This window comes from Diadema setosum, chromosome 20, assembly GCF_964275005.1.
Source record: "Diadema setosum chromosome 20, eeDiaSeto1, whole genome shotgun sequence".
In the NCBI taxonomy this organism is placed as follows: domain Eukaryota; kingdom Metazoa; phylum Echinodermata; class Echinoidea; order Diadematoida; family Diadematidae; genus Diadema; species Diadema setosum.
The window spans coordinates 823144-895232 of NC_092704.1; the positions used below are offsets into that span (position 1 = coordinate 823144).

Here is a 72089-nt window from a genome sequence, read left to right on the forward strand (position 1 = left end):
AACATAATAAAAGCACCATGATCCGTCTTCAACAAACCGATCTTTCTATTCCCTCATTTTAACTCTGCATGCCACATTACTTACCTGTTCACAAAATGTCTGCACAGGAGACTCATTGGAAACTGAAAGGGTTTAACCAAGGAGGTTAAAGAGAATGGAGTCACAACTGTCTTATTTCATTTGCTAGATGTTCGATGCCGCCGCTCAGAAATATTTGAAACGTATGTGCCAAACAGGATCTACCACACAGATAGGAAAACAATTGACTCGTGTCTCATTGCATAATCACCAGCCACTTTCTAAGGAAGATATGTCTTTGTGATGATAATTACTTTTCGCTATCCTTTCTTATACAAGGTAGGTGGTACAGACACGAGGATGTGCGAATAGAAATTGCCAAAAAATGCTAAAATAAAGATGAAAATCGCTCGACTGGGCATACCCGGGCACTAGTCTGATATATCTATCAATAAAGAATTATATTTGAAGATTATTCCAGGTCAGTTTTATTTGTCGAAATTAAGCAGAAAAGTGATAAAACCGGCTTTCCAGGATGGTACAGTTTTAAACATTTTCACATGATACAGCTCTGATTTACACTTTTGCACAAATTTCTGCACGGGATTGATTTTTGTTTTCCATGCTTTATCATTAAGTGAAATTTCATTTCATCTAATAAATGAATAAGCAAAATATGGCCAATATTATGTTAACGTTCAAAATGAATCGATCATGAGCATGAACATCGATCATCAAAGGCACAAATGCACCTGTGAAATTCTTTTGTACATCAATAGAAATTTAACAACTGTTTGAATAATTACAGCCAGTTGGAACTCCAACTCTTAAACCTCCTTGGGTTAACAAAACGAATGAAAGTTACTGAAGAGGCAACATAGGAAGTCATGCACTTTTTAGGATGACGTCACAGAGTCTTCTCTTGTCCTTTGTCACAAGATTTACTCACACTTGTTTGTCGGACGCATTTCGTTACTTTTTACTCATTCATTTTATATTATCTTCACTACAGTTTTACTACTATGGTTATCATCTTTTTTTCCATTTTTTTTTTCATGTTAGAAATGAAGATAAAGTATTTCTTCCCCAACAATGCTTTACAGAGTCTTGTATTTCCATCATATCTGAAATATGGTTTATACTTGCATGGGGAAATACTCATAATATTTGATTACAAAATTGTATTTGTTATACTGTCCCAGTGAAAATGCCTTTCACGTGTCATTCATGCTATTGCGTTAATGTTGTTATATCGGTCATTCATTTAAACAAATTATCATGTTTATGTGCAGAGAGAGGGAGAGAGAGAGAGAGAGAGAGACAGCGAGAGAGAAAGTGAAAGAGAGACAAGGTGTAAACCAGGTGACAATGCTACTCTCTAAAAAAACATCGAGTGAAAATATTCACTGTTAAAGGAGTGAATACAAAAAAAGAGTGAATTTAAAATGAAATTGGAGTGAATTTTGAGTGAAAACGTTCATTTTCACTCATTTTGGAGTGACCTCAGGGATCACTCGAAGATTTTGGAGTGATCCCTGCGGTCACGAGTGAACATTTTCACTCTAAATTCACTCTCTTTTGTATTCACTCCTTCAAGAGTGAATATTTTCACTCGATTCGTTTTTAGAGAGATGTGTACTGTGCCATCGATGACCGAGACTTTAACTATGTTTGTATGTCAATAATTAGCTTTGCGTATATAGGCAGAGTGTGTAATTATACTGTAGAGCTTTAGTTCTCTAGCGGCAGATATCATTATCTTCGAGAATCATATATCGCTTGTTAAGATGAATTTCATTTGACAATTATATCTGTGCTGTTATTCATTCAAACTGAACGAGTCTCTCCCTAATATCGCAAGACATGAAGTCTTCTTTTTTATACACACATTGAAACTAATGTTGTGCTCAGATGGTGTGGTGAACCCAACGGCTGCTCTTTAAAGCTGACTTGATAATAATTTTATTATGTTTCTCAGCCGAATATTGGGAGGACTACATTTCCCTATAATTCTTGATTTACTTAATTCAGTGTTATTTTTTCCTTCCTTCACCTGCACGTGAAACATTTGATGGTAGAATACAGATTTAAAAAGGGTGAAATGAGGTAAGATTTTAAAAGAGTTTATTCAATATTCTAAAAGCTCATTGTTTTACACATGTGATTATCTCTTCCCCCTCTATGTAGGAATGATGACAATTCCGTGTGATTTTCAGCTTTGTGATCGCCCCATGGATTGAAATGCCTATGACCGTGTTACACTGTGTAAATTCCTTGTGATGCCAGTCAGTAATTTCCCCATGGATTGAATTGCCAAAGACTGTCTTGTACTGTGTAAACAAAGCTGTATGTATGCTATTTGTGACACCCAAGTGCAATACACAGGTGTGTGGGGGCGCTGTGGCATAGTGGATAAGACTCCCGACTCCTAATCGGAGGACCCGAGTTCGAATCCCGCCCAGTGCTTACGTCCTTGGACAAGATGTTTTTACCCACTGTGTCCCTCTCGACCCAGGTGTATAAATGGGTACCTGGCAACGCTAGGGTAGGCCTAATAATAATAGCAGGGCCCTCTGGTAGAGCAGTGGCAACACTGAAGAGGCTACCCTGGGTAAATAAGACCTTATTATTATGAATGTGTTTCATTGTATATAATCATGCAGTCTGAAGCGTGGCGCCTCCCTGTCACGTGGTTGTTGATTGGCGCCCTAATGGAGGTACTGCTTTACTGTGTCTATTCTCTCCTTTTTATATGTCCGCTCTTCCACATTCTTACAGGTATATGTACCCGATTCTTCTCAATATCAATTCAGACGTGCGTCTTATCATTACTCTTACACCATGAAATCCAGTCTGTTTATATCAACGATGGCGCGTGTTGTTGTTTCGATGTTTCGTTTTCTCTTTTTTATTCTTTTTTTCTTTTTCTTTTTCTTTTATTTCTAATTTGATTTTATGTCAGTTGACATTGCTTTCTTTGATTTTGTTTTCTATATTATATGTGTTTGTAGTTTCATTAAGTGAGTATTCGTTTTCTTATGTATTTTCTGAGGGTCCCTAACCGTATATGTTTTGTTTTTCAGATGGCCCTCCATTGTATCATTGTATTACGCATATATACCCATCCTTGTATTAGGCACACATACCTTAAAACGCTTTGTTGTTACTCGTGATCACATGTGTTTTGTTAATTTCCTTTTGTTTATCATCATTACAAATATCTTATGTGATTCCTTGATTACTTAATGGAAATGCCAAAAAAAAAAAATGACTTACAAGAATCATGTGGCCACAGAGACGAATTGATTTTGAATAGTACAAATTTAAATGTCAAAGGGTTAAAATCATATCAATTAGGACACTCTATGTTTAATTTCAGAAGAAAAAAAAAATAATAGCATAAAGTATTCAGTGATGTGTTTTGTAGACATGTTAATTTTCATAATGTATCCGACCAGAAAATCCAATGAATTCCATTTAATTTTACTGTTTGCTCTACATCATCTTCGCCCAGAATACTTTTTGTTTTATACAGAACCGAGCTTTTGGAACCAATAGTGATGATTTAAAAGATGCACCGAGCCTCGCTGTGTAACGAGAAAATATGAGACAGTTTCGGTTGACTGTTAGACAACATTTGAAAAGCATATTATTTCATCCCATAGTTATATTCCTTAATGTTAATTACTATGTTCAAGCAAATGGATCGATGCTGTCTGACAATAGTCCTACATGCGCTGAGGACGCCCTAAGCTGCTACCTCTTAGTCCTTCCTTCCTTCTTTCTTTCATTCATTCTTAGATTCTCTTTCTTCCCTTCCTTCTCCCTCTAACTTCCTCTTCCCATGGTCTCTTCCTGTTTGTCCGACGTCTTTGTTTTTACTGTGAGCATCTTTTGTTCTTATATATATTTATATACATGTGATGGTATTGCAGGTTCGATTTTCTGAATGGTAAATAGTTTACAAGCTTGCCTCTGTGGGTCTTTCTTTTCCAATAACTAAATTGTTTTAAGCATTACGTTTCACATGTATCGGTATCTATACTTGTAATACATTGTACTCCTGGATAAGGTTTATCTGATTGGTGATTTCGTATAGAAATGTCTTCTTCTTTCACAATCACGTAAAATTATTTTGTATTTATTGAGTGGTTTCGCCTCCGACTGACGTAGATGGCTGTATGACACTGGACGTGAGAGAGTGGATCATAAGATAATTCATGTGAGAGGATATATTGGTCAGAATATCTGTTCATTGTGTTAGCTGTTTTCCTGGGGTGAATTGCCTCCCTTATCCGTCTTGATGGGCGATGATCTTCTCTGGCAAAAATACGGCTCTAGTTCCATTGGATGGGTGGGTTGTTGGTGGTAGCATGATCCCAATAGCTTACTGTTGCTGAATCTCGCGCTCAATAAAACATACATGTATTTCGAATGTCATGGGATGATCTTTCGACAGAAGTTTGGTGCAGCCATGGGCAACCTGGTATCGCCTATCATTGCAAATTTCTTCATGCAAGATCTAGAGCAGCAGGCAGTGGCTACAGCACCATTAGAAGCCAAACCCAAAGTCTGGAAGCGGTACGTGGATGATACTCTTCAGATCGTTAAAGAAGATAAGATTGATAATCTCACTCACCATCTCAATGAAATTGACGAAACAGGAAGAATCAAATTCACATATGAGAAAGAGCAAGACAATGCCGTTCCATTTTTTGACACACTCGTTGTCAGAAAGAACAATGGAATGGTCAAAGTACTGGTCTTTAGAAAACTGACATACACAGACTAGTATCCGAATTACAACCCTTATCACTCCCTCCAACAGAAATTGGGTATTATCCATACTCTGTTCAACCATGCTAGGTTTATTGTCATGGAAGAAGAGGATGTCAAAACAGAGCTGAAACATGTCAGCAGAGCTTTTTTTTTTTTTTTAAAGTGTGGATATCCATCATGGAGCTCAAAAGAGGTTCACCAAAATGTCAGCTAAATCCAAAACCCAATAGAAGACAGAGATCCACAGAGAAGAAGGGGCCTTGTAGTTCTCCCCTACATCAGAGGAACTACTGAAGCCCTTCAACGAGTCTTCAAGCAGTTCGAAGTTTCCACTGCTGTCAAGCCACATAAAACCATCGGAATCCTACTGGTCTACCCAAAGGACATACGGAAAGAAGACGACAAAGCAGGAGTCGTATATGAGACTCCTTGAAATGATTCTACAGCTACATACACTTGGAAGACAGGCAGATAATTTGGCATGAAAAGAGACGAGCATGAAGGATGCAGTTAGATAAATATAAGCCAAATCCCTTTTACTAGATCTAGAAAACAATCGGCAGACAACATCATCCACAAGTCAGCCATTTGGTACCATGTTGCCATCAATAATCATTCCATCCAATGGAACGAGAGCCGTATTCTTGCCAGAGAAGATCATCGCCCATAAAGACGGAAGAGGGAGGTAATTCACATCAGAAAAACAGCTAACACAGTGAACAAAGGCTCGGGCCAATATAGTTTTCGTCATTGTATTGATCCAGTGAGTGACTCTCTCACGTCTAGCGTCATACCGCCATCTACGACGAAGTATGAAGAAGTCACTAGTTGGAGGTGAAAGTACTCACTTACAAAATGATTTTACGTGATTGTGAAAGAAGAACATATTTCTATATTACATTGTACGTTTCCCCCTTAAACTTGTATCAACAAAATGTCATATTGGAAATAAAGTTTCATTTGTATTGAACTGAATGTTACATGAATGTCATATTTTTATGTATTAAGAGATAATGGTTCTGTCCACTGTCGCGGATATAATTTTACATTTGGAGCAGTCTCATTCACGTACCGTTGTAGAACAATGTATTGACAATAAACTGCATCCCATGCAGTCACAAGATGCTCTGCTTCTGACATAATGTCAAAAAGGTCCTTTTTTCCCCCTTTCCTGCGGACTCTTACTGATCTCTTCCCGAAGGTAAACGTGTTGCCGGATTTTCGGCGTCAAAGCTACGGATAGTTACGTGTATAATGGATAGTATGGGTAAATTTGAACCCGTCGTGATGGTCCGTGTCACTGACTCGACCACGCCCTTATGTTGCACGTCGCTGCATGTGATACTCGTATTTTTCTTATGTGATATTTCTTAACCCCAACCCCCCCCCCCCCCGACGTTCCGCGCGATGTATCGCAATCGCAAAAAGCTATCGCCGCGACGTTTCATGACTTTTTTCTTTCGAGTCTCTTGCATCCTTTGACACCAAATTTGCGACGCCTGGGCGCGCGGTTCCGAAGTTACGCATAGATATGTACATACATGTCAAATCAAAAATTGCTAAAAAACGTGAATTCGTGTTCAATTTCAATGCAAACTGTGCTTACAGGCAAATTTCATAAAAGCATTATTATTTTGGGGTTTTATTGATTAAAATCAATGAATAACATATTTTCTTGTTCGGAGCGACGTCACGGACAAATTTCATCGAAAAAACAATGAAAAACTTAAAGTCGAAAAAACAAGGAAATACATCAGAAATTCAAAAAACAATAAAATACTTGAGAATTTTTCCTGATATCACAATTTTTTATTACATTTGCTAAGGACACTAAAAAGAATATCTATATACACAAAAAATGTGCCTGTTTTGAGCTTTATTTTGTGATTTATACCAAATAGTCTGATTTCATGCATCATTATGAATAAATTAGCATAATTTAGCATAAATGATTTTTTTTTTTGAAAAATTAACTTCAAGGTATTTTAAATCACATCATGGGCAATATGTGTGTGCCAATTTTTGTCACGATCGCGCAGTCGACGGCCGAGATCTGGGGGGGGGGGGGGGAGGGCCTGGGAGCCCCCCGGCTCTATCAACTACCTAAATAGCCCGGCCTGGTTAGGGTTAAGTTGGTTGTAGAGGCCTAAGGGCCGTAGTGATTTTAATTGATAATAATGACAATAGTAATAACACTTCAGTAGGTGTATTCAAGTAGTTATTTTACGCTCACGCCACACAGTAACCCATTTACCATGTCGTCCATGGTGCGCACGTATTCCTTGGTACACACATCCATTCAATGTACTATACAAGGCGCATTATACCTGGCCACGTTGCCTGGTTCTTTTTTTGTTTTGTTTTTGTTTTTATTTGTTTTTTTTAACACGCACAGCTTCTGACAATGCCACGCACGCTCTACACTGGTGTGTGAAGTTCTGCAAAGGCTGGCTGCCAACATATAGGAAACATAGGCCTAATATTTCATTGATATAGAGCAAGCAACAGGCCTACAAAGACGGAATACTTTGCAGTTTGGTTGTTTTTTCAGATATTTAGCTACTCAGTAGTGATGTAACCATGCACAGATTGTTGTCCCACAAGGCGGGGAATCGGGGAGACGGTTACACAGATGGGCTATTACAGTTTCCGATCACAATGCACTAGGTCAGGAGCTATCTGCTAGTGATAAACACCACTTATTATATAGCTCAAAAGGTTTGACCCCTTAGAATTACTGGACCACCCTCATTACAAAAAAGCGTATCAGCCTAACCCCTGCCATGAGAACGGGTTCGTCCCAAGCCTCCCCCACCCCCTCCCGATGGATGTAATTTACTCCATGGAGCCCATGGACCAAACTTGGTCAGAAAAAAAAGTAGGGTATAGGGTCCTATATACTAACATAGTGAAAATATAAAGACTGACAAAATATCTGATCGGGAAAAGGGTTGCCAGATCGCCCCCTCGGGCCCCCTGGGACCCCCTTGCTGGTTGAATTTATTTACCCAATGTAGCGTGTGAAACAGGTATAGGCCTATAATAAATAATGAAATTAGAAAAGCTTGTAACAACTTAAATACAAAATGTTCATACAAAAATTCTCATACTATCTCAAAGTTAATGTACCATTATGATTATGAAAGGTGACTTAATTGGCTATCAACCTTGTAGGTGAATAAAAAGGTAAACTTTGTGCGTGGGGCAACTTCGTTTTTATTTTCAAAGGCACAGAGGCAACAATTGCGAAAATTAATTCTAATTCGTGCGTGCTCTTCATAAGTGCTTTTCCTTGTAACAATAGGGGGGAAGAAATATTTAAAACAATGGAAAAATATTAATTAATTTGCAAAAATAAAGATTTGACCTCTATAAGATCTTTGAACCAAAATGCTCAAAAAAGGCAAGAAAATATTGAGGAAAATCAAGAATCAGCAGTCAAATACAGATTTAAAAGAAATGAGTGAATAAGCAATATGAACAAAAAAGGGTAGGGGTTTGAATTAATTTCTTATAATAAAAAAAAAATGTAAATAATATTAGACTCTTGCATTTGTCTCATGAAACCTCACATAATAAGAGTAACAAAATAAAGGTATTCTATTTTATTCAATAATGTTTGTGCCCTTACTCCCTATGTAATTCGACCTTTAAGTTTAATAAAAGAAAATTTATATTTTCCCCCTTTAGTTTCCAACTCTGCTTTAGTTTGCGATTATAAACAAATACCACTAACGAGATCGAAAACTTATATTTGCTATTTCATGCGTGTCTCTCATTGCTTAAACTGGTCGTTTGTTATTTTTGCTATCTTAGAGGGCATTTTCAAATGAAAGACAAATGTCAATTGTTGCAATTTTTACTTTTGTGTTTTGCAGGGCAGAAACGGATGAGTTCACTCATTCGTAAAGGCTCCTTTAATATTGACCCACTGGTTTGATAGCCAATAAGATTAGCTTTGATATGGTATCTCATTGACATTTCCATCGAAATCTTCTATGAGAAATATGAACTCGTAAGAGTGTTTACTTTTTTTGGGGGGGGGGAGTGAGTGTATCTATTCACAGGAAAGGGGTTGACAGATCACCCCTGGGACAACCCCCTCCCCCCCCCCCACCACCACACACAAACGTACACACATAAGCTACAGACACCCACATGTGTACTGTTATGTTCCAATTCATTCCCAAGAAAGGAGTATAATGGTACATTATATCTTTTTTTTTACTCCATGGATGCACACAAAGGGCTATTTTACATCATTTATATTATCATCATTCTTCTATTCATTTTAATATACATCATTCTATCTACTTTAATTCAATTTATTTCAAACTTTATCTCATTTTCGAAAAAGAACATAAACATTTCACTTTTTTGGTAACAGAATAAGGTTGCATAATCAAAACAAAAAAAATGAAACAAAAATGTAATTGTGGAACTTTGGAGTTACAAATACGTTGCCATGAAAATTGACTGAAGTGTAATTTAGACGATGCAACAATACGTAAAACATCGAAAAATGGAGGGACTTACTGAAAAGACAGAGCTTGAAGAATGTGGACCCCTCAGGTACAGAATGTCAAATAGAAAATAGAAAAAAGTCAGAAAAAAAACAAGAAACAGGAAGCCCACTAAGAGGACTGAATTACAGATACTCATACACCGTGTACACAAGGGAATAAGTATTTGAACGAGACATGGACGACGAAACTACTAAAGGAAAACCTAAAGACAAGAGAGAATTCAACAAAACTAAACATAACAAGAAGAAAATACAACGGACAGATACCGGGCATAAAAGATCCAGCGATTTATAAAGAAAAATAATGGGATGCGTGAAAAGGATACAGAATTATAGAGAAATAGAGAGAAATAGATGCAGAAGTAATACAATCAAATCTACCTTGTAAGTGTCTCAGGACAATGGACAACAAGGACGAAAAAAAAAATGAAATTGTATTATTTGTAATCCAAGTTTTTCGAAAAGGAACTACGATAAGCCAACAGGCTAGTTCAATTCTATGGGATAATAAATTTGCAATTGAAATGATTTTAATCTTTATCTAAATGAATATATAAAGGGGGTATATTTATATAATTATTCAGAAAATTCCAGTAAGTTGGGCCAGTATAAATAAATGTGTTCCTACAAACATTGTTAGTAAAAGAGGTAAATGAAATTCATTGGAACGTCCAGTGGGATGCTCATTGAATAGCAGACTGTGTGAGTTCTTGCTGTACATTGTCTTAAAGTAAGTATAAAAAAAAAACTTTAATTTTTTAGCAGCTTATAAGAGGTAAATAACAAATTTGAGTGGGAGGGTATGAAGGATAAAAGATGACAGGGGGAGCTTTCTTTTGTAGAAGGAACACTCTATACAGTATAGGTTCTGGTGAGTGTTGCCCCAAACTATAAAACCATAATAAGCCAGTTCGTAAAATAACTCATGCACACATTGGTACAAATGACCTTTTTTCTCTCTCTCTCCCTCTCCCTCCCCCCCCCCCCCTCTCTCTCTCTCTCTCTTTCTCTCTCTGTTTGCGTGTGTGTGCTTGTGTGTGGTTAACTGGGCAATCTAAGCAGGAATCACGGAATAGCTATGTTTCAACAAATGATTATGTAATGTTCTTTATTGTGTCGTAAAAATGTAAATAATCATGGACTTTGGCCAGGTTGTGCCCCTCTGACTGTGATCAATCTAGACCCTAAATGTTTGGTTTAAAGTCCAAGTAAAACGTGTACTGTACTTCCAGACTTAGAGTAAGTTTAAAAGTTCTGTTCACGCCAAGTGACTCTGCATTCTTTCCTGTGTTGTCCTTGAGCAAGTTCGCGGTTGAAGTAGTCACATTGCAAGACATCACAACATCATGGCCTCCTATTTTCTTTACAATCGTTTGAGCGTACTGGGCTAAACTTTATTTCTCCTATCCGGACTATCCTTCTGGACTGCTCTGTCTGATTCACCGAGGCTGTGGCTTCGTCTCATATCTGGTAATTTCTAGCTGTCCACATGGTAATTTAGACGTGGACTACTCATAGGTTGATTGTACCTGCAGAGAGAAATGGGATTTAACATCAAAATCAATATAAATCTTTTCTTTCAGCAGCTTCAGCTCTTGTGTATATTCTAATTAAATACATGTATTTGTCGTTTAGGTATTTTGCTAACCTTGAAGTTGTGTCGAAACATAAATCAAAGAGCTATCAGCATTCATTAATGGAATTATAATATTTACTCATACTTCGCGAAATGTCGGTCTTCGCTGATACATTCTTCCTTCACGGGCACTCATATCTCAATATCTAAAGATGTATTATTCATATTCAAATCCTTAGAATTAATGTCTCCTAATTCCTTGATACCGTAGGTTACCAAGGTTATATATATATATTTTTTTTCATTAATTTCATTTTCAACAAACAAGTGTCAGTACACAAAACATTGCACGCAGAAAGAACAAACAATATAAAACACATATTTTGCATGCATCGAAATGTAATATAAACACAATAAATTGAGGAAGAACTATATATGTATGCTATTTACTGCATAACGTTGAACATTTTTTTCATATAACTCTATCTCTATTCGTAATTACTTAACCCTTGCGCTCCCTAATATAGGACACTTGTTTTTATATTTGTCATATCTCCTTATACTGTTATAGGTACTCTTGGATTATGTCTCCTACTGACAGCGTTTCTTTATTTCTGGATTCTCTTCCAACAACCGACACCTCGTCAAAGCTTAACGACTGGCACAGCACACTTTGTCATAAGCTTTTTAGTGAAGCAATTTGGAAAGCGAAAAAGGAAAAAGCTTCTTGAGTTAGCCAAAAATCCAATGCATCATCAAGAGCGCCTCTTGCGGGAAATAATTAAGCGAAATGGAGCCACCGAGTACGGGCGCAAGCACCGCCTCATGGAGATAAATTCACTTGAACAATTTCGCAGGCAACATCCTCTCACAAACTATGAACACTTCCGGAGCTACGTTGATCGAATGATGGAAGGTGAGAGAGACGTCCTCATTCACGGTCAGCCTACATCATACATCAGGACAACTGGGACAACAGGCAAATCCAAATACATCCCGCAGATTAAACGAATGGGCGTCATGATGCACGTTGTGGCCATTATGAACTATGTGTACAATGAGCTTTACCAAGTTGGTGCACTTAGGAAGAGCCTCTACTTTTATGTTGCACCAGAAATTTTGAAAACAAAGTCAGGGATAGATATTGAGACAGCAGCCACGATTAGTGAGGGGTACGACCTGGGCCTTAGCAGCTTCTCTACGCCCCCTGCTGGATACAAGATCACTACCTTATACGAAGCCTTATATGTGCAATTACTTTTTGGCCTCCTTGATCCAGATATCGGAGCCATGGTAATGTGGTTTATCCACTACTTGGAAAGTGCCATGAAAATGTTGGAAACCAACTGGAGACAACTCGTCTATGACATAAGACATGGAACTCTTAATCCAGCACTGAAGCTCCCAGCCACGATACGCCGACAGCTTTCCGAAGACCTAGCCAGACACGGAGCCGACCCAAAGAGAGCCGCTCAACTTGAGAAGGAGTTTGAAAAAGGTTTTCGACGGATTATCCAGAGAATCTGGCCTCGCATTCGTGGGATCCATGGGATCGACACATCGGGAAGCTGGCCACAGATTAATCAGACGTATGCTGAAGGCAGGGCTCGACCATGACTTTTTCTTCGATGGCCCTATTGGGGCCATCACTGCAATGTTGGTGGTTCAAAATGAATATAGTGGTCGGATCTAAAATGAAATATAGCAATCCATCTAGAATTTTAGTAGCCCTATATCGGGCCAATAAAACATGGTGTTTAGAGTTTGGTGGCCCAAAAATCATTTTTTTTTTTAGTAAATGTATCAGGACACCGCTAATGCGAGCCCTGTTGAAATAAGGCCTACAGCATAGGCTTGAGCACGTGCTTGTCGTTTGCTGCTCAGTTAATGATTCATTCGGCAAATCCCCTTCGAGGTAGATGATTTGTCCAAACATATAGATGGCTCCAGGGCTTTGCATAAACGTGAGAATTAGTGTCAAGATTTAACATCAACATTCATGTGAAATAGCAAAACAATTCCACCTAAAAAAAGAAGATAAATTTGTGAGTTTTTGTGTTTTATTCATTCATTTTCTGCTCATATTCATAATCACCCTTTCAGCTGGAAAATATGATTTCCAAAGAGGTCCACACCATACATGAATCTCACAGTAGCTATAACTTAACTCTAGTCTTCGTTCGGGAGGGGGAAAAAGACATGCACGAACAGTCATGTGTATTAGTTTTGTGTGTTTTTTTATCGATTGTTACTAAGGGTTGTAGCTCTGTATTCTTTTTTAATGCAAACATTTGACAGGGTTAAGTCACTAAAACAAACCGGACTTGGAAGAGAAACGGTTCAGACATCTAGATATTTATGATATCACTGGCTGCAACAATGTTGCTTGAAGTTAGTCAAAGGATTTTTTTCGTAATATTATCTAGAGAGATGATCTTCTATTTTTAATGTCACTTTACCGTACATACTCCTTTGAGTTATCAAAGCGAATAATTTAAGGTTTACACCTTAAAACCACCATTTGTTTTGAGCGAAAATAAAACCACCATTTGTTTTGAGCGAAAATATAATTTTAATGTTGACTCGACTTAAAGACGCCCCGAACAGTCAAGAATAACCATTGATGCAATGAACATTTTAAACCAATACACAACTACTGTCCCGGCGTAATGCCACTACCGGTATGCCATCTGTTGCTAATAGGCGTAGTAAAAAAGAAAAGAAAAAAAAGTTTAATGACAGTAAACTTTTGCAATAAAAGGTTTACATTCACAAAGAAACGAATTAGCAACCTTCACTACATTCAGTCTATACAGCTCTAGTTTTAAACAATTAGATTAACAGAAATCGAATAATAATTATTGCGAATAATAACCTACTTTTTGGTCAACAGGTCTTCCTTTGGTTACGCTGAACTACGGGTGTTCAGAGGCCTGGATGTGTGTTAGCCCAGGGCCCAAGTTCGTCAAGAGTGGCTACCTGCCTTTCGTGGACAAGATTTTGTTTGAATTCATCAGAGAGAAAGATATGTGAGTTTCAAGAGTTTATTTCAGGATTATCAACACTACGTAAAAGGGAAATTGAAATGACGCTCTGATGTATTTTCAATTCCGGAATGCAGGAGACTTGGTTTTATCTATGCAAAAACAGAGTTATGTATAGGCCTACATGTCATCATTGGCATTGTTGTTTAAGTTGAAATAAGTATATGGTGTTGATTATTCAATGAACAGGGGCGGATGCAGGATTTCAGTAAAGAAGGGTCACCTTTGCAAAATTAAAGGGGGCGCACGCACCCCTTCCCCCTTTTTCTCTTTTCTTTCTTTTGTTTTAACAAAGAATAGGGGGGGGGGGCGGTGCGCTCCTCCCTGGATCCGCCACTGATCAGGGACCTACTAGGTAATTTTACCTGCTTGAATGAGATCAAAGTGTGAGCACCGCTACAGAAAGGCCTTCCAGACAAACGCTGGTCCAACATAATGGAAACTTTCTGTTGTCTACAGGAACCTGGATAAACCACGAACCTTTTTCTTGAATGAGGTCGAGAAAGGACAGAACTACGAAGTAGTCGTCACTCAAGGCTTTGGGCTGTATAGATATCGGATGGGGGACGTGGTGCGAGTCGAGGACTTCTTCAATGATACGCCCGTCATCGAATTCCTGTACAGGTATACAATGTATTGTTATATTTTAATGTGTGTGTGTGAGTGTGTGTTTTCCCCCTTCTTTCTGCACCCCCTGGTCTGTACCCATAATAATCATATATATATAATTATATATAAATGAAGAAAAAACTGGAAATGCTCTTTTTTTTTTTGCCAATAAAGAAATAAGTTTATATTCGTCTCAAAATTTTAGCGGTCTTCGCCTTCTTCAGGAGTCTTGATAATCAAGACTCCTGACGAGGGCGGAGGCCAAATTATGATATATATATTTTATATGATCCATCAAAACAAGTCTCAAAGACTAGCTGGCAGAAATCTTGAGACGTTTATTGTATTGTGTAGGACTGGTCAAATGCTGAACCTCCGTTTTGAGAAGCTGGACCAAACCGTGGTATTAGAGAGTGTACGAGCAGCAGTCAACCGCTGGCCTGGAAGATGCATGCTGGAATTCGCCGTGGCTGAAAGTACGATTCTTTCTCGGGACTGCCCAGGTATGGAGATTTTCTCCTTATCATGTTTATTTTCCATTTCGACTGCTGGTCATTCACATTGGAAAATGACGCAAAATTGAATCAAAACTATCTTTGGTATGTGTAATTCAATTTCAAAATGTAAAGCTCCGTTTTAATTCCCATACTGAAAGACAGACAACCATGCAATGAAAGAAAATCCTACAGTTGAAACAGATCAACGAAGCAATCTAAACAATACAATGTGCCATTTGATATTGTAATTTAGTGGTCTATGTAAACTGATAGCGTATCATACCTTTCAACAGTTCAAGGGTTCGTCTTCATAACCCATTATGGTATATCTAATATTCTTGTTTGATACTTTCAAGGTTTATTATGTTTGATTTATGTCAATATTGTCTATGGGGCAAATTATTTGTTATATAGGGCCCCATTTTTCTCTTTCTTCTTTCTTTAATATGCAACAACATAACCCATAGTGCCTTACGATATTTGCCTATAGATAGCGTAATGTACACCTCATTTTATGTCTTTAATTTTTTTCTTTCAGTTTAATCAAGATTGTTTTTACCACTTTTTTATGTTCACGTTTTTTATGAACAGTGGCTGAACCGGAAGAGTTAGTGCCTTACTACCTCTTCTTCATGGAGCTGCTGGCATTAGACAAACCCCTATCGGAAGCAGAGAAGCGAGTGGTATGTCCCATTAAATCGAGGCCAATAGTCATGCATCCATTCCAGTTAAATGCAACATAACAGTTTAACTTGACCCTTTTTTCAATGATGTATCAGCCTAAAACAGATTCGGATCAGTGAAAAGTAAAATGAAATTATTTTAGAATTCCCGAGATTATTGATACATTGTGTAAAGTAATATCTGATGCTCTCTGAGAATAAACGACAATCTAGAGAATCTGCATGAGTTGATTGGTAGCCGGGCCTTGTTTGCTTGTTTGTTTGTTTTTCAGTTCTATTCTTAATCATCAATGTGAAAAGAACCATGCGTATTTTATCATGCATGCTTTGTATCACTATATGACTTGTGTTCAAGGACATTGGTCGTTTGAAATATAGGCTTCTTTTGATACGATTGTTCTTTAACGTACTGTCGTGCAATTTTCATTCCCGTTCGAAATGAAACTGAAAAAAAGGCTGCAAGTTGCATCACAGTGGTTACATAGCTAAGAAGCTGACATCCTTGTAGGCTTTCCTTTTCTCGTCTTTTGATCAGCTTACTCTCATATAATCACAACATTTTGGCTTTTCAGTCATGTATTTGTAATAAATGCGCCTTCTTCCTCGGGGATATGAAAGGAAAATATCGATTGTCCTAGGCGCAGCTGCCCAAATTACATCGAAAGTAAAAACGGAAACAATATTTATTTTTTCCAATTTCATTTCGTCCTAACCAGATCGACGAAGAGTTGCGTCTGCGCAACAGTGACTACGAACGGCTCCGTCGCGAAGTGTCCATCTCACATCCAAGAGTCTTCGTTGTTCGACCAGGAACCTTTGACGATCTCAAAAACTATCTGTTGGAAAACACAGGAGCAAGTGCCAACCAGTACAAGGTTCCCCGCAAATTGCGCACCTATGCCATGGTGGATACTTTACTGAAGGGCGTGGTGTAACCCCGCCCCAAACTTAATGGGATCTGGGTTGAACTGATCCTCACACCAGTATTGATATCAATTTTACATCATTTTATATCGATCATTATTAGCAAACAACATGAAAAGCATTCGTGTGTAAAATATGATTTTTTTTTTTAAACAATTCACTTAATCATTAGAACAATTAATGTTTATGTATATAGTAACTGATATCAGGATGTCATATACCATATTGTAGTACGAGAAGGCAAATATTTTCATTAAAAAATAAATTTCGATTTCACAACCTCGTTTTGTGGTTTGCCCAACACGCTAATCATACTTTAGATTAGCGGGTTTTACATTATCGTCACCCAAATCCAAGCGTTCATTTTCTACGAAGTGTTTACGAAAAAAAAAAAAAAACGAAAAAAAAAAAAAACCGGTGGAAAGTCAACAGTGTCAATCCTAGACGATGCTTACGACATTTTAGAGGTGAAGAACTTACCCAAGAGATCTGAGATCAGTCAACATGCCATGGCCGGCAATGGACAAAACAAAACAAAATTTTTGAAGAGTTAGTTTAAGTGTGACTGTATCAGTTTCGTCGAATTCTCATCAGAGCTAAACATGTGATGCACTTTGGGTCAAAGCATTGACATGACTGAGGAAAGGTGGGCAAATAATTGCTAAGTTTATATAATGTCATATACATGTGCATTATATATAGCAATCTACAAAATGATATACATGGCAAGGGGGGGGGGACTTGGTGCATTATTGTATTATGCAAAATATAGAGCGTATATATATATATATATATATATATATATATATATACATACATATATTATGGTATTATTATTTTGAGCTAACAACCGTGTGTGTTGGTTGCTAGCTCAAACTCTAAGCTGACAACCAGGCGCGTTTCTTTGTTTTTATAATTATTTTTCTGTGTTGAGCTTCAAATACAAATATCACTGTTACCCTGAGGAAGACCCGTGCAAGGGTCGAAAATTTGGTTTACAAATAAATGAAGTTGGAATCTAATGCATTATGTCAACTTGTTTGTCTTCATCGTCTTCATACATATATTATATATATATTGTATATATATATATATATATAATATGTTCATCTTGGAATTTTCCACATGTTGGACTTCGAATGTTATAATTACATGTATAAGAAGAATGAGTCTCAAATACGCCATCTGTGGATCCAACAAGAAGGTTTATATTCACAAAATTTTCAACCCGCCTCGGTCCTTCGTCAGTGTAGTGTATACTAGGACAATCCTAGTATACGCTACACTGACGAAGGCCCGAGGCGGGTTGAAAATTGTGAATAAAAACCTTCTTGTTGGATCTACAGATGGCGTATTTGAGGCTCATTCTTCTTATACATATCAGGGCCGGCGGACTGTTTTCAAAAGTGTGGGGGCCCACTTCCGGGTTTCATGAGCTAACAAGCAAAAAAAAAAAAAAAAAGGTCAGCCAAAAAAAAAAAAAAAAAAAAAAAAAAAAAAGGTCCTCACCTCATTCTCTCCCCTCCCATTGTAGTGCCTCTTACGTACTTCCGGGTTGAAAAAAGTGTGGGGGCCCAAAGTGATGACACCTTATGTATTCCTTTGTATGGTGCACAAAAAGTGTGGGGGCCCCGAGTCCCCACGGCCCTCACGGCTGCGCCGCTCCTGCATATATTCTATATATTAGGCCCTACATATACACATATATAACACAGTACATGTATTGACACGAGAGTGGACCTGAAATATAAACGTGGAAATATATATATATATATATATATATATATATATATATATATACATATATATATATATATATATACATATATGTGTGTGTGTTTGTGTGTGTGTGTTTGTGTGTGTGTGTAATGGGGGTGTTTCATAAAGCTGTTTGTAAAGTTACGAACAACTTACGAGCGACTGGTAATCAGTTCTTGTGCTGAATTAATGGATATTCTTTTAAGTATAGCACATCAGAACTGATCACCAGTCGCTCGGAAGTTGTTCGTAACTTTACGAACAGCTTTATGAAACAGGGCCCTGCTTTATGGTAGACCTACTCTATGTCAAATGCACGCGGCCGGTGCTTCTATCAATACAGTGAACCCGATAATTTTGAAGCAAAATGTATCATTATCAATTTATCAATTATAACCACAAAACTCTTCGCTTTAGCAAATATAAACACAAAAGCTGATGTATTCTATAAAATCCATTTATTACTACAAAACTTGACCCTTTCCTTGCAATATGCAGGAATAAACCAAAGAGCTGGACAAATAACTTTCATCTCTTCAATGTGTGCATGAGCTTCACTACACTTCAAGTTCATGACACATACTTTTCAAGCATCTAATTAAGCACAACGTAAATTTCTTCACCAGGGCGGACTAACTTTAATAGCAATCTTATGTGCATTCTGAGTTGTGTTATCAACTATCTATTGCTTTCATTGATGAAGCACAAAGTGAAGTTTATAGCACACGAATGATTTTTGTTACCAACTCACCTCTTGATCTGCAAATAATCAAGTCTGAGAGATTTTAGACCTGGATCCCGTTTCATAAAGGGTTACGATTGATCTTAGGCTGAATTTATCCAGCCTTAAATTGATACTGCTCATAAGTCTGTTTCATAAACATATTTAAAGCAAAAGTTTATTGAGTGTAACTTTTTTTCCGATGGCATCAACCGAAGACCAATCATTATGAAACGGGCTCCCGGACTTAACAGAGAATGCCAAGGTACATGTATTACTAATAAGCATTGAACACCCCCACCACCATAACCGTGAACGTAACAGTTTTGTCTTAACCGAGGACCAGGCTGTATCCCATCACACAATACATATTATTTTTTTTTCCCACCAGTTGACACTCTCTTAGGAGCTGACAATAGTCTGTGTCACAAAACCTAGTAATGCATAACTCTCACATTCACAGCATGAGGTGATGAGCTATGTAACGTAATGTGGCATTATACCAAAGGTATGGCAACATCTCTACCAACAAAAGACGACTAAATCCTGTTGTGCAATAGTTGCCCACTCAATTATTTTCACTTTTTTACCTTGCATCACTGCTACCATAGTGAGGAAATGAAGCCTCAAGAAAATCTACTTGCAGGGATTTCAGGTCTAATTTGTGAAGTCGTCCACCGAGTCCTATCCCGAGTTCTCAAATTCACGTCACCTCTCTTGCTATGCTACTTTACACAGTATGACCTATTAGCACCAAAAGTGACAGAAGGTTGCATGTCCACCTAATTATCACATTACACATAGGTCCTACCTTAAGCAAGAAATACGACATGCCATAACATACGAATTGCCACACAGAGAATAGACCAATCAGAAATCATGCACACACATACAGACACACACACACACAAACACACATATTGCCATAGCTGGCCAATCAGGAGGCTGATTGATCTAACAAACATCCACATACTTCTAGTCTCTGTACTTTATCAGCAATTCTATCAAACCTTATGATTATAAATAGATTAGCCCCTACTTGTGATTCTAGTTACTTTATTGTTCCGTTAACAACAATATTTAAGGGGGTGTCTCACTGTAATCCAATTTGCAAACACTATTCATTGTGGCAACTAGTCGCCAAGAAATTTAGAACTTGTTCAAAATTTCTCTGTGACAAGGAAAACTATCACCCCCCTGAATAATAACTTTCTTTCATTCAAAGAAAACTGCTGCGACAATGAAAACTGCTAATTCGATTGCCAGTCAAGAGGTGTTTACGAACCCTGATGAAATTTGAAATTTCTTAAGATTTGCTGCGTTCGCAAATATTCGCTGCTCAGTCAGATACCCCGTTAAACCCCTTTTGTGTGAATGAGTGATCTGTGCACAAATTTTTCACACAAAACTATCGACAGGTCATTTACATGGCATACAAAGAGTTAATGAACTAATCACTGCTTCTTTGGTAGCACCATGGAATATTCTATGTCAGCATGCTTCCTGCAACCAAGAATGATATCATATACAGGGAAACCCTGTTAAACCTGCTGGTTGGAAATAATGTATCCAGTGACCAGGTAATAATAGTCTGTAAAGCGCATTGAAATTCTTAACAACTCTGAAATGCGCTGTATAAGAACTAGCTTTTAACAAGCTTGCTTACTATGAGGTATCACTCTTAACATGGTTAATTTGGTGGTCCCGATTTTCCATTACTGTATGTAGCTGGTTTAGTTCTTACAAGGAGGTACAGGTCAAAACGAGGTAAAATCAGTGGTCCTAGCAGTCTCCTGAAAGAGGGGTTTCCCCTGTTTTGAATTACATTTGACAAGATCTGACCTGTGGATGTAATCAGACACACAGTCCAACAATTCAACACTGGTAGGTAGGCCTACCTCAATGTACCATACAACACTTTGGAAATGACGGGAAAGTAAGGTGGAACAAGATCACAAACTGAATTAACCATGAGATTGAGTTGAAATGCTGCCCATGACGTTCGGATACTTATGAAATCCATACATGAAATCTGATGGACTTTTGGTGGCATTTTATCACAACAATGTAACCTTAAACTCACCAGCCTGCTCCTCATAACAATTGCTTTAAATCTGTGAATCGTTCCATGGATGCAATATACAGCACTCCAGTAAATGTCTATGTTATGCAGGGTACATGGGGGCATCTTGCTGGGCAATGAAAAAGAATCTAAATGATGCACCCCTCTGATTGCATTACTTGGAAGCATATGCCTGTAATAACTGTGGCCTGGTTTAAACATGTCAAATAGAGTACTTCACAACCATTCAAAACGAAACTGCTTCAGTACAACTCAGCCTATGCACGGAGTAAACCCCTGTGTATCACTTGTTTCATATTATGAGTGTAAACAGGGATATTGACCACTTTCAAGTAAGACAAATTACAAAGTACATGAAACAAGTATACATGACACATAGAGCTGATTAATCATATGCATAGCATATCTAACTGATGCAAATTAAAAGGGGGAAAAAAGATCAACTTGGTCAGTAATGATGTGTGTATCACCTGCATGTCTTCTCAACCCGTTTGCAAAGATTATAATTGATCCATTATACAACTGCAGTTCCTTATAATGAACTGTCTGATAGGACATGCAATATTTCAAGACATCATACACCAAGTGTAGTGTCTTTACCATAATTTGCTACAAACAGAACATGGCACAAATCAAGACAAATCTCACAATACAATACAGTCATATACATGACTTTGGTCTCATATGAACTGAACTTAAGCTCATGTTAACACATGGTGTCATAAATTATCACTATCCCAGCTACAAATGAAAATGAATACAAACACACATTATTCACATACAGGTGTAAATTTCAATACCATTCACCCATTGAATATAGAATCAATTCATCACACAGCAGCACCATAAACAAACTTGGTCTTTAACATAGTTTTAACCAAGACATTTAGCTCCTGGTAAAGACTGGCATGCAGCCTTCAATGGCTAATTGTAAGTTAAGTCAGTGAAAATGGTTTTGGTAAAGAGTAAATTGTATTGAAGTCTGTGGGTTTGTGACTGAGAATTTAGACCGGGCAAGGAATAGCACTTTTTCTTTAAAGGTAGGGAATCCCATTTGCACGCCTTAAATGAAGAGTTGTATAAATACAGTGGTATGTTGAAGAGAGTATCATTTTAGAAACTCCCATAAAGTATTGAAAGTGGAAGTTAACATTTAGTACATTTTTTTGACCGTTAGATTTTGAATTGAATTGTTTTCGGGGCTCACCGTAAATTCCAGTACATTACTAGGCTACCTTTGCAGACACATGTACTGCATGTGTGTCCATCATGTATATTTTGTGAAGAAAGTTCATCAACACTTACAAACATTTCTATATACATTCTTGCCACACACTCTATATGTTATTTCATCAGCTCTTGTACTTTTAGATTTGTGTTTATAGATCACAAATACAGAAGAATGCAACAAAAAGGCTTAAGTGTGGCTGACACACAGAACTACTGAGTAGTTGAGTTTTGTGCATTATTCAAATTTTAGATAACTGTTGACTTCCAAATTTCTAAGCAGTGGCCTAAGCAAGTCCCCTGAGGTTCATATTTAATGTTTTGCTGCATTTTGGGAGGTCTGTAAAAGGTATCCCCTACCATTTTAATACCCAGTTTTAATATTTCTGTGTGAACACTGTCAACAGCACTCTTACTTATGAGTGACAAATGTCACTAAAACTACCATGGTAATCCTTTCTAGTATGGAGACAACTCAGAACGGCAAGGTTCTTATGATCAGGAAATTCAATGTATCATTCATGACAGCATGCATTTTGTTATAATTATCTTTAGTGAAATACGATTAAAAAAAAGAAAGGAATTTCTTCAGTTAATATATGGGGAGAAAAGAATTCCGTTACATGGGTAATTGCATAAATAAGGTATCCAACTTGTGACATGCTTATTTTGACAATAAAATCAGAAAATCAGCTTTTTGTAAATCATACCTTGCAGGTTTTTAAAAAAAAATCATATTTAGTCCCTTCAAAAGTCCCTTCAAAAGTGAGTGAAAGCGAACATTCTAAACTAAAAATGAAGCAAGTCAGTATACAAAATAGCAGTGTACGGGGGAAAAGCATGGTTAATCATGTAAGCGCGGTGTCCCACTTACACGAGGAACCATGGTAATCATGATTTAAATTAAGCATTCTTGCCGTGTGAATGCAAACTTGAATTGCGGAGGGTGATTTGAATCCTAATTCCAATTGTGTTTCAAATGACGGTCTGGAGGTGTTTTCCAATCACAATTCGCCAGAATTAGGGAACGATACGGTCGTGTGAACGAACTAACCTCCAAATCATGTTGTTGTTGTTTTTTTTATGAGAGGAGCTTACAGCGACCTTTCAAGTTTCAACCACTTCCGCAGAAAAAAACATCCTCCTCAAGTGCTTTCACTGCAGTCAATGCGTGGGCTATTTACCACTCAAGAATGATTGATGGGAACTTGGAAAGAAGCCAGACCTCCCCTCCTCACTCTGAAATTCAAAAACTGCAGAATCCACAAAGCCTGCCTCAGTCGTGTGAATGGATGATAACTCAAATCATTATTTCAATCATGTTTGTAATTCAGCATTACAAAATTACGTTTCTTGATAGGTGTGGAAATGAATAGATTTCACACCCTTGAAGTTACTCACGAAATGCCATGACCTCACTTAGACGTTGATAAATCTTCTTGTCACAATTTACCAACGACATCATTCACAACTGCATCGTACCCATGGGACTATGGTAACACTGGTTCTGCTCTGAGCTGGACAGAAAAACTCACAAGAAGGTGAACAAGCATCGAGTGCCTTCACAGTGAGCACAAAGCATAATTATGCTGTCTTAATTTTACTGCTAGTTACTGTATTATTTTCCAAGATTCTTCCTGCTATCCTTCATCAGGTGATAATGTCTACCATGCGATGTGTCAGATTACTCACTGGCATTTAACACAACTCTTAGTGATTCCTATCAACGGTAGATGTGTATCATTCCGTCCGAGCTAACAGACAGATATCTACCACCCTGTGAATCTTCTCCATTGAGAAGCATGTTGGTTAAAGTCACCACCTTTGTGCACAAGTTTGCAGGAATTGCCCTCTTCTAGATATCACACTGGACCTATACTTTGCTAGGTACAATGTTACATAACACATATTTGTTTGCTTCATGTAATACAAAATGTGCATTAAGCCTCTTTAATATGCCACCTTGACAAAAACTAAAAAAGAAGTTAACAATAAAACTGTACATAGCATACTGAATGAGGTCTGCAGTGGCAAGAGAATGTTAGCTTAACACTATCAGGAATAACTCTGCATTAGAAATGCTGACACCACTCAACTACCAACTACAGCATTTCTCCATATATCTTTCCACCACCGTGGTGAAATAAATAAGCTGGATGGTTTGGGTTCATATTTACAAGTCCATGCAGGCCGGGCACCAAAGCCTATGCTAAAGAGTCCATCTCTAGACGTATAACTAGAGCTAGTCTTGGAATCTAGCCCTGAGATGTGTCAAATAATCGATGGGTTCGCTCCATTCTCCCACTCTGCCTCAAACGTCGGCCATTTTGTTCGCAGGCAGGACTTGAGGGGCGTGGCTTCAGTCAGGATGTCAATCTCTCCCGGATTGGGGGCAGAGCCTCTTCCTTTCAGGAACATCACCTGCAGGTATACCATTCCTTCAATAATCATCCATATTCTTCCTCCCAAATTTTACCATCATTCTCTCCATCATTTATGTCTCACACTGACAAATGATGGGTAAAACAACTGAAGAGTTTGTTCGCAAAAACCGATAAGTCCATTTTTGAAGATTTTGAAGTACGGTCTCTGTCATAAAGTACAAAATAATACCTTTTAAATGATATGTTGGTCACTAAATATAAAGGTACATTTTTGAAGTTATGGTCAAAAGAAGCAAAAATGTTCTTATTATTCTCTTTATTTTTCTTGACCTTTAATCGCAAATATCTCCATTTGGCAAATATGGACTTATCTGTTTTTGCAAACAAACTCTTCAACTGCTAACCGCTGGCACGAGTTGGTGCTGAATCATTTTGCGTTGCTACACATAGTATCATGGTTTTTCCTCACAGTGAGCTAAGCACTATTAAATGAATTTTGATGATGGAATTATTGCACTTCAACCAGCTCCCTGAACATGATGTGAAATAGAGAAAACTTTATGAATATTGCTACATATAGATAGTACATGATTTATTACAAAATATAGAATGATAAACATAGCAAGATAAACATTTTCTTTCTTACACTGTCTGTCAAACAATAACTTTAGTGGTATTCATGTAAGCCAATTCTGTTAGAGTAAATCTGTTATTTTCTAAGCACATCATTTATTACTTTTGTCTAAAATTTCACTATAAAGTTTGTAAACACATGGCTTTGCATGGAAGAAGTGTTCATATCAAGCATACAAATTTCATATACTAGGCATAACATTTCCAAGTAGCTCTTCCAATGCTTGGAAGAAAAGCCATGGTGGAAGGATTCAAATATTAATTCTGGAGAATCCGTGATTCTTGATATCTAGCAAAAGGAGACACTCCCTCAATGAAAGAATGAATCAACAAAAGCAGAAAATGGGATAAGAGTAGCAAGAACAGTGAATCAGAGAGATGAGTGGTCATTGAGAGGACCACTAAGAGTAAACACTGACCTTTCCATTTGGACATGAGCGTCTCAATCCATTGTAGTGATAGACTGTAAAGTGCTCTGGTAGTAACCTGTCCGGCTGTGAAGGTAACAGATAATAATATGTATCTCTATCAACTCTAGAACTCAATACATTTGATCTCACTCAGCACTTATAAAAATAACCCATCAATCAAGAAAATGGGAATCATCATTTGTATGAAAGTTCGTAAACATCCATTAAACTTGTATTTAATAGTTAACCCTATTCCCACCGGGAGGGGGGGGGGGGGGGCCAAAATGGCCCCCCCCTCGACGTTTCACATGATTATTCCGCAATGTGTGATGTTCTCGCCGCGACATTTTATGACTTTTTTCTTTCAAGTATCGCGCGACTTTTGAGACCAAATTTGTTGCTCCCGGGCATACCGTTTCGAAGCCATGCCCCTTTGAAAAAAATTCGTCAACTCAAAAATTGCTCAAAAACGTGATTTTGTGTACAAATCCAATGTAACTTGTGTTTTTGCAATTAATTCATATGAAAAAAAAAATATTTTTACTTTCAATGGCTGATAATGATTTATTTTAGCCTGATTATGCTTTAAAAAGTTTATGCGACAAAGTTTGACAAAAACCCAACAAAAAAAAGTAAAAAACAAAGAAATACATAAGAAATTCAATAAACAATAAAATACATAAGAAATAATTATGAAGCCAAATTTTTGCTTCAATATTATTGTTGAGGATCTTGAAAAGAATATGTTCACCAAAAATCATAAGTCTTTATACAGCTTTATTTTTTGATTTACAGGCAAAAAATTATTTCTGCATAAATTAGCATAAATCAATATAAAATACATAAATTACAATTTGAAAAATCTAACTATACAGTCTTGTAGATTACATTGGTCTTTACCTTAGTGCAAATTAAACACTGCAAAAATGTCTACTTTCGCAGTAAGTCCATATTACGTTTACTACTGACAGTAAACTAGACTACAATGCACAATTTCAGATTAGAAGAAAAAACAAACCTGCAATTTGAATGTCTGTTCATTTTCAAAGAGTTTGGAAATAGGCAAAATGTCTGAAGATATTTTGAGATGTTATGCAGCTGAAATAATACCAGACATATTTCTGAATCAATCTTGACTCAATGATGGGAAAGTGGAAGTATCCCACGAAGAAGAAATCTTACCTCGTCAGGGAAGAACTCAGCCATGAAAGCATTCTGCAGTATGATACCACACTTCTCAGGATCCAAACGTTGTGCCATGAAGTCCACACTGTCAAATGTGATAACATGGGAATGAATGGCATTGGGTTTGGTCCAAGATGGCTTCCAGATGTATTGGCAGTTATTAAATGAATGATTTGATCAGAAACAACAGATTGCAAATGGAAGGTTTAGACTGCACAAAATCAATGGATCACAGGCCTGTTTAACTCTCTGGCATGGCATGTGCAAAGCATTACTAGTATACAAATGATGCACAGGTCTAAGTGCGGCAGTAGGAATTGTGTGTATATGGTAACTATGTTACATGTTACACATTTACAGTGTGTATCATGAGTGATCACAGTGATTATTTGATATCAAACATGCAGCCAGTAGATACTCATGCACACTCTCGCCAACGAGATTGCAGCATTTTCTTGACCCATTTTATAATTCACATCATTGTTAAAAATTTCCCACCTATTGTCCACAGGTTGAGATACTACTACTAATGCGGCACATTCACCGACATGAGACCCCCTCATACACTCAAGGGTCTGTGTAACAAAGTAAGCCATACAGAGCTTTACCACACAAACCTATATAATAACTTATCTTTTAGTGATGGTGAATTTTGTTAGCTGACTGGTCAATCGACCGCACAACATATCCTGTATTTCATAAATGAGGTCATTGCCTCAGTTGTATTTCATGTTTTGCCTTGTTCATGTTGTTCATTAGCGTGCATCACAGCTGCAATTTACTACTAGCTATCAGCACTGTACTGCAGCAGTTAGTTTATATGAAAGAAAGACAAGAAACACAAGCGGTGGGTAGACATAACTTTTTGAAATTTTGAATAAGGGGTGTATTTTTTCATCAAAAATTTACCAATGAGATTACACTAAAAGATAAAATCGTTGCCCCCTGCTTGTTCTCACAGAATACAGGATATATCTATGGGCTGATGCCATATTCCATTCCACCTTTGGCCTCATAGAATATGGCACCAGACAGTATATTTCCCATATTCTGTGAACAAGCAGGGGGTAAACTAATAATACTGGGTGTAACAGGTATTACTCCAGAGTAGTCGAACTGTTCGAATGGATGTGACTGTACTGTGATGACACCATAACACATTACAAGATGAACACAGCCTGAGGGTTTGGCTGAATTCAGCTGACTTACTACTCCTGAACAGCTACAAGCTCCAAAGCCTCCAGGACAGTTTGCAGCATAGCACACTGAATGAAGCCACTGCCTTCTGTGTCATATTCACTGAAGACTCTTCTAGCTTTCTCCCACTTGGACTCGGGGGCGACCAGCGCTACTTCCTACCAAAGCAGCAAAAGAGCAATAATTGTACTCTCTTCATCAATATGGTATCTTCAAAATTCTTGCATTCAAAGGTCAATGAACAATACAGTAATGATGATCAGCTTTCTGGGCCCTGTTGCCTAAAAATATGGTAACTTTAAACTTAATGGTAAATCTGCATTAGCAACAATATTTCATAGCCAATCAAAGCCACAAAATCACTGATGGTTTAAAGGGATGGTGGAGATGAAAATTGGGCTTTAACTTTTTTTGCAAGACACCAAAACAACATTCATGAAACAGTACAGAGCATACTATTTTAAGAGGAATTCAAAGTTTGTTTGATGAACATCGGGTTTAGAATAGCTGAAGCATCCAAAAACAAAGTAAAACAAAATGATCGTAATAAAGTGTGGGTCCCACACTTTATTAGGATCACTCTGTTTTGGATATCTCAGCCATTTCAAAATCAATTTTCATCAAATAAATGTTGAAATCCTCATGGAATTATATGCTCTTTCATATTTCATAAGAGGTTGTTCACTATCTCACCAAAATATGATAAAAACCTGAAGTTAAGTCTCAACCAAAACTATACAATCCCTTTAATACCATTGCGAATGGCTAACCAAGCAGTCAATGTTTTATGTACTCAGCATGAGAGCATGAAATCTTGCAGCTTCAGTCTACCAGCAATGCCATCAGTTTGAATATGATGTTACACATAATTGATTTCTAGTCACAAACCACGTCTCCACTACAAACATTCGGTTTTTATTTTTGTGTGCTCTTGTTTTGTTTTGTTTTTTATTTCTTGCCTTCTTGAATTTCAGACCTTTGATATCAAAGAAATGAAGTGTGATATGAGTGAAAGGAAAGATTATGATTTACTGCAAATGTGGAATATTTCAGTGTGGAAATTTTGTATGATACGAGTAACAGTACTACTGAAAAATAACAGGAAATATTTGTTAAATTTAGTTACTTTGTCAACATGATTCAAACTAATACAGTGTACTCCTGTTATAACGAAAACAGTTGTAACGATATTCCCGTTACAGCGAAAAAATCATTAAGACCGAAACATTATGCGCTCTGTGTTTTTTATTGTTTATTTGTTTGGTTATGATGAAATTTTGATATAAGGAAAGGAAATTGCCGGTTCCGAGGACTTCGTTATAACAGCAGTCCACTGTAAAAGTGATGCATTGACAGTAAGCAAATTGAAAAAAAAAGAAGATAAAAATATGCCATATATATATATATATATATATATATATATATATATATATATATACATATATACATATATATGACCATCCACTAAACATTTTATGAAGATTCCACTCTTACAGGATGCTCTTGTCCTCATAGAATCACCAGAAGTAGTTCATTCTAGCAGTAAAATTAGTCTTTTCTTCATCTTACCTGAGAGAAGAAGACAGTGAGATGAGTTTCACTGCCAAGAATCCAAATTGGCGTACTTGGACTTTTCAGGAAAGTACCAACCTGAGAGTCAACAGGGAGAGAAAGCAGCATTTTTAAGGGTACCCAATTCTTATCTGATTTACCGAAATACCATGTCACATGCAATATTCATTATAGGCACATTATTGTTACAATTGCCACTTCCGTTATTATTACAACTTTCTAATATGAATTCAAAGAATTATTTCTACATTATTGTAAACAGCAAAGCAAACAAAAAATGCAATGATTTGGGAATTTTGACATGAAAATCATGGCTCAATAATTGTTATTTCCACACAATTTCCTTATGTCCATCAAATATTCTGTCTCTGAGATTCTGGACGAGGTCACAGAGAACCTGAAAGTGGGATCAAGACTGCATACTTTTAACTTCTAAACTCAAAGTTTAAATTAGTCCTGGGAAATCCAGAGATTGTCACAGGTGCCCCATTACTCCTAATTTTCTTCTTATCTAACAGACACAAGGTTAAGTGTTTTTTGCTTTTCCCAGTCTGATGTGAAGATCGAAATCTGAACAATAAATCAACAATAAAAAGCACACCCACACTAAAAAGTCACATATGCTGTTAAGAAATTGAAAGATCATACTTATCTGCAGAAGTAAAACATGCACTTTTTTTTTTCAATCGATTATAAGTCCTTCAATTCAGGCAGTGCATGGGGTCCTTGGATTTATTGTCAAATTAAAGCCTCGGTCACAACTCACCGTGCATGTTTACAGTCCATACATTTTCGGTGGAGGCCATGGCCGCCACGTTTATCTGAAAATGTGGGGGAAGGAGTGGCAAAAGCAGGAAGGGAGTACGGTTGCGCAAGGTATAAGGACGTGCTATAAGCGGTCACGTCCATCGTACATTGCGCACGTGGTATTGCAAGTAAGTTGTACATGCTTTACAACGTGCTTACAACGTACGATTTCCATGTGACTGCCACGTTGTCGTACCGAGGACGTACTTTCACACGCTGCTCACTTATGTTGTAAGTGTGTGCAAGTCGGCTGTACAGAGAACACACGTCACCTGTACTGGGGATGAATCCGTAGCACAACCGCAGCTCGAACGCAGCGAAAGTTTATCATGCACTAAAAGTGCTATGTCGTGTCTGCATGCTCCCAAATTTGTACGGAGGCAGTACTTACTATGTACGAATCCCCAAATTTTGCCCACGTTTTTGCAAGTAGACAGCACGTACTTGCAAGTACGGCGAGTTGTGATCGAGGCATTTGTCACATTAAAAAACTATTAGTCATTCTCTCCAAACACATATTTTATCCCTAAAACTCTCCAAATGGGACAATAAGCTTTATACCTGTACAACAATGAAAACAACAGAAAGACACAATAACTTTACTTTCTTGTGTTGATATTCCCTACATGTAATAGTTTATGAAGCTCACATGTAAAAGATTTCAAATGCTTTGTGTCTAGTGGAAGTGAAACTCGGGTAATATGAAAAGGGAGCCTTGTTTGAACCCTACTGACATACTACCCTATATAGTTTTACTCTACGAAAGACATGAAGGTGCAGAAAACACTTAATTCATCTATAATAAAGTGTTTAATATGTAACCCATTTGGCACTTCCAAAGTTTCAGTTTCACAACCTGCACCTCAATTTTAAAATGACTATCTGGCACATGTAATGGACAGTGTTAGAAGTATCACATATCTGCTAGCCAGCACTTCGTTCTACTATAAAGTACACAACATAACTAGAACAAATCAGCACATGAAGTTGATGGCTTTCTTCTCAAAGACAAGTTTATAAAAGTCTGCTGTGCACACAGTGCATAAAATACTCGTAAAACTTTGGCAAATACCGTATGTCCCAACAAAAAATACAACGGGGCCCTACGCAATGATATCTTTAAAAATATTGCATCAATCTAAATACAAATTCAGGGTATGAAACTATAACTCATTGCCCACATGTTACAGAAAACCCCATTCGATTTGCTTCAGTGGTCAAAGAGAAATGAAGAATTTTGTAGAGGATGTCGGGAATCTCTTTTGTCCAAGTTCTGTCTATTGTTCACACACAAAATCATCGAAGTGCTAAACTTGGAAGAATCAGACTCATGACATGCTTTACTACAATCCTCATTTCTCTGTGACCGCTTAACTAAATCGAATGGGGATTTCTGCAAAATAGAGCTAAGATGTTATATTTCAAGACCCTGAAGTAGCATTGAAAAAAAAATAATCATATTGGATGTTATCAATGCGAAAATCTTATTGTAATTTTTGTGGGACATACTGCAGTATGTCCCACAAAAATTACAATCAAATTTTCGAATTGATAACATCCAAAATGATCGACCTGTCTAAGTGCTACTTCGAGGCCTTAAAATATAGCATCTTAGCTCCATTTTGCAGAAAACCTCATTCAATTTGGTTAAGCGGTCACAGAGAAATGTAGATTGTTGTAAAGCATGTCATGAGTCTAATTTTTCCAATTTTAGCAATTCAATGCTCTAGTGCGTGAATAAAAGACAGAACTTGGACAAAAGAGATTCCCGACATCCTCTACAAAATTCCTCATTTCTCTTTGACCACTGAAGCAAGTCAAATGGGGTTTTCTGTAAGATGTGGGCAATGAGTTATAGTTTCATACCCTGAATTTGTATTTAGATCGATTCACTATTTTTAAAGATATCATTGCGGGGGGTCCCGTTGTAATTTTTTTTTGGGACATACTGTACAGTCACAATGAATTTACACTAACAATCTTGTGATATATATGAAGGTACACATTGCACTGCCTAACTTTTGTCTGTTTATTTCTACATAGTATCCTAAAGAAAGTACAGATGATCAATGCTTAAGACGATGATAGTCCATATGATTATTGTGAGTTCATGTTATGCCAGAGCCATAGGGCCATATGATAGGACCATATCACTGGCTAAGAACTTGGAGGGTCTTATCACCCACTCTGGGTTACAATCAGGTTTGTAAACCTTCAACTGAACAATCAATATCACTGCTTATTGCTACCTAAATTAAATAATACCACAAAAGAAATATTTTAAAGACAGAAAAAAAGAAAAGACGTAAATGCAATATTTTCCATCCACTGCTTTTGAAGAAGTAAGCCAGTGTCACAATGGAAATTATGAATGAAAATGGGTACTACAAATCCACCTGACCCTATCGTAAAATCCTAATTTTCAGAACCCGTCACAAAAGTCACACTTAAGAGGTTTTAGAAATAGTAAGACCAAAAACAAAAAACAAAAAAAAAAAAGTTTACATAGACACACAGATCAAGACTCAAACATTTGGCACAAAAACCAGTTTCTTATTGTCAGAGTATTAAACTACACACACAAAACACAGAGCGCTCTAAAAAGATGTAAGAGGTTGGTAACTCACCTCACAGTATTTGAGATTCTCCAAGATAGTAAGAAAGCCAACCGTGGATTGCCTGGAGATACCCTTCATTTCTGGTACAGGAAAACAACAGTAACAACGAAACAAATTCTTTAGTTCAAACATACAACAAGCACTTGTCAGTTACAAAATGCATTTTGATTTGTACCATGTATACATTACTTTGTCAGGACCACAGTGTTTTAATATAGAGACTAATGCCATTGCAACACAGTGATCAAAAATGATTCTAGTGGTAATACAGTAGATTCATCATTATGTGTTTGGATCCTCTCAAATGTTGCAAACACTTCTAGAAATGCAAGAAACAAACCACATAAAGGAGGCCAGCATGTATGTAAATCAAGACATTTTCTACATCTAGGGTTTGATAAATCTCTTGTATGATTTCACTTTCGCTCAGTTTCCATAATGTGAAATCTCCAGTTAACAAACACAATTTAAAATTTGTCAAAAATTGCAACAGAATAGTACCCACCCTGTTTGTTGGTGATGTCCTTTTTTTTTTTTTTCCATGATAATGAGAGAAAGCGTATTTTTGGTCTTAATTTACTGGTATCCTTTAAAGACTTGCCTCATGCTTTATAAATGAGGAATCTATCTACTGATGATACCATGGCAAATTTTGCTCCTGATCAGATCAAGACAAACCTAACCTAGACATGAAATTACAACCTATGCAAGTCTAGATCATTACTCTGCATGGCATCAGAGTCTTGATGCTCAAATTTTCAAAATGTATTCATTTTTCCTGATGACCATTAGACATAATCATGCTATTGTAACAATACATTCCTGCTGATATTTCTCAGGTCACATGTTCTTTAACCCCCCCTTTTTTTTTTTTTTTCCTGTCTTGACTTTTCTCTTTTTTCAAGCAACATTATTAGACAAATGGAATATCATACCATGGAATCTCTACAGATCATGACAAGATAAACAATTCGAACATTAGAATTGTGTGACGCGACTTACGTAGACCAGCTACATCCTTCTCGTGATCAAAGACATGTGACACAGCTCTGCCAGTTACCATCAAGTTTATCAGACACTGGCTGTGAAAGAGATCAACATAGTACATTGTATGCCATATTGATATTAATAGATTTACAGAATTTCTTCTCAGTTCCAGTACCATCATAATGACAATGAAATATAAGCTTGTCTTGTCTGTAGTCTTAGGCCCAATGTGGTCTTTACCCACCACCATATAAATGATAGTAATCACAAACCTTCTTATATATAAAAACAACAATATGATATCATGTTATCAACTTCATAAAAGCATCATGCCCACAAACGGCACAGCGACGGTTATCCTTACAATTATCATAACACATCTCAATTCTGGATAAGAATGTAGCTAAAAAATAAATGCATGTAAATTTCTTGCTTGTTACACATAACACTACACTATTTCTTGATTCAGAGGAATTAAAGACATGTGAATTTCATCTAACATAGCTGAGCCCGAAAAATTACTTGCCAAAAAATGTCCACTTTTATAGTCTCATTTCTGGGCTCTACTGCATAGAAAGATGAAATCAAAGGTAATCCAGGTATAAGCCATGATGAGAATAGAGTACTCAGAGAGTTTCAAATTTCTGATTAATGGTTGATCTCAACTTTTATGCAACATGACCCTTGTGTTAGAACTGTACTCACTTTCCATGGCCATATATTCCATCAATCAGCGGCTCCGTGGGGTCCTCCACTTCCTCACGAATCACCTCCAATCCCTGCAAAATAAATATGAAGGCAGTGGAGAGGGTATGATCGTATTACAATATGTACACCTCTTACACAGAACTACATCATATACACTCTCATCTACTGTGTGGTGTGTTTTTTTCTTCTCATTCTTCTCTATCTTTGACACCCTATCATCAATTTTGTTTACATTTGGAAATTTACATATTAATGAAGAATGAAAAGATTGGATTTTCCATAAAATATGAATTCATTATCGTGAGAAAACAATATAATTACTATATATAGCAGTAGGGCCTACTATAATATCTCATAAATGAAAGACAACAATCTAAGTCTCTGCCTGAGAAAGGAATTCCAGGAAGATCAATCTGCATGTTCATTTCTTGTTAATCTTTTCATCTTTATTTTCCCACGTTCTTATTAATGTACAGTTGCAATATCTTGTATTATCTTGGAAGAAATTATGACTTATCGCTCCTAGGGTGACAAGACCTCGTACCTCAAATAGCACATATATTCAAAAACCTCTTTACTCAATTTTGAACATATGATGACATAAATGGTATCCCGGGGTACCAAATAAAAACAAGCCATTTTGTTGAATTATTAATTTTTTTTAAAAAGTTAAAGAGGAAATTATTTTGGTGCTGGAGCTAGCGCACGCCAGCCACTGCACTGCACTGCACTAAAGCACACGCTAGTGGTATCACAGCGTGCCATGCACGCATAGTAAAACATGCAGTAGCATGGGAATGACTATGTACACACACACACACAGTGCATGCATTTTTCTCTGGCTGTCCTCGAGTGGATGTGAGGTGGCGCTACACAACGCGGTAACCTGGGGTACTATGGTGCCCCAGGGTAACGCATGATGCATCATATAATCAATGAATTAAGATTTAAAAATTACATACTACTGTAATCGTGAACAATATTTCTACATTACTTGACATAAAGATTGATGGTATTTTGGATAAGGTAATGAAAACACAAAACTTTTTTTCATTTTCATGGAAATTTATGACTTTTGATATACGGTACTGTAAAAGTGGTTGTTCTTGCGCGAGTAATTTATCACACTCGCCTGAGTAAGATGAGTTTCACCTGTTCTTAATTCCACAGAATCAAGACATCCACCACAGAAACACATGGCATGCAAAAATATTCGCCTGCTTTTAATTTCATGCTAGCTTCTGATTGCGCAAAGTGTGCGAAAATTTCAACACCGCGAAAATTTCCACTTTTACAGTACAAGGTCTTGTCACCCCTGGAAAGTTCTTACTACATACCTCACACCATCTCACTCTCCTACCTTTGTCAGTAGGACTGAATAGAGGAATAAAAGAATTCCTCCGTCTCCTACAAACATATGATATGTTGTCATCATGGCTCCTTTCAGCTCATCCTCCGACCGATAGGTTTGTATCCTGGAGAATAAAGAAAGATGTCATTTCAGCCTCATCTTGAAGCATTGTGAACAGGCCACCCACAAGAGCATAGATGGGATCAACATCACCAAAAAGGTAAACTACAAAACAATGTAACAATTTGGTGAGGAATATCACAGAGGGCAGGAATTACTCAGGCGAATGAAAATTTGCAAATTCTACCAATCTCCTTCAACTTCTGCGAATAACTGGCATCTATCATAAACAAAGAACGCATAACAAATTGAACAACTAGTAGACGCAGGAATTAGTGTTTACACTTGACAATGAAATGACATAGCAAAGAAAGAAGACAAAAACCCTAATCCTCCTGAATACATTATAAAGTATTCCTAAATTTACTCATTCGATATTACTTTAAAGTGAAAACAAAGTTTTTGTAAGGGCTTGAGAACCCGTCTGGCACCATTTCATATTTGCTTGCAATATATCGAAAGAGTCTACAAAGAAACTTACCTGGCTGACGCGGTTTGCCGGAATGGGAGTCGTTTTGGAGTATTTTGAGAAAAATAATAAAAGTAGGTAGACCGACTTTTATTCCAGAAGGCTCCAGACTAACTCGGTCTCAGGGAAAACTCGACCCTTCAGACAATTTACACACAGTTCGTGATCGCCATGTTCATCAGTACTCTATAATACTACGGGTACCAAACGAGGCCTTGACGAGCAGACAGGAAAGTGCGTGCTAATCCTGTACAAAACAAATGGACAGCGCGCGGTCCTCAAGCCTACTAGTATACGCACATCACCTCAGTTGCCGAGACGCGCGGTCTTTGAAGTTTTTGTTGTTATCAAGCGTCTTTGATTGTTTTTAGAGGTGCTTGAGAGGCGCACACTAATTTTGCATGCGCTCCAAAGAGGTTTTTGATGCGCGCGTTGTAACAACTCGGACCATTACTGCGAGTAGCCAGAACGCTACAATGTAGTTTATACAGGCCGCTCCCATATGCATAGTACAACGCTGTACAATCCAGAGGGACAACCAATACAACTCATCCCGCCGTCAAGCAAAGCGAGGCCGAGTTATCCCCGAGTCCGAGTCTAGCCTGACCCCGTTCGGGTAAGTTCTGAGACTGAACGTTTTTGGTTAATATTTCCCATTTTCGTCGTTACCCATCGAATATCTTGTTATTACAGCGTTATTCCGCACATTTCCTAGGCATACGTTCACATTTTGGAGCAAAATTTGACAACTTTTGCAGGCGTACCAGAACTTTGTTTGGGCTTTAACTTCGGCAAAGTGAACTACAGATATATGTATCTGTTCCCTTTTTTTTTTTTCTTCAAAATAAGTGAATCAAATCATACCAAGATTGATATCTAAACTTCATTTCTCAGTGGATTTTGTAACCTGTAAGAGGAGTGTTTCATGGACATGACTGCAGAAAAAGCTATACACACTGTTTTTGATACAGTCCTCACACTTCAAATACAGTGGTCCTTTGATGACGTGAGAAGAGAATAGCACACCTGAGATTACGGTGAAAGGTAACATGTGACGGTTCTCCGTCCGACGTTCCTGCAACATTCTCAATGGTCAGTTCCTGTTTGTCCTCCAGGAGGACCAAGACATAGCTCCCACTGGACACAGCACAGATGACCTCTAACATGGCACACAGCAGTAAGTGCTTCCTCTGGTCACCTAACGCAGGAAATAAAAACAGTCTTGTTAATGTCATTGTTACACCCGTATCCATCCCAATTTGGCTTAATGGACAAGCTGCTACTGTACTGGCATTACATCTTCAATGTTCAAGGTTGCCCTCTTCAATGGGCACTTCAAATTTCTCAAAATGGCACCTTATGAAAATCACTTGACAAGTGACTGTTAAAATACAGTGTATACTTACAATGTGTAAACCACTGAATTCCTTTATATTCTGGGAAATACTGTACATGTACACATTTGAATGTCATCACCCAAAGTTTTAACTGCGAATGCCAGATTTTTATCCTGCATCAACCACTGACCTTTGATATGCTTTTCTGTTGCATGATTATCTAATGCACTTTCACCTCTTAAATTTTTACACTTGGCATTTTTGCTTCTTACATTTTTACACTTGGCATTTTTACTTCTTACATTTTTACACTTGGCATTTTTACTTCTTACATTTTTACACTTGGCTTTTTTACTTCTTACATTTTTACACTTGGCATTTTTAACTCTACATTTTTAACTGGTACCCCACTATTATAGCGCATACTGTGTGAAATATGCCACTGCAGATTTTAGCATTCTACTCACACACTATAAACCATTTTTGCATCCTAATGTCTCATGCTTTAATTTAACATCAACAAGTCTTTCTTTCTCAAACACTGTATACACCTGGTACCATATATTTCACAAACTGGGACTTTCAAGACTATTTTGAAAGTAAGTGGTGAAATTCACAATCAAGAACCAAACTGAGGGAATGAGAAAGAAGCAAGTTTATCTCTTTTTTAGGAGAAAAGTTAGCCATTTCTACCATGGAGATGATAAATATGCAATGCATTTGTATTCTTGAAGGCAATATTTTCTCAAGTTGTTCAAGCATGTTTCACAAATATCAACTGGTAAATACCAGAAACTCAGCAAAAATTAAAACAGAGCAAAATATACAACTTATACAGCATTATGCCATTAACCTTCATTAGAATTAATGTTATTATTGTTAGAATGATCTTTGTCATCGACTATGGTAGTAATTTAGTATGGACCTGTTGTCATGGATACCCACCCTGTGTCTGTCTCCAGGCTTCTGGATCGTCTGTCTGTGTATCACGGTTAAAGAGGAGATTTTTGATGAGGAAGGCTTGGAGTGGGGCAATGATAGCGCACGGTCCTCCCTCATATTGCAGCAGGGCCGTCGGCTCATCTTCACTGAATACAAAACCTGCATTTTACAACCACATTGATCATTGGAGGAGAAAGGGGCATTGGAGGAGAATGATGTATTATAGCCGTAGGCCTACCTAACAATGTTACAACATGTGTACTTTTTTTTGTACGTTCTGTTAGTTTTTATTTATAATTTATGCTCAGGTCAAAGGGCAACATAGAATCATGATTAAATTTAAATTAGATCTAACAATGTTAACCTTGTTAGGCCTAACGTTACATCTGTTACGCAGTGTTAGGCCTAGTATTTACTAGTAATGTAAGTTAGACCTAACAGATCTAATTAGTTAAGTTAGGCCTAATAACCCTGCTAACCCCGGAGCGCTCTAGCTCTACGCTCCTTGTACTGACACAAGTAAAAGCCTCTAACGCTGTTAGAACTACAACCCAAAACTACACAGACAGTAAATCTAATACACAATATTTACACTTAATTTTAGTCTGGATCTAACGTTAGACCTCTAATTCTAACGATGTTAGGTCTGGCTTGTAAACAATGTCAATGTTACCGACATGCGACAGCGTTACCTACCTTGCGACCATCGCGCGAAAACATCTTCTTTCAGCTCGGAACCCCATGTCATTTTCCTCACTTCTTCCACAGGATTCGGTACAGATGAACCTCCATGTTCTTCTGTTTCTTGTAAACTCGTGGAAGCCATGGCTGAAGAAATAAGTAAGCGACTAAAGTGAAGATATTGCCACTATTGCCGATCGAAAATCCATTTCACTCGATCTATACTGAAGTTGGAGGCAATGCAGGGATATATGCATGGGACTACGTGTTGTAGCTACGAAACTTCCAAAGCGAGCGCACATACAATTATGCATAAAGAAGATAGTCACTGCACCACTTTGACAGCACGAAGAATACAGACCGTGGTTCGTTCATGCACGCAACATTTGCCTTCTGAAAAAAAGCGGTCTACAGATGGCGCAATACACTTTCCTTTCTCTCGCCTCGAGCTCGCAGTTGTGATAGTTGCCTCGGTTCCTTGTCTGTCTCTGAGTCTGTCTATCTGTCTGTCTGTCTGTCTTATTGTCTGTCTGTCGATCTGTCTCTCTGTATCTCTGTTTCTCTCTCTCCTTCTCTCTGAATTCATAATACTGAGTAAGTCAATTTTCACGCGCAGTCCGTATGACGTCATATTGAGTCGGATTGACTTGAAACTTGGTAGAATGATTCCATGTCATTTTAGACACCCGATCCATGTGAAAAAATGCGAATAATTTCACATTGTACTTATTAATAACGTCAAGTACATGTAGGCAGAACTAAAAGGGCTTGTGCGGACTAATATCAAAATAGGACCAGCCCTGTTCGGTGGGACAAGTGTTGTCCGCGTTTCCTCAGGTGCTCGCTCCCTTTTCCCATACACCTCTCTAATGGGTAATGTTCGCTATTATATTCCGATGGTTCATTAAATGCGCAACATTGAAATAAGGTTCGTTAAATCCGATGGTTCGTTGTTCCGAAATACTCAAATTCCCTAAACTCAGAGGTTTGTTAGTCAGGAAAATAATGAAAAAGGGTTCTTTAACAAAAACATTTTATGGGGTTATTCCAAATTAAGGTTTATTAATCCGAAAGATTTGTTATTTCGAAGGTTCGTTGATCATTAGGGTTTGGTGTTCCAAAGGTTTGTTAAAGGGATGGTACAATATTGGTGGAGATGAAAATTAGGCTTTTAACTTTTTGCGAGATACCAAGAAAACACTTATAATATAGTACAGAGCATACCATTTTAAGAGGAAATCAAGTTTATTTGATGAAAATCGGGTTTAGAATGACTGAACGTCAAAAAAACAAAGTTAAACAAAGCGATCGTAATAAAGTGTGGGTCCCACACTTTAGAATCGCTCTTTTTTTTTTTTTTTTTTGGATATCTCAGCCATTTCAAAACCAATTTTCATCAAATAAACGTTGAATTCCTTATAGAATTACATGTTCTTTCATATTGATTCATGAGAGGTTTCTAATTATCTCACCAAAAAAAAAAAAAATGTTAGAAACGTGAAATTAGGTCTCAACCAGAACTGTGCGATCCCTTTAATCTATAAAATGCAATGCGCCTTGAAAATGCTCTTTGAAAATGCTTAAAGAATTGTATCAACCTAATAATTAAGCCTTTCATAATGCACTTGATATGTTCTTCAGTTTATCGGTTTCCACATTTTGCTCGATTCAGTCCCCCCCCCCCCCCTCCCCTCCTGAAATCTAAACGGCTGGTCAATCTGAATGTCAAATCTTATAAAAACCCATTCAGTATCCAATGCTAATGACGCTTTCATGGTTAGTATACAGTATATTCTCTTTCCTGGGACCAGTGAGACTCGTCTCATCTCCAAAACCATTATGAACACAATGTCCTCCGAACACCCCCTCCTCCCACCGTCTTAGAGGGCTCTATTCCAGCACATTTCAATCAGGTAAATGTTCGAACTATGTTTGCAATGCTCATACAGATTGTCATGGTTGAATATTATTCATACACCCTATAAAAATAAGGCTAGGATGTCCATGTCCGGGTGGCGGTGACGGGTGAATAAGTACTATAAACTTCATCAGGCCCCCTATATACCCACCGACTCTACCATGTCTACGTGATGCCATAAAGGAAAAAGGCCATGCAGAACCCCTATGTCCTAGGATACCATAAGTTATCTGGAAATATTTTTATTTGAAAGCAAGGTATTATATAAATTCATTTCACACAGAGAAGTAAAATAAAGATATAAAACAGGAAATTGTTGTCAAGATTGTTCAAAACGGGTGATGTTCATTACTCCAAAGCTTGCTTAATCCGACAATGAAATAAGGCTCGTTATTCCAACAACTCGATAATTCCGAAACACACATTTGGTCTGTCAATCCGAATATTCATGGCGTTATTCCGAAGGTTAGTTAATCAGAAAATGAAATAAGGTTCATTAATCTGAAAATAATATATAATGTTAGCTAGTCCGAATATGAAAAAGAGTTCGTTATTCCGAATATTGAATAATCTGTAGCGTAGAATAATATTCTTTTTTTTTTTAATCATAACACCGCATATTTTGTCACTAAATGAAGTTTATTCCATTTCCGAAATTATGAACCTTATTTTATTTTCGGATTAACGAACATTCGTAATAATGAACATTATTTTATTTTCGGATTAATGAACTGATGAACCTTCGGAACAATGAACCTTATTTCATTTTCGGAATTAAGGACCTTCCGAATAGCGAACCTTTGGAATAATGAACTGTACTCTTTCAAAACAACCGACATAAGAATTCAGCAAACATAATATAATTCTGTAGATCATAACTGCAGCCTAAAAACAACAACGCGAAAAAGACTCGTTCATGCACACACTCATTTTGGAATATACATGTACTAAGAAGTATATTACCCTATACACACTCATACACGGCTACACAGCATTCCTTTATTACAGTGGCAACAGCTGCACCCCTGGCATGCCTGGTGTGGTTCTCTTTCTATGAAGAAAGTTGATACAGCTGTACAATAGTGCAATATTAGGTATCAACAAGGTTAGTAGTTAAATGGGATTTTGTCAAGCACTACCAACTATACTGAAATGTCTTTTGACATCCGTTTTTCATTCAATGTATAAACACAAAACATTCACAAAATATAAGTAATCCTCACAAAAACAGCAACACACCCTTAAAGTGACGCATATTATACGTATGCCTATATGTTTTTATGTCAAAGAAAATCCAAGGAAACAATATTTACTCTACTAAGCATGATCAATTCTTTATTTGCTGATGCAGTGTCAAAGGAAACATTGTGATCATTTACAGAGAAAAAGCTGATAATACTGATCATTAACTGATCATTATTTGATGTTTGATGCAGAAATGAAAGCAGTTGATTATTCTAATGAGCAAGAACATTATTAATTTACATTCAAATCTATCAAGCCATGTATTGAGTGAGGATTAGTTCAAACTTCAGACACCGAACACTGAAGACAGCAATTAAAAGAGATCGATCCGTACAGACCCATACTCCATTGATCCACACAAAAAAAAAAAGAAGAGAAAAATTGCTACAATACAAATTTCTTTTTCAGTGACACAAAGATTCTGTAAAAAGTGGAATCGTCCATATATAGCTGTGAGGACAGAACACGTTATGAAAAGAGATTTATAACTATGGAGAAGACTAGGTGCGGCTATAAGCGAACAACATTGCATGGTTTGGAAATGTAAGAGGAAACAAAGATGAGATGAATGTTGGCTGGCAGAATATGGAAATGGAGTTATCCGGGAAACAGACGAGGGGAACAATTAACAGAAGAAGATATGATGGCGGAAGGAGGACCAAAGGAGGGACTGAAAAGGGTGATGTGCGCTCTCTCGGACACACATACACGGAGGACTCTCTATACACTTATCAGCAACGTCACATCCTACTTACGAGTGAGACAAGTCAAAAGAAAAAAAAATAGAAGAGAAGAATGAAAGAGAATATCTGAACGTTGAAATACTTTAAATGAAAGGGAACCTAAAAAAAAACAAAAGACCTCCATCAACAGTGGAATGAGTAATAGATTGTTATGAACACAAATCATATCACACACATGGAATGCCGGTGAACCTAATAGAAAAGTCATTTGCAAATAAATTGATATTTTCTTCTACTCTAAAGTTTTATGATGACCTTCTATCGCCCACAAACAAGAATCATAATATCAAGGAAAATATATTATACCCTCTGGTGTCGCTGATCCAAAAAATCAACACTAAACTTTCATCTATAACATTATGAAGTCATCCAAACTGCCAACGAAACTCTCATTTTTTTTTTCCATTCTGTAAAAGAATCAAGAATGAATTTAACTACAGGACAAGTATAGGCTGTATTGTGATGATTATTTTAATCAGAACTGAGCACAAGAGAGAAGTGAAATTCCTTATTATTTTATAGGAATACATTTCCTGTTTCTTTCTGCAAATTTTCAGTAGAGCATAATTATGACACCCATTTTTTTTCCCAACTAGGAATGGAAAACACAGCTCAAAGTAAAAACCGACAGTTTCTCATCCATTGTGTTCTTCTGAATATGTTTATCTCAAGAGATAGATCCTTGAATTAAGTCAGAAACAATAAATGAGGAAAGTGCTGGTAACTGTATGTACCGCGCAACATTCTTGACTTCTTAAGAATAAACGATTAGACGTAAATGCTTGCAAAACTCAAGATTAAAAGAACAAAACAGCACTATTGTTCCCATTTGTGTTGATAGATAATGTACTTCAAAACTTCCAAGAGAAACATAATATATCACATGTTTCATGAAAAGCTTAAACAGTTTCCTTTGAAAAGCATCGTTCTATAACATTTGCTTTCTTTTTTAATTTTCTTCTTTCATTTTGCTGGTGAAATGAACATTGAAATAATAACACACGTAATACATAATGATCACAGTGTCATAATTAGTAGAAATGTGACTTTGGTACCCCCATACAATATCCATGCAGCACAAATTCACTGCCAATATGCAATGATTATCAAATTAAACACAAAACGAAACTAAACACTGCTTTGTACAAATTATTATTTTTCACATTTTTATAGCTTTACAGGCAAAATAAGTAAGATATGGAAGTTAAACTCAAGTTTAAACTGATACGCAGACAGGGATTTTTTTTTTCACTAACAAGCACTCAAAATTGAATGAGATTGCACAATACAGTGCAAATTCCATGCTCATGCAATGAGTATCAAAACAAAACGAAACACAAGGAACAAGAATTTGAAGATAAACTAAAAGTCTAATGATACATCATATGCAAACACGGATTTATTTCTTCATTGACAAAGTCCTCAAAATGTAAGCTAAATTCTATATACATAATTTCGTACAAGCGGTTCCAATCACACAAACGTCATAATTAAGTGTACCTATACTGACAAAATTCTAATCAGCAGTGCATCAATTGGATAGACTTAATAGAATGCACCACAGGTATCTACTCATGAATAGAAATTCATGATAATTCTATCAGCCTCCTATAGAAACACTAATTGTACAAATTGATGCATATACATATAGCCTATAGCAGTCCTTCAAATCCATGGTTGGAATAGTGAGCCAGACCCACTTCGGCCAGACCTACTTCAGATAGATCCTTTAGATGTATTAAAATATTTAACACATGGAGTATACAGAAGCGGTTAAATAGGGTATACATCAGGGATGCCAAGTTCAAAAAGATTTTATGAGTGAGATTTTCATGACTCGGCATCTCGGCATGCGAATGTGCGCGCGAGCGAGGGTGTGGGAGGGTTTTTTCCCCCTGTGGCCTCCCACAGTAGGGAGCTTTTTCAATTTTGAGCTCTTAGTGGTGCGATCAGGTGCATACTTAAGCGACTATTTTTTACTTATTTTGAAAGACAAAAGGGAAATATACCTTCAATTGCAACTATCACTCAAATCTTTGAGCTATCCTCATTATAATAGGCCCAAGTTGCAGACTTTGCCCGATGCGTGTGAAAAATGGGTGTCATGCGTGAGATCGTGAGATGGCCCCTAAATGCTTGAGTCTCACGCAGAATGCGTGAGACTTGGTAGCTGTGATACATGCTGATCGACGTCCTGTATAGGATGACGTTTATTAAGGAGATATTCTGCAGTTAAAACATGTAACATGAGCATTCCACTGTTTTTCTTACGCTTTTAAACACTGATAAAAACTGACTTCTCTACATACACTATAAGTACATACTGTACTATACTAAGACAAATTGGATGAGCAATGCAATATAACAAGAACCACATGAGCGAAAGTATTACAATAACTCAAGAACAAAATATGACATTTCATGATGTGAAGTACTTTGTGCAAACTATATATAGTTAGAATACAAATCAAATAATGTAAATAAAATCAAATAAAGAATAAAAATATTGCAATTTCCACATGAAAAGTAATTCCTGTGTATAAGCCTACTAATGTATTGTTCTTCATCACTAAATTTTGAATTAATTTTTGCTAGCCAAACAAAAGGAAACACTCACCTTAATGATTAATATAACACATATTCACATAAAGTAGCATGAAATATGCCTGAAGTGACTTCTGCCTTATATAATATCTGACGATGTTTCTCCCATAACAGATGATGAGATTATCTAACATTACCAACTAACTATATCTGAAAAGAATGAGTAGCAGACATTTAAAGGACTGCCCGAAAACAGTGATATAAAAATTTATCATTTTATGACAGATAACAAGCACAAAGAAATTTCACTTAAAACATAATATTCACTGACTGAACTCAAATACACGTGTATGTACAAAAATAAGTTGCCATAACACGGAAATCAATGAAATAACTTTTAATTATGAATTAGTTATAAAGCCATGTATAATTAATGTATTGCAGTAATGTAACGTAAGTGAGGAGACTGCACTATACAAGTTCGCTTTTTAGCAGCCCCTCAATTTTCATTTCGATGAAGTTCTTTTAATAACCAATATGTATTATTATGTTCCAAGATATGTAATCATTTGAAGTGTATTACCTGTATATATTGATTGGAAATGAAAATAAAAAACATGCATGTGAACATGCATGCGTGAAATGAAATGAAATGAAATGAAAATTGCTTTCTTTGAGACAAGTAAAATCTGAGTGATGGATAGCTCCGGTCACTAGGCTTTAGTGACTCCAGACACACCGGAATTCTCTGACAATTTACGCACATTGCAATACTGGAAAAAAGCAAGGTATCCACAAGCAAAACATTGATGAGAAAAAAACAAGAAAACACAAACATCCATATTCATTCAGTCCCTAATCACCCTGTACACATGTATCCACAAATCAAACAATATCAACGAAGAGCCAGTCAAACCATCCCTCAAAATCCCATTTATCTTGCTTACAATCACAATAAGGAAAGTCTTCATTTTAGGACAGGTAACTATAACGTTGCCCTAACATTACCACGACATTTACTTCCAGTGCATTGATGGGCTGAAGTTTTCACTTGAGGAAATGCCCCTCAGTGCATGCTATTCACGCTTTCATCACCATCAAAGCAACTACCATGACATGATTAGACAGCAGTCACATACCTGACCAAAACTTTTCTTAGCTTCTCCCCTTCGGGACAAGTCAGATAGGCCTAAAACGACCGCGATCTATAGCTGAGATGGAATGCCATCTTCCATGCACAATACCAGACTGTGTGAATCTCTGCAAATATCCAGACATGACCTAAAAGTGCCAGCAATCTGCTGATGCCTCCAAATCTCATAAACTCTCTAATCCCTCTCAGTCAAACTTATATTCCTCGCGAAGGTCAAAGTTCATAACCTAATGTATCTATAGACAGCAAAGAGCATTTCAACTCTCCCTTCTTTTATCTTACATTCGCATAACACCAACGTCCATGAGATTGTCCTCAAAGAATGACCTCCACACCACTAATGAAACTGTCTAGTGCCTCCTGAAGTAGCCTGTCAGACTGACATTTTCCATGATGTTCCCCTTTATGGGCATACATTATCGTTGAATTAAAAGAAACCTAAACATTATTTCTGTAAAAATACATCCTCTGGATTTTAGGTCTGCATATCATTCCAGCACAACAAATGACATGCAGGTGCATCTTATAAAACACATGTGATGAGCAGGAGGAAGACAGATATTTCTTAAGGTAGCAAATTCACATCATAAATTCAATATACTGTCTTTCTTTCTTAATGCTTCTCAAAGTACCATCCATACCCAGGGAAATGTGTGTGTTTTGTCCACCGATAGAAACACATGAATTTGCTAATGATCATTTTCAATGAAGAGACTCATCACTGAATTATAGGAGCTGGGCAGAGACGATTTCATTGTCCTATCATAAACATTTTACAATAAGGAACTTTAGAAAATACACATTCAAAAGAAAACGTTCGCTTCCAACATCCATTCCATTAAGCATTCAAACTCATTGGATCATGGTTATTCATCAACACTTTGACTTTTTCACAAGCAGTGAAAGGAAGTGAATTCTCGTGGAAGTGAAAATATAATACAAGTAAAAGGAATATTAAGAGGAAATCTACCAGACTAATCAAATACATCAAATCTAATTGAGATATAATTTGTGTACCAGTATGATAACAAGGACGATGACTAAAATTAACTATGATTAGGGCCTATATGTCCATCGATTCCACTCAATGTGTATCCCTTCTTTTTACAGCATATAAATACAGCTGTACCACCCATATCGAGCTAGTCTACAAATATGAAAACACAAAGACCATTAATTTTTTTCTGTCTTCGCTAGCATTCCTTCATTTCCTTGTAAATACTTTATCTCCGCTGAAACGGTAAAAATTACTGTTAATAAAACACACACACACACACACACGCAATTCCAGATATTACTCGACATGGCACTTTGGATCAATTACAGACATGGAATCCAAAGTAAGTATATACTTTTGTAACAGGAAAGAGCAAGCCTTCCACCAGGGAGCCAGATGAAACCACGATATGAACTGTCGAGACACATGTCTTGGATTTCTTCAAACTGAACCCATTCCTTCAGATCTAAGCCTTCTATAGTGTAAATAGAAAGCTTGAGACGCCTTGAAGTTACGTTTGCCACATAGACTCTGTCCTTGTCATCAACGGCAACATGCAGAGATTCACACGAAAGCCCTTTGATGGAGTTTCCTGCATTCCCCTCCTTGTCATACACAGTCACCACACTTGGGTTTGTGACATAGCAGGAGCTGGTGACGAGAAGTTGAGACTTGGTCTCTACCACCTGTATTTGCGTGTTTTCTTTGGTATTTACAGTCAGCTTTAGTTTGCCTTCTGTTGGGTCAAAGATGTACACTTGGTTACAGCCATTTGCAACAATGATATGTCTCCAGAGAAACCGATACTTACTGCTGGGAAATAGCAACTGTTATTCACACTGAAATTCAACTCCCCAGCTGACGTTCCATCAGGCAAGTACCTGTAGATTGTTGAATAACTCTGTATTTGTCCTGTATTTGTCACTAATGTGTCATTTTGCTGGAAGGCCACACCGTAACGGGACCTACAGATTGGACAATTTGGTAATGCCTTCCTAGTACTGGTGTCCGATAAATCAATCAGATCAATGTAGCCTGAATCACTGTATCCAACAGCTATTGTCTTTGTTGACTTTACTGTCAAACATAACACAGTGTAAGGCAAGGATATGATCTCATCCACTTTGCTTTTAAGCTTTATTATACCGATATCAATGGGGCTATCAAACGGTGAGAACACCAAAGCGTCAGAGCAACATACTTGGCGATCGAAAGGTCAGCGTTAATCTTCAGCAGGTCTTCCAGTTCTCTGCAGAGCAATGAGTGAGCAGCAAGGCTTTCTGCCTCAAAGTGCTTGAACTTGTACTTGTCAGTTGTTACGAGGGTGGCAAGAGCTGCCATGTTCTTCATCTTTTCTCGGTCACAAGCCTTCAGATGGTCAAGCTTTCCATCCAGACAAGCCTGCATTTCATCTAATGTTCTGATAAGTGTCTGTTTGATTTCTTGAAGAAGTTTGATTCGTTTTCTGCACTCCATTTCAACTTTCGATTGTAATTTCTGAAATGAATAATGCATGTTTTTTCGTTGTGTTTCAAGCTCTTCAATATTCTTTTCAAACTCAAACTTTTTAGACTTAAACTGGGTTGAAAGATCAGTCCCCTTGTCCTGAAGTTCAGCTTCAAAATCTTGCAGGTTTTTGATCTTGTGATCGCGGTGACCAACAATGACACATTTCAAGCATAAATGAACAGTGCACTGCTCACAAAAGAGATCTTTCTTCTCCTGCCTGTGAATCAAACATTTCTCTGCCTGCTGCTGGACACTGATTTTCCCTTGACTGACATCTTGCAAGGAAACAACGTGATGGTTTACAAAGAACGAGGATAGATGCTCGTGGCTTTGGTGGCATTTCTCACACATCCGGTTGTCACACTCATAGCAGAACGGAACTGCCACCTCCTTCGACTTACAAGCTTGACACTGCGGCTGGTCTTCAAAGATGGTCTTAAGTCCACCCATAGGATTTCTGCAGTCATCAGCAAGACTTTTAATGGTATTATTTGTTGGCAGACTTTCCACTCTGCCATCCTGCAGGGTGGTGCATTCCTTGCAAAGAGGACATACCATGGAGGTTTGCTGCGAGTGGCACTTGTCATACTGCTGCAGGCAATGACGGCAAAATGTGTGCTTGCAATCAAGCTGGGTGGCATCATCAACATGATCAAAGATGTGAATACAAAGTGGACAGAGCAAGTTCCGTGATGCTTGTTCAGTTCTACTCTCTGCCATCACTGATGAGAGGATTCAGTCTGCAAGAAGACAATGGGCAAAATGAGAAGGAAGTACGTAATGGTACAATATTAGTGGAGATGAGAATTGGGCTTTTAACTTTTTGCGAGATACCAAGAAAACACTTATAAAATAGTACAGAACATACCATGAAAGAGGAATTCAAAGTTTATTTAATGAAAATAGGGTTTGGAATGACTGAAACATCCAAAAAACAAAGTAAAACAAAGCGATCGTAATAAAGTGTGGGACACTTTATTAGAATCGCTCTGTTTTGGATATCTCAGCCATTTCAAAACCAATTTTCATCAAATAAATGTTGAATTCCTCATGGAATTATATGCTCTTTCATATTTCATTAGAGGTTTGTCATTATCTCATCAAAAAATGTTAGAAACCTGAAATTAGGTGTCAACCAAACTCTATACACTCCCTTTAAATCAAATGTTATACCCAAAATACCCTTGAACCAGTAAAAACCATGTGAAGCAGAGTTTTGTGGGCACATAACACTGATTACTAATTCGACTCTTCATCTGAATCACGGAAGATTAGGGCCTACTGAAAAACACAGATTTAAAGATATGAGATATGAGCAACGGAATATTAAAGGTACTGTTTACCATTGGGAGCAGTGATTTGAAAAAAAAAAATAATCGAGATGCCACATTTGATGCATGTAACGACAACAAATGGAGCCGGGACTCGCAATGTTGGTTACGGGTGTTCTTTATTATTCGCAGGTTCTGATCGTCAAACCGAACCCAAACCCTGAAAGATGTAAACATTATGTACAAGGGATAATGAGTACATTGTATTGTCACTGAATACATGACTGAATATTTGACATTAATATAGCATACATAGTCTTAATTCAGTTGTGTTCACTCTTATTCACTCTTATTCGTGATGCTTTGTTGCATCATTGCATCGTTATACATTCTGTATCGACATTCATTAGCATAATTTCTGCAACTTGTAATTGGCACATAGTCATTGATTATTGACATTTCATTCCAACAGTGAATGGTCAAATTCTGATAATTCATGCTATATGATCATTGAATATTTGTTTCATCTGCATGATTATAGCTATTCCATTACATATACATATTGACAATAGCAAATCTCTAATTCGCATTAGGTTTCTCTATACAGTCCTAAGAGTTAACTTTATGTCAGAAGTTGTGATACAGATTCCGATGTGAAGCGTTTATATTGGCTTAACTGTAGCTCTACTGTTCTCTAACAGGTGTTCCCATGTGAAAGCTCCTAGGTCGTAAATGTGTCAAGAATGCTCTCTCACCAATGCTCACTGACCAGAGAGGATTGAATGACCTTAGGTCCAAAGTCCGCTCACTAGGTTAAAGTGAATTTGCTCTGTTTACTAGAATCTTGACGTCAATGTGTTTCTTGCTACAATGAATTGTTCTACACTGCTCTCGAATTCATAGATGTCTTGCTATTAACTTGAACAAGTAATCACATGCTAAATCAGAGTAATGCATCTAAAGCAGAATGATTAGGAAACCTAATTAACAGATACCACAAAGAATTTACATGATTGCAACTCAATCAGCAATAACAGATATTGATATCCAATATTCTCTTATACAACTCAACATAATAAAGCAAGATTCAATTCGCTCAAAGAACCAACAGTATACATTCAATACCGGGCCTTATACCGTTAAACACTCCTATCATCTTCAATAGGCAAGATATGGAAATAAGGAAAGGAATTAGAGGAAGAATGAAGAAGGAGAAGAAGGAGAGAGAGAGAGAGAGAGAGGGGGGGGGGGGGTTCCTAGCCAGTGCATACTCCAATATGACTAGAACATTACATTCACGAGTGTTTACTGCACAATGTCGTCACACACACAATGTCACCAATCAAGATGTTGTGAAAGCAGCAATGAACATACATCTCCAAATTGTCAAGTCTATCTTTTAACCAGCTTTCTAAGTCTAACAAGTTCTTCCTATTTGTCAACTCAACTCAACTTAACTCAACGTCCACTCACATAATGTAGGAGCTCGATAACCGATAAACAAAGTCATATCAACCAATCTGAGTCTGAGGCAGGTTTGAGCCATACATTTCAGAAGTCAGATATATATGAACGACAGTGAAATCTCATGATGTGCCCATGCACATTCGCATCACTCTGTTCAACATAACAGAGGATCCCTATTTCAACTCAATTTGAAATAGCAACAAACTGATCTATAGCGCAAGTAGCAGCTCATAGATAATCCTAACACTATCTGGACAACATACTAGACTCGAACTAGACTTCACAGTATAAGCTTGACAAAGAAGATAACTTACCCCTGCCGGAGACAAAGATAGCTGACTCCCGATCACTCGCTCTGCTTCAAAATATCTCGCTGCTTCTTCGTTGTCAAAGAGTCCAATATGAAGTGAGGAGAGGAAAACTTCGCTATTTATTGGGTTTAGGACCCTTCCCAAAGATAATATTTTAACTTTAAACTCCAATCCACCGACGCACAGTTCTACGTCACTTTTACTGCCACCTTGTTTGGGTGGAGGGCTATGTCTGGCTATGAGGTCATAGCTTGACCCAAGGAGGACAGAGAGTGGACATTATGCCCAAATTTGGCAAGTAAAAGTGGAGAATGTGACCGGAAGGATTGGACTTCCTGAATGACGCAGGGTGACTCATTTTCCAGAAAAATGTATTTTTATGTTACTTTTTGTTTTGATTTTTCATTCTTAGAAATCTTTCTTTCCTTTTGTTTTAGCAAAAACCACAATGCTACACATATGTGTAGGTCAGTTGTACCAAAAAAAAAAAAAAATCTCCACTGTAAAAATTTCGCAATAAAGTCTGACGTATAAGGAGATATCACTATTTTTCTCAATTTTACTGCAGACGATAGTCTAGAAACATTTGTATTATAACTATTGTTAACATTTTGTATATTTAATTATACTTAAAATTGACTATACTGATTCAAATTTTTACATTGGCTCTTTCTATCCCTGACTCACATTTTAGATCTATTTTGAAGCACTGAAGATGGGTTTGAATTTCATCTGCAAGTGGTAAATAATGCCTTCAAAGGCCGCCCTAAACGTGGCCACCTCATTTCGACAGATTAGCGGGTTCCATATAGGTGCACAGCTGAAACGAGTATGAAAATTCAATAGTATTCAGTCTGGGGAGAGCACAATATTCATTCCCTATAAATGTGTGTTACCTGCAGCCCATGCGCTGATGTATAAACAGCTGATAAACATTCGATTTAGCCGAGGTTTCAATGATAGATAACATGTGCATGTACACATGTAATCATACAGAGTATAGATCGATGCCAGATATTATAGGTACATCTGTTGTGCCGAGTTAGCACTCGATACAATGGAGAATCAATTTCATGACACGTCTTTTCAAGTTTAAGTATTGTTATATCTTTAGCTATGGTTACTGTGTGATATCATCGTGAAGAGTTTGTCTGTGCCCATGATTATGTAATCAAATTGCTTTTTACCTCACAAAAAGACATTCCCTTTTCATGATATATGATCATGTTTATCTTATTCTCTCTCGCTTTTCGCTATAGGAAAAATAAAACAAAAAGTACATACTACATTTCAAAAAGATTGTGTAAGACACATTTCACCTTAATGACGTGTGAAAACAGCTTTGATTTAATTCTGTGATGTATTCGTATACATGTAGGCTATACAGATCTATATTTCGTAGTGCAACGCTAAGACGAGATGTTGCTCAATTCAGCCGAGAATCAATTTTGTGATAGATGATAATCATAGATATTTGTAGAAGTGATTCTCGGCCGAATATAATACATTTTTATATAAATAGTATCTCTAACATATGTCTATCAAAGAACTGATTCTCGGCTGAATTGAGTGTAAACTCGTCCCGGCGTTACGCAACAGATATTCTCATAATACAAGTGTATAGATTATAACAACAATTAGGGGCCTACCATCATTTGTTTTCTGACGCTAAGATGTTGCTTGAAACAATTTCGGATATCCATTTTTTTCTCGTTTTTTTTTTTTTTTTCAAAGAAGACCAGTCATAGGAGGGGATCCCCTAGGAAAAGAAAATTGAGGGGGACACATAAATGATATCATAAAATCTTTCCCGTCTGATAGTTTCTTCTTTTTTTTTTCGCTGATGATACCTCCATTATTTTTCTTCACAGCCTGAATGATGTAGGAATCCTCATTGAAATATTTGAATTTGTGAATTATATAAAATATTGCATTGGTGTAAATCCCATTAATCATCTCTGAATAAATCAGACAAATTTGGTTCATGTTAGAAAAGCTGACTCATAAAAATGATCAATATGTTATGAACATAATACATTAATTGATTGATTTCTATTTTGTTAAAAGAAAGCGATTAGATTATTTGGTATTACAACTGATTCTCAGCTAACATGGAACACACATAATATCATGCGTACAAAGGTCCCTATCTAGGAACATTATTACACTTCCGAAGTTGGAAAATCATTTATCCGAACGACAATATTCTTTAATTCTGCCTGACATATTGTATTCAATGTGGGGAAACTGTAGTAGTTTAACTGAACCCAATTTTATAACTCCAAAAACACGGTATTTCAATTCTACATATTCATCTCATACGGAGCCCCTATTTTATGGCTTACGCACCTTTAAGCTTCAAGATTTTCCCATTTACACACAAGCACATTCATGTACAAGTACACAGCAAATCAAATTCCCTCATTATTGTTTCACAACTTAAAAAAAAAACAAAAAAAAACTTAAAATCAAATATCCACACATATCCAACTCGTCGTTCGACAGAATTTACCTTGTTACCCCCCCCCCTAAAAAAAACCCCTACATTACAAGAAATAAAACAAGACCAAACCAAAAGTAGTTAGAATAAACAGATCTCTAAGTAGTGCATACTAGGCTTATATACGAACAATATTATCTCAATCCATTCAGGTGGAATAAACCGTTAGTCTCTCTTATTTATAACTAAAGAAATATCAGAAGACATGCACACAAATAAACAACTTGAACTTGGAGTATTTCTAAGCAGGCGCGCCGGAAGCAGTTTTGGATTGGGGGGGGCAAACATTGGAGGGGGCTCAAGATTAGACCATTATGTTACACAATATACACATACACACACACACACACACACACACGCACACACATCTATTATATATATATATACATATATATATATATAAAGTGGCGTACGGTGGGTCGAAACATGGGGGGGGGGGGGAACCATAAAGTAATTTTGACGGTCTGTATGCTTGTGCGTGTGTGCGTGAGCAATAATGGGACTACAATACATTACGGAATGTGATACATTCAACAACGCAGTCATTGAGGAACATTGTAAGTTTTCCTTACATGGATTATGGAATGACGGTGTGAAACGATCGACAAATTATATACTGTCAGCAACATAAGGTGAATGGCATAGCATAATAATAAAATGCGAGCGAGCGAAGCGAGCGAGCTTGAAAATGTTGATATTCTACAGTTCCAAAACTGGAGTTTTAATTGTAGCTACATATTTCGCTTTGAAATAAATGGGGGCGCATCGGGCGCAACTGCTGGCAATTATTGACAGCAACATTAGGAGAATGGCATAACGATTCAATGCAAGCGAGCGAAGCGAGCAAGCTTGAAAATTTTGACATTCTACAGTCCCAAAACTGGGGTTTGTAGCTTTATCTTTCACTTTGGAAATTAATGGGGCGGCGCATCGGGCGCAACTGCTGGCAATTACTGGCAGCAACATTAGGAGAATGGCATAACGATTCAATGCGAGCGAGCAAAGCGAGCGAGCTTGAGAATTTTGACATTCTACAGTCCAAAAACTCCCGTTTGTAGCTATATCTTTCGCTTTGGAAATTAAGGGGGGGGGGGGGCCTCGGACGCAACTGCTGGCAATTACTGGTAGCAACATTAGGAGAGTGGCATAACGATTCAATGCGAACGAGCGAAGCGAGCGAGCTTGAAAATTTTGACATTTTACAGTCCCAAAACTCCCGTTTGTAGCTATATTTATCTTTCGCTTTGGAAATTAAGGGGTGGTGGCATCGGGCGCAACTACTGGCAATTACTGTCAGCAACATTAGGAGAATGGCATAACGATTCAATGCGAGCGAGCGAAGCGAGCGAGCTTGAAAATTTTGACATTCCAGAGTCCAACAACTGCCGTCGTATACTATAGCTATGTTTTTCGCTTTAGAAATTAAGGGTGAGGCGCACCGGGCTCAACCAACTGCTGGATGCGAGAGAGCGAAGCGAGCGAGCTTGAAAATTTTGACATTTTACAGTCCAAAAGCTGCCGTTTGTAGCCATATTTTTTCCCTTTTATTCATATATATACATATTTATTTTATTTTCTTTGTTTATTCATTTATTTTTATTATCATTATTATTATTTCTTCTTTTTTTTTTTTTGGGGGGGGGGCTTTTTGGGGGGGCAAAAATGCGTTTTGCCCCCCCACTTTTTGGATTGGGGGGGGCGGCCGCCCCCCCTGCCCCCCCACTTCCGGCGCCTGTGTTTCTAAGTATTAGAGGACAACACACAGGATATACAAGACAGAAACGAATTTAAGGGATAAAGATGGGGATAGATGAATATGGAAAAGTTGAGAGAAGAGGAGGGTCACTTACCGAGTTTAGTAGTTTGGAACTATATGAAAGAAAAAAAATAGATCGTATCAAAGATTTTTTTTTTCTTTAAAAATACGGTAAATCATGAATTATGATTTGTAATATGAGAGCAAATCGGTTAGTATGATTTCAAATGCGAGTGATACATTGTGGGAAGACCTTTTTCCTGTAGGATTTTTTAAAGCATTGTAGAGAAGGAAGATCATCAGACAATTCAATACATCAGGTCCGTGGTGCCTAATAGAATTTTGAACTATGATAAGTTTTCTATATAAATGATTGCCTGTTGTATGACGGGTATAGGACATGAACGATTGCTCAAGAATATAAAGAGATAGCTTTAAATATTACAAGGAGCTGCTAGTTATTCATTTTATTTAGGGCTATACAGGACAAAACAGGGGTAACTCGACCTGTTACCATAATATTTTCACTGTAATAATCACACTTGTTTTTATGAACAGGCATCCATCATGTATATTTATTTCATAGACAGTGACGCATGGGCCGTGGGTAGCTGCGCAAATCTGTGAATTATGCTGTCGATCAGTATCATACTCTTCCCAGCTTGAATACCAATGAATATTCATATTCGCTTCTTCCGTGCATAAACGTAATAATGCTTTCGCTCATCTATCGTGATGACGTGGCCGTGGGTGCGGTCATCAATATTCCACTGCTCATTCCGAAAAAAAAAAATATGGGAAAACAAATATCGAACCAATATCCTATTTCATATTTCTTCTATGAAATGTAAAGGAAATTCTAAGTCAGTTTTCGACATTTCATAATAATGAGAAATACAAAAAAAAATCATTCAAGACAAAATCAGAAATTCTTTTATCTACTTTTAGTTCAAATGGGGATATTGTGTTCTTGGCCGTTATATCATTCAGGATAGCCAACAGAGGACTAGATTTTGATTTTACCAGGTTTCTAGCAGACACGGAATGATACTTACAAATTACATGTAAAATTCACGAGTACAGGTTCTGTTGATATTCTTGGTAGGTAGGCCTATTATAACTCGAAAGCCAGCGAAGAAGAAGAAGGGGAAAAAAAAAAACTTTGCGTGCTCAAATAAGATTGATCTAAAACTTCACAGTGTATCTATTGTTTTTGTATTTCGAGCGTGTCTAAATTAGAACCAAGTAATTGAACGCTAAAATTGCGTCTTCACAAATCAAGGAAACCATATGTCTTCAACTCAAAATCTTACCTGCTTCTCTGATAACTACACTGTCATGTCTTCAAGGATCACACTTTCCATCACAAACAGGCAATTTATTGCGTGAGGACAAAGCGGACAAATCACAAGTTGAGTCCTATAGTTGCTTCTCCATCGACTAAACCACCAGCTCTCTGCTCTGATGTGTGCGAGCTTTAAATGCACGCACACTTATCGCGCGCCGTGTGTCCAATAATGTCGATACACATTGCTTATAGCCGATTAACAGTGTTCATCGAGCAAAAAAAAAAAAAAAAAGTGTGTGTGGTTTTTTTTCAAACCCTGTTTTTCGTCGAGAAACAGTGTTTATCGAGAAAAACTCTCTTTAGCCATTTTTAAACACTTCTCTCTCTCTCTCTCTCTCTCTTTGCAATAGACACTGTTAATCGAGCGATAAAGAGTGTTTATCCGGAAAAACTCTCTTTATCAGTAAGATAAACACTTTTTTAAAAAATCAATAAACAGTGTTTTTCCTCGATATACACTACTTATTAAACATTGCTTACAAGCTGATAAGCAGTGATCATCGAGAGTAGCAGAGAAAAAAAGAGAAAAAAAAATCGAGAAAGTTATTCGTAACAGGGTTTACACCTGTAAATATAATGGAATATCCCTGACCCTATCACAAAATCGTACCAAAGTTACTAAAATAAATGAAGAAAAAATCAATTAAAGATCAGAAACGGCAATTTGCCAGAAACTGAATAGCTGCAGATATTGAGTATGAATTCCTCCACAAACTAGATTTTGGTTGGAAGATGATAGCTTTTCTCATGGAATTTGAATTAGGGACTATATTTGATTGGATGCATGTACACAAACTATGAGATTTTTTGAGTGAAAAGAACTCGTAGTCTGCATGGCTTTGCGAACCCTTGGACAGAGTTTGAGCTGAACAACCCCCTTGGAAATTTGATGGATGAAAAGGTATACATGTACAGTGCACTCCCGTTACAACGAACACGGTTATAGCGAAATTGCGGTTACAGCGAAATAAAAATTCAGGCCGCAACATTATCCTCCCTATATGTTCGTTATAACGGGAGTCCACTGTCCTCATTTTTTCAGGTTAGTGAGGATAAAACACCTCATTTCTCCCAGATATTCTACATAATATTTTTTTTTTTTAATTTTGAATTTTAACACAAGTCTCGACGGGGAAATATTTACCCGTGTGAGCCACGGTGTGAGCCCAATAGGCGCCGTGCTGTTTAGCAGCATTCCTAGACAACTCGATCGCGGAGGAACCCTGCCTTGGACAAGTCGTCCCAAATCCTGAATAGCTGGACCGGGTCGACTTGTCCAGGGTCATGTTTGTGATCGGACAACTCAACCCAATATAGATTGTTACAGATTTTCAGTGAATGAAACCATGCAACATTTTGTGAATATACGTCATACACTTTGAATATTGGTCGAATAATAAGAAAAAAAAATTTATCGAATTTTTAAAGCAATTCCTTTCAATTTTCCTATACTGCAAAGAAATATTACACGCTATTTCCCCTGCTATGAGAATCACATATACCTAAATAAAAAAAAAATAATAACTTTGCTGTTCGTATTGTTTGTCAGTGTTGAAATTTCATAGGCATCATGAAGGTAAAAGAAACTCTTTTCTTCGTTCTCCACCATATACATGATAATATACACACACACTCTGTCTCTTACACAGACATGCTTTGTAAAAATACAGTATGGTCAAGATTTACATTCTAAATCAGGTACTGTCTAACTCGTCGACTTTTTGAAGAATTACTAACCATCTTGAATTTCATTTCATGAATCCTGACTTTCTGTGCAGAACAGATTTCTCCACTTTTGATCTAACTGCTATCAAACTTTATTGATCACTTTATTCTAAAAATCATTGATTGTGTTGTCCAAGCAATTTGTTCCAATCATGTACAAGAAAACAGTAATGTGTGGGTAATTGAAAATGCAGACCTATCAAGTCTCAAGCCGTGAGTCTCACTCCCCAGCAACCTAACTCCCGCTCACCCGCCCAGCAAATCTTTTTCTCACGCTTCCGAGATGAAAAAAGAAAAGAAGAAAACGAAAACGCGGCAGGTAGATTAATAGTTAACATTGTATAAGAAGCCCGCTTTGTATGCTGAAGTAAGATTTTTTTTCTTTCATTCTTTCTGCTGGCTAGAAGATACCAACATGGCTGTATAAATCGTACAGCTATTTTTCTTTCTACATGCATAAATAATCCAAAGAGGTCTCTAAAAATTCTACTATGTCATGCATTCTCGTCATACATTCGAGACCCCTGACTAAAATTCACTAACACACATACATACACACACACACACACACACACACACACACAACGCTCAACATGATGTCTCCAGGACCATCTTTCGTAACGAATAGCTGAGAACAATATGCAAGCAAAATTGTATTATAACTGTGCGCCAAACTGCACAATTTCTAATCCCAAAATTTAAAATGCGGGGGGGGGGGGACTTCTGCTCCACTGCAACTTACAAATTCCGCACGAGCTCATCATAAAACATTCAATTCACTTCTAAAGAAGTCCAAACTCTGTTCTAGATATTTTGTGCCCGTCAATTAAATAGATACATTGTATTATTGATAATATTGTAAACAATATGTTCGTGCGCATACACAGCACCCGATCATTGATGAAAGAATAAAAAAATAATGTACACTACTGTACTTTTTCCAACAAGACCATGCAAAGAAAGAATGCATGTACAGTTTATATAGTGTACCGCTATACAAACCAAAGAAAATTAGCATTTATTGTAATTGTGAGTGAAAATGAAAATGCTGGAATGCGCTTAAGAGAAGTCTGGAACAATAAATGCATGTATACCTAGATGTGCAAATATAGAAGGAAAACAAAGAAAAGACATTGGCACGACGAGTGTTCAAAGCATAATCAATGGATGAAAAAAAAATCCACAATTATGATTACTGATTGTGAGATAAGACCACAGCACGATCTTGGGAATTTGTTAAATACATTTCGTTCTTCTGAATATATCACTATTAAGAGGGAGCTCAATGAATGAAGTTAGAAACAACAGATGAGCAAAGTTCAAGAAACAACAGATGAGCAAAGTTCTGGCACTAGCCGGCATTGTGCAACATTCTTAGATAAGCTATATTGATCTATCATGTCAGCCAGTTTGTTTCGACACATAAAATGGTATCGACTTCAGAGTTCATCTTTATCAGAAGAAACTCTATCCATATAGTATATGGTAATGTAAAGATAGCTGAGAACAACATGCCCTTGCAAGCAAGGGTTGAATCATTCAAAGGAATTACTTTTTATATACATATTTACATTATGTTTCTTTACTTTTCGTAATAAGGCAGTTCGAAACAAGAAACTACATGCTTATCAAGCCTACTGCAAGCTGATATGAAATCATTAAAGGTAAGATATTGTCGTAACATTTTGCATGACGATTTTGCTTTCTTACGCTCCTTTTTTTAACGCATGACGAGAATACAATAAGTATCATGGATATCATAACATTACATGATGCACAAGTACTACACATGCACAAAAGAGAGTAATGAAAAAGAGAGCATCAACCTGTTTCCATTCTATCTACATGTGGCAAACCTTAATAAATATTACAAACCTACAATAATATTGTATCTTTATATCTATCATATATCATGTATATTTACATGTTCTTAATTACCATAAAAACTTGCAAAACCAAAGTCCAAAAGAACAAAAGAATACATTTTTAAATTGGTGTCATTAGATTAGTTGTACTTAATGAGAAATGAGAGAAAGACCATAAATGGCAGGATATTTCATGAATAGCAAAAACCTCTTTACTTGTGTATCCATGGTCCTACATCCTTTTTCTTTTTTTTTTCTTTTTTTTTTCTTCTGCTGGTGAAATATGTAGAGACATTACAATAACATACATAAATCATCATGGTCACAGTTATAATAATTAAATAATAATGGTCTATTGTGTGTGGTAACTTCTGCACCCTACACAACATCCAACACAGATTCACTGGCATGGATAAGAATTGTACCATGATCATTGATGGCATCTTCATGTTTATGGTTATCAGATCCAAATAAAACCACTACTTTGTTGTATGTAGATTATCTGACATATTCATAGGCACAAAGAACAAGAAATTGAAGTGAAACTCAGTCTTTGATACGTAAACAGAAATGTTTTACTTCACTGACAAGTCCTCAAATATGGATGAGATTGTTCTATGATCTCATGTTCATACTCATTGAATGATAATCAATCAGAATTTCAAAAAAAAGCAAAAAAAAAAAAACAACAACCTATGTTTGTACAAAAGTACGCAGATTCACAGGCACAAGGAACAAGAAATGGAAGTTAAACTCAAAGTCTAGAATAATACATAAACAGGGATTTTTTTCTTCACAGACAAGTCCTAAAAATGTTTTTTTCAAAGTAGTAATGTGTAAAGTGGTAATGCCTGACTGATGATGGTTTCAATCACATAAACTTCATAAGTGTTTATGCCTATAGTGCACGAATACAATGTACACATTCGTGGTAATGGAAAAACACCACAAGGTATCCACTAAATGCACGAATGAAATCAGTGAATATTCCCTGTATACACTAACTCAAACTCCAGTTGTATTATAATATAAAGCTGAATCGTCTCTCAATACCCTCGCTGAAATCTTGAGCAAGCCCTATTTCTGACATACCTTTCAGACTAATTTTAGAAGTATTTACAAAATATTAGATTTTTCTTCATCTATACACGGTATTCAACATGTAAAGCAGTATGAAGCGTTGCTGAACATTATGCTAACGACCTACACGTACAGCAGGATGACATATAGATAATTTGTCTGTACAGTCATAAAATGTAGCATGAGCATTCCACTAGTTTGTTTTTTTCTTACACACTGATAAAAACTCATTTCGCTTTCTACACTTCTGTGTACCCATGTAGGCAAATTGCTTCATCACATGTACAATATTATGTTCACCATAAGAAAATTACATATGCAAAATACTTCACAAGATAAAAGAGCAAAATAATACTCTTCGATTTGTGACATTTCATAAATGTTATACTTTCTGCAAACTAGTTAGAGGAACATTGAAATTTCCAAAATGATGAAAAGTATATTCTTTACTGATATATGGATGGTTTTACATTACCTAATTCTATTCATTTCTTTTTTCTTTCTTTTTTTTGCTGGTGAAACAGACAGAAACATTATCATAAAGACGTAATGAAAAAAGCATGATCACAATATTATGTAGCATGAACATTACTTGCATTTACTTTACAGCATGATGCCTGATGATATTCTGCATCGTTTCTCTCATACAGATGACACTATTCCACGGTGCTGACTTTAACTTCAATGAACGAAAAGACATGAAAAGAATTGTCCGAAAAAAAAAATCTACATACCAAAATTTTGATGTAACAAGTAATACATTTGTACTTTTATACACGACGAAATATGACATAAAACACAGTATTCAATGTCTTAAAAAAATCACATTTACACAATGAATTGCCCTCTACGAGAAATCATCTAAATAACTTCACATTGTTTTCTGAGAGTGGTACACATTGTGGTTGAAGCAACAGTGAACGACTATATCATCAGCAGTTACGAGAACAACACAGGTAGGCCTATCCATGTCAAAAAAAAAAATAGATGCAAAAACAACAAACACTATAACACTTACACCCATATCCATAAAGATATCCTATACAATGTATATATACACATATCAAATAAAGAAGATCCAGGCATTCCTAAGGATACCTTATCACGTTTGCAATCAAAAAAGTTTTCATTTTAGAACAGGTGAATGGAACATAAGGGCTTTTTACACTTGTAAATTTTTGCTTAGCCCCGGACCAACGGTGGGGCTAAGGGGGGCCTTAGCCCCACCGATGGTACGGGACTATCCTTAGCCCACTTTCTGTTTACACTCGTTTTTGCCAAAGTGGGCTAGCCCCACCGATAGTACGGTACTATCTGGCCCTGCAAAATAGCAGGGGTTAGCACCGCAATTGCGGTGCTAGCACTGCAATTGCGGTGCCAAGCAAGTGAGTGTAAACAGAACAAAAAAAAAAAATAATCCTGGGCTAAGCGACGGAGACGAAGTCCGACCCTCACTGACCAATCAGAAACGAGGTAATCAAGTGCTGCCGGCGCGTGCGTGTACGTGTACAGTACACAGCGTAATTATGAATATTCATGTGGTTTGGAAAGTCCGGGGCTAAGAAATACGAGTGTAAAAAGGTCAGTTTTCTCCTTAGCCCCGGACAAGAGATAGTACGGGACTAATTGGCCAGTGTAAAAAGCTGGAAAAATTGGTACGAGACTAACGATAGTCCTGGGTCAGAGAAAGTCCGGGGTTAAGAAACACAAGTGTAAAAAGCCCTTTAGTCACGTTACCACTACTAATACTTCCCGCTCATGATATATGTATTGTGTTTTTCTTTTGAGGTAAGGATTCTCGGCGCTTGCTAATTACGCTTTCATCATCGTCATTGAAACTACAATAAATGATTTGACATCAGTTACAATAAGCGATTAAAAACTTATCCCAGCTCTTTTTCTTTATAGCAAGTCACATGGGATGGGCCTAACATGCCTAAAACGCCTGCAATCATGAAATAGCTGAAATGCAAATCCATTTTGGATGCACAATCCCAGACCGTATGAATTTCTGCAAATGTTAGTGATGTTAGTGTTAGTAATCTGCTTATGCCTTCAAACCTCCAAAACTCCCTAATCGCTTTATGTCAAATTCATTTTCTGGGTAAGTCAAAGTTCATAATCCAATGTACAACAGACAGCAAAGCGCATCTCAACTTTCCCCTTCATTTCTTCTACCGACATTCATGAGATTGTCTTAAAAATGACCTCCACATCACCAATGATATTGCTGTCTATTGCTTCCTAGACGGTAGCCTGTCAAAGTGACATTTTCCATGTTCCCCCTTGGCGCATACGTTGTTTGGATAAAAGCATTAAAAAACAAACCTAAATATTTTGTGCAATTACATCCTCTGGGAATGAGACCGGGTCGGCAAATCATTCTAGCACAATAAATCACATTGAATCTCATCCCGTTGCATCTCAGTGTTAGGAACAAAGAATAAGGCAGACATATCTTAAAACACAGCAGTAAAATTCAACCATGAAACTACATCACTCTCGAGAATGGAAAGCCATTGACTCAATTCAATCTATTATCTTCCTTAAGTTTATGCTTCTCAAAGAGCCACCCTTAACTATACGGAAATACATGTGCACGCTCTGTGCAGGATAGATATTGTTATAATCATGAATCAGCTAATGAAATATAATTTTCAACAAAGAGACTCATCATCAAAATATAGGAGCATGGCAGAGATAACTTCATCCGTCCTTTAATGAATGAATTTCATAACTTTTGTTTTGAATAAATACACATTCAAAAGAAAACTTTCACTTTCAAGATCCATTCCGTTGCATTCCTGCTAACTCAGACACTGAATCATGGGATCATGGTTATTCATCAACACTTTGTTTCACAAACACTGAAATGAAGTGAATTCTATTGGAAGTGAAAATATACAATTAAAAAGGAATATTGAGAGGAAATCTATCAGACTATATAAATACATTGTACATCAAACCTACTTGAGAGGTCATCCGTGAACCAGTATGTTAGCAAAGGACGATGGTTACAATTTTATTATGTCCATCAATTCCACTCAATAATGTATCCCTTCTTTCCATAGCATAAAACTTGTACAAGTGTACATCTCTTATAGAGCTATAGTCTACAAAACGAAAACACAAAGTACTTTTTTTGTTTCTGTTTTCTTTAGCATTCCTTGAAATCTTTCTCTCCGTTAAAGGATAGGTAAACAGACACACACACACACACACACACACACACACACACACAATTTCAGATACTGCTCGACAGGGCACTGTGGATTAATTACAGACGTGGAATCCAGAGCAAGTATAGTCTACTTAGACATGAAAGAGCAAGCCTTCCACTTGAGAGCCAAATGAAACCACGACGTGAATTATTGAGATTCAGATTTTGAATGTCTTCAAACTGAATCCACTCCTTTAGATCTAGGCCTTCTATAATGTAAATAGAGAGCCTGAGACGGCTGGAAGTCACATTTGCCACATAGACCCTGTCCTTGTCATCAACAGCAACATACAAATATTCACCAGAAAGCCCTTTGACAGAGTTTCCCGCATTCCCCTCCTTGTCATACACAGTCACCACACTTGGGGATGTAATATAGCAGGAGCTGGTGACAAGGAGTTGGGACTTTGTCTCTACCCCTTGCATTGGCGTGTTTTCTTTGGTATTTACAGTGAGCTTTAGTTTGCCTTCTGTTGGGTCAAAGATATACACCTGGTTAGAACCATTTGCAATAATGATGTCTCCAGAGACACCAATATTTACTGCTGGGAAATAGCTACCAACACCAGGACCGCTGAGATTCAAGTTTTCAACGGAAGAGCCGTCTGGCGAGTACCTATAGACTGTGGAATAGCTGCTTCCTGTACTTGTCACCAATGTACCGTTCTTCTGGAAGGCCACACTAAATCGAGGGCTATATGATGGACAATTTGGCAATTGCTTCCGAGTACTGGTATCTGATAGATCAATCACATCAATATATCCTACATTACTGTATCCAACAGCCACTGTATTTGCTGACTTTGCTGTCAAATATAACACAGTGTCAGGTAAGGATATGGTCACATCCACTTTGATAGTAAGTTTCATTTTACCGATATCAACAGTGCTATCAAATGGTGAGAATGCCATGACATCAGAACAAGCAGATTCTTCAACATGCTTGGCATTTGAAGGGTCAGCATTAATCTTCAGCAGGTCCTCCAGTTCTCTGCAGAGCAATGAATGAGCAGCAAGACTTTCTGCCTCAAGTTGCTTGAACTTGTCCCTGTCGGTTGTTATGAGGGTGGCAAGAGTTGCCATGTTCTTTATCTTTTGTCGGTCACAAGTCTTCAGGTGGTCAAGCTCTTCGTCCAAACTGGCATGCATTTCATCCAGTATTCTAATAAGCGTCTGTTCCCTTTCTTGCAGAAGTTGAATCCTCTTGCTGCACTCTGCCCTTACCTCAGATCGGAACTTTTGAAATGAATCATGCATATTCTTTCGGCGCATTTCAAGCTCATGAATATTCTTTTCATATTCAGACTTTCTCGTCTTACACTGGGTAGAAAGGTCATTCACCTTCTCCTGAAGTTCACCTTCAAAATCTTGCAGATTTTTGATCTTGTGATCACGGTGAGCAACAATGACACATTTCAAGCAAACATGAACAGCGCACTGCTCACAAAAGAGATCCTTCTTCTCCTGTCTGTGAACCAAACATTTTTCAGACTGCTGCTGGATACTTGCTTTCCCTTGACTGACATCTTGCATGGAGACAACGTGATGATTCAAAAAGAGCGATGACAGATGCTCATGGCAGTGGTGGCATTTCTCACACATGTGATTGTCACACTCATAGCAGAACGAAACTGCCACCTCCTTTGATTTACAAGCTGTACACTGCGACTGATCTTCAAAAATGGTGTTCAGTCCATCCAAGGAATCTCTAAAGTCATCAGCAAGACCCTTGATGGCATTATTTGCTGGCAAACTTTCCACTCTGCCATCCTGCAGGGTGGTAGATTCCCTGCAAAGAGGACACACCATGTAGGTTTGCTGCGAGTGGCACTTGTCATACTGCTGCAGGCAACGACGGCAAAATGTGTGCTTACACTCCAGTAGTGTTGGGTCGTCAAAGATGTCGAGACAAAGTGGACAGAGCAAATTCTGTGATGAATCTCGCTCAGGTCTACTCTCCGCCATCACTGATGAAAGGATTATCTGCAAGAAGATAACATGGGTATAGTGAGAAGGAAGGATGTACAGCTGACGCATTGTTAAATGTTACACAAACATCCGAACAATCCGAAAGTTTAGAGTGTGGACAGTTGGGTGCTGTTCGTTATTCCGAAGGTTCGTTATTCCGAACCTTATTGCGTTTTCGGATTAATGAACCTTCGGAATAACAAACCTTATCACATTTTTGGATTAAGTAACGAAACTTCGGAATAGCGAATCTTCGGAATAACGAACCTTTGGAATAACGAGCCTTCGGACTAAAGAATATTCGGAATAAAGAACCTTTCAAAATAACGAACTGTAACCAGACAGTTTTGGGTGCACACATGCATTACTGGTGAATCACAGAATTACTGAGAAACACACAATGTTGCTATGGCGACTGGTAGGCACTATGCCTTCGCCATATCGTATTGTTCTCCCACTTTTTCTTTACTACATCTTGACATTGTGAGACGACAGTTTCATACGATTGGCAACAAAAAAAAAAATAAAATGACATGTTTGAAAGTTTGGCACAACCACAAATGTATTGAGTCTTTAGATTCCTTGAACCAGATTTCATATGGCTAATTATGTTTCGGAGATCAGGTTAGTATATGGGAATTTTCACTTGACCTTTGACCCTTGCCCTTTGACCCCATGGTCCACAACTTTCTTGAAATAATCACTAACTGCATGGTAATATCCAAATAACATGATATGCCTACTTTGACCTACTTTCAAAATACAGGAAAAGAAGTGACATTTAACATTTTCACTTGACCGTTGACCCCATGGCCAAAATCTTCCATTACAGAGTCACTGATGTAGTTATGCATGCCGTACACACCTAGGCTACATAGTTTAATAGCATGGAGTAACCTTCAACCCAGCTAACATTTGGACGTTTTCTGAACGTTCTCGAAACGTTCCAAGTTCGTTATTTCAGGACGTTTTGTCGAAACGTTTTCAGAACGTCTTTTTGTGGAAGATTTTCGACGTATTTAAAACGTTTCAAATGGACGTTATGAAAACGTTTTTTAAACGTTTAAACAACCAATCAAAAACCTTTCGGAATTTTGAAGGACCTACAGAAAACTTTTTGAACGTTATAGACGTTAGTAAAACCTTTTAAAAATATTCAAAACATTCTGTGGACATTGCGCGGACGTCCAGAAAACCATTGAAAACCGTTTAGAACGTTCAAAAAACGTTTTAAGAACGTCTAAAAAGTCTTATGACCCGTTCCAGAACGTTTGGCGAACCTTTCATATCCATCTAGAACATCCAGAAAACCTTTTAAGAACGTCTAATGTTTATTTTTTATTGGTATTTTAAAAAAAATCATAGTTATGAGATTACACAGGCGCAACTGGGATTATACCCTAATCCTAATCCTATATAATCCTATTCTAACCTGTTCCTAATGTCCTACCACCTATACCTACTACATCCTATTCCCAATTGATAGATCTGTATCACATTTTTTTATATGTATACCAGCAAAATGTTGAGATGCATGAAGACATGCAGGGTTACTAGAATTAAATCACACACACCTTAATTAGGCCTATTAACATACGAAAATAACCTTTGTAACACGATTTGAAATTGCGAATAACTGCGAACAATAACGTAGGTAAGTTTATTTTTAACACAGAAAGTTTGCACCCAGCATAAATCTTTTGATTTCAATGTTTTTTACCTATTTCCACTAGTTTTCAAATCTTATATTTTCTTATTTGAATATTCATAAATAGGCATGAATATTCATGATAAAGAAACCAATGACGAGCACGTATAGCGGACCTAATAAAAACGTTTATTTTAAAGACGAAGTCGACATAGCAGACCTAATAAAAACGTTTTGTAACGTCCATTGACGTTTTATAAACTTTTCCCAAAAACCTGTGCTTTGCGGTTAATGTTAAGTCCAACTTTGACGTTGTATGTACGTTTTAAAAACGTCCATTTTATACGAAGACGTACGGAACCTAAAAAAAAAATGTTTAGGAAACGTTCTGAAAACGTTGAAATGTGTTTGCTGGGAAGGTATGGGGAAAAAGGAGCATAATTTCAGCATCAAATATTACAATTATGGTCTTCTAATCTGCGTCCTTTGACCATGACCACATGACCAGAATTCTAATGAGGAACAATGCAATATGCTACGTTTCATGAAGATACCTTGAGCCATTTCCGCGATATGGACAAAAAGTGAAATTTTAGCATTTTTACTTGAACTTTGACCTTTGACCTCATGGCTCAAATTTTCGCTACAGAATCGCTGCCTGGTAATTCATGTATGCACTAGGTCTTATGAAAATACTTCCAGGTATTGCAGAGATGTAGGGAAATAGGGAAATATTAAGAATTTGACCTTGACCTATCACCTTGTGCATGTGCACCCAAATGTTGGTAGACACATGCATCGTCTACTCATACATATACACAATGGGCAAGTCCAAGATATCGCGCACCTTACGTATGGGACATTCAGAGATTTCAAACCTTTGAAAAGTAATGAGGGAGCACTTGGATTTAACTGTTTATCATCAGTAGGACTATGTATCTCTGAGAAAAATATTGTGTTTAAGTTTGATGTCATTTGACCTTGGGTTTAGTATTTTATATAGAAATAATGCCTCCGGCACCACTTCGTGGCGGAGGCATAAAGATAAGGCAACTTACGTATGGGACCAGAGAAAAACTGGGTTTTTCAAAATAAAGTTTGAATCAAAAATTCTCTGAAAGTACCTTACTGATCAAGTTCTGTTTAGAAGTGAAGAAAGGCACATACTGAAGTATCTTACAGCAAAGTTTCACTTCAAAAGAATAAAGCATATTTTCATGAAGTTGATTTAATTAATGAAAGTACATCTTACTTATGGGACATTTGTCTTTAGTGCACAAGTGCATTCATGGAAATGACTTGAAATTTCTCCATAGTGCCATATTCAGTTCCATAAATCATAAACCTATATACAACATGTAACCATGGTAACAAATGAAACAGACTTGTATGTGGGTACTTTCCTGGTTCAGGCACCTAACAAAAGCTAGAATTAAGACAAATAAAAGATAGTCACCAATTAAAAGTCTTAGTTTGGATACCTTCATGCATTAGCACTGTCCTCGTGGTGTCTACATATACAGATTCTGTATTTTGACATTCTATTTCTAGCCCATTTGTAATACTATGTGGTCAATATTTTTCATCAACTGGAAAAAACAACAACAAACTATTGTGCGAATTGTAGCTTGCGACCTTGATATATAGCCTACAATGTACCATGACTAATTTGTAGTCTTGATGGTTTCAACTTTAAAATCTAATGTCATGTATTTCCGAATATAGTTTGAAGTGGGTAGATTCAGTAGCTCTAGGCTTACCTTGCAAGTTGTCTAAGTTTTGACAGAGCTTTATAATTGTTTGAAATGCAGCACAAAACACAGCAACAACAACTGTACTTCATTTTGCTCTGTAACCATCATGTTTTGCCATGTTAATTGTAGCTTCTGCAAAATTCATCAAATTTTCCTGAAACGTTTAGATTCTAAAAGTCATGGTAGACCAGAGAGATAAAAGAATTTAGATGTACCTTATAA

The 72089-nt window shown here is 37.1% G+C and overlaps 3 protein-coding genes across 3 annotated transcripts; 1 reads left to right on the top strand and 2 right to left on the bottom strand.

Annotated features, from left to right (window-relative positions):
- Positions 1-10668: 10668 nt before the first annotated feature.
- LOC140244114 (uncharacterized) lies at positions 10669-16666 on the top strand. Its single transcript, XM_072323759.1, is given in 7 exon segments — positions 10669-10792; positions 11470-12498; positions 13792-13927; positions 14402-14566; positions 14906-15054; positions 15640-15731; positions 16448-16666. Coding segments are annotated over 7 exon segments (1914 nt in total).
- A 6933-nt stretch (positions 16667-23599) lies between these two features.
- Positions 23600-40061, bottom strand: LOC140243795 (ubiquitin carboxyl-terminal hydrolase MINDY-3-like). The gene is made up of 12 exons (XM_072323464.1): positions 39861-40061; positions 39168-39323; positions 37912-38083; positions 36306-36420; positions 34943-35016; positions 34253-34332; positions 33260-33330; positions 29823-29903; positions 28266-28411; positions 27054-27141; positions 25881-25955; positions 23600-24865 (listed from the first exon to the last, which is right to left on the bottom strand). The coding sequence occupies exons 1-12, from the start codon at positions 39988-39990 to the stop codon at positions 24716-24718; spliced, it is 1338 nt and encodes a 445-aa protein (XP_072179565.1). The 5' UTR covers positions 39991-40061; the 3' UTR covers positions 23600-24715.
- A 26493-nt stretch (positions 40062-66554) lies between these two features.
- LOC140243981 (uncharacterized) lies at positions 66555-68462 on the bottom strand. The gene has a single exon (XM_072323643.1). The coding sequence runs from the start codon at positions 68460-68462 to the stop codon at positions 66555-66557; it is 1908 nt and encodes a 635-aa protein (XP_072179744.1).
- Positions 68463-72089: the final 3627 nt, after the last annotated feature.

Excerpts from the sequence above, each read along its gene's own strand:
- LOC140243795 (XM_072323464.1), bottom strand. The coding sequence starts at position 39,990 with ATGGCTTCCACGAGTTTACAAGAAACAGAAGAACATGGAGGTTCATCT. Across the intron at positions 38,084-39,167 it reads AGCCTGGAGACAGACACAGG|GTGACCAGAGGAAGCACTTA; the intron begins GTGGGTATCCAT and ends TTCCTGCGTTAG. Across the intron at positions 25,956-27,053 it reads CTGAGTTCTTCCCTGACGAG|CCGGACAGGTTACTACCAGA; the intron begins GTAAGATTTCTT and ends TTACCTTCACAG.
- LOC140243981 (XM_072323643.1), bottom strand. The coding sequence starts at position 68,462 with ATGGCGGAGAGTAGACCTGAGCGAGATTCATCACAGAATTTGCTCTGT.